Source organism: Drosophila virilis, unplaced genomic scaffold, assembly GCF_030788295.1.
Source record: "Drosophila virilis strain 15010-1051.87 unplaced genomic scaffold, Dvir_AGI_RSII-ME tig00002033, whole genome shotgun sequence".
Lineage (NCBI taxonomy): Eukaryota > Metazoa > Arthropoda > Insecta > Diptera > Drosophilidae > Drosophila > Drosophila virilis.
Window position 1 is genome coordinate 25,640 of NW_027212884.1, and position 72,089 is coordinate 97,728.

A 72,089-nucleotide genomic window follows, 5' to 3' on the forward strand; every position below is an offset into this window, starting at 1 on the left:
CTAATTCCATTGTAAATTTTATCTGTTTGTGGAAGGAATTCAATTCTTTTAGAATATTTTCCACGTCTATTTTGTTCGTTATGGCAAAAAGGTCATCTACATATTTGGTCAAGAGTCTTGGTTTTATTTTTAATTTATCTGTAATCTTGTCCAACAGTTCCTCCATTAATATATCTGCGATTACTGGGGAAGCCGGTGATCCCATTGGCATTCCCTTAAGTTGTGTGTATATTTTGTCTTCGTATTTGAAATATCTGTTTTCCTGTATGCAAAATCTAACTATGTCCATAAATAGTTGTTTCGGTATATTCGTGTGCTCTTCTAATTTGGTCCATTTTTGTCTTATTGTGTCAAGTGCTAATTCTATTGGTATGCTGGGAAATAAGGATACTACGTCAAAAGATACTAATGTTTCCTCTTCTCTAATCTGGGAGTTGTTGACTCTGTCTTTAAAATCTACCGCGTTCTTGATGTTGTACCTAGAGTCCATTGTCAGATTTTTTAATATTTGTATTATATATTTGCACAGCCCGTAAGATGGAGATCCTAATCACTAATATATGTACCACGACTATCAGAACGCCTCACAAACTCAGACTGTTATAACAAACAAGATATAAAAGTAGCACACAAACCGACGAATACATTACAAAAATTCTTCAACAAGATAAAGTCGAAAATCCCGATGATCGAAAAAAGCAACGTCGTTTACCAAATACCATGTGGCGGGGATAACAACAACAAGTGCAATAGTGTCTACATAGGTACAACAAAATCGAAGCTAAAAACAAGGATTAGTCAACATAAATCGGACTTCAAACTAAGACATCAAAATAATATACAGAAAACAGCACTTATGACCCATTGTATAAGAAGCAACCACACACCAAATTTTGATGAAACAACAATCTTACAACAAGAACAACACTATAACAAGCGACACACATTGGAAATGCTACACATAATTAACACACCAACCTACAAACGACTAAACTACAAGACAGACACAGAAAATTGCGCTCACTTGTACAGACACCTCTTAAACAGTCAAACAACCTCAGTAACAATCTCCACGTCAAAAAGCGCAGACGTGTAAAATAATGTATGTAAAATGTTCGAAATAATGTTTAATTTATTGTATTATAATTGTTAATTGTTTTTTGTATCTTGGTGTTAGTGCCCTGAAGACGGTTTGCCGATGTGCAACCGAAATATATCGGAAGAGAATTGAATAAAATTGTTTTTCATTGTTTGTTTTAACAAACACGGACCTCGAGCCAGCCAACAAATAAATATTGAAATATGGAAAGGTCGCCAGAGCCATCAATAAATATCAACGGAAGGCACGCCGTATGCACAGCAACCAACATGAGCTACGCAAAAATAAAAACTAAATACAAGGATTCGAAAAGAACAATTAATAAATTCCAACTAACACTGGTAAAATTAAACGAAACACGATAAGTTACGAGATCAACGGAACCTAGCCTTAGCGGATAACAACACGCAAAGAGAGTGGTTTGTAAACAAAACAAAAATAGAATTCCCGCCAAACGTCGTAGCGTTACTCGCAAAAGGGCCGAAGTTCGCTCTCCCAATCAGCAAGAGAGATTTTCCTCTCTTGAAATACATCGCAGACGGTGAGGAGCTAGTGCAAACAATAAAAGAAAAGGAAACACAAGAGTCGGCGCGCACAAAATTCTCTTTGTTAGTCAAAGAGCATAAAACCAAGAACAACCAAAACAGTAGGGATCGAGCAATACTGGACACAGTGGAACAGACACGAAAATTACTGAAAGAAAATATAAATATTAAAATTCTATCGTCGGATAAGGGCAACAAAACCGTAGCAATGGATGAGGATGAATATAAAAATAAAATGACAAATATTTTAGACGACTTATGCGCGTATAGAACATTGAGACTGGATCCGACATCAAGACTACAGACAAAGAATAACACCTTCGTAGCACAATTATTCAAGATGGGTCTTATTTCAAAGGACGAAAGAAATAAGATGACTACAACAACAGCGGTACCTCCGAGGATATATGGACTACCAAAAATACACAAGGAAGGAACTCCACTGAGACCAATATGTTCTTCCATAGGATCTCCATCTTACGGGCTGTGCAAATATATAATACAAATATTAAAAAATCTGACAATGGACTCTAGGTACAACATCAAGAACGCGGTAGATTTTAAAGACAGAGTCAACAACTCCCAGATTAGAGAAGAGGAAACATTAGTATCTTTTGACGTAGTATCCTTATTTCCCAGCATACCAATAGAATTAGCACTTGACACAATAAGACAAAAATGGACCAAATTAGAAGAGCACACGAATATACCGAAACAACTATTTATGGACATAGTTAGATTTTGCATACAGGAAAACAGATATTTCAAATACGAAGACAAAATATACACACAACTTAAGGGAATGCCAATGGGATCACCGGCTTCCCCAGTAATCGCAGATATATTAATGGAGGAACTGTTGGACAAGATTACAGATAAATTAAAAATAAAACCAAGACTCTTGACCAAATATGTAGATGACCTTTTTGCCATAACGAACAAAATAGACGTGGAAAATATTCTAAAAGAATTGAATTCCTTCCACAAACAGATAAAATTTACAATGGAATTAGAAAAGGACGGGAAATTACCATTTTTAGACTCTATTGTAAGCAGAATGGACAACACACTCAAAATAAAGTGGTATAGGAAACCCATAGCCTCCGGACGAATACTCAACTTCAATTCAAACCACCCAAAGAGTATGATAATCAATACAGCACTAGGCTGTATGAATAGAATGATGAAAATATCGGACACAATATACCACAAAGAAATTGAACATGAAATCAAAGAACTTTTGACCAAAAATGACTTCCCCCCAAATATAATCAAAACATTATTAAAAAGACGACAAATCGAAAGAAAAAAGCCAACAGAACCTGCTAAAATATACAAATCACTAATATATGTACCACGACTATCAGAACGCCTCACAAACTCAGACTGTTATAACAAACAAGATATAAAAGTAGCACACAAACCGACGAATACATTACAAAAATTCTTCAACAAGATAAAGTCGAAAATCCCGATGATCGAAAAAAGCAACGTCGTTTACCAAATACCATGTGGCGGGGATAACAACAACAAGTGCAATAGTGTCTACATAGGTACAACAAAATCGAAGCTAAAAACAAGGATTAGTCAACATAAATCGGACTTCAAACTAAGACATCAAAATAATATACAGAAAACAGCACTTATGACCCATTGTATAAGAAGCAACCACACACCAAATTTTGATGAAACAACAATCTTACAACAAGAACAACACTATAACAAGCGACACACATTGGAAATGCTACACATAATTAACACACCAACCTACAAACGACTAAACTACAAGACAGACACAGAAAATTGCGCTCACTTGTACAGACACCTCTTAAACAGTCAAACAACCTCAGTAACAATCTCCACGTCAAAAAGCGCAGACGTGTAAAATAATGTATGTAAAATGTTCGAAATAATGTTTAATTTATTGTATTATAATTGTTAATTGTTTTTTGTATCTTGGTGTTAGTGCCCTGAAGACGGTTTGCCGATGTGCAACCGAAATATATCGGAAGAGAATTGAATAAAATTGTTTTTCATTGTTTGTTTTAACAAACACGGACCTCGAGCCAGCCAACAAATAAATATTGAAATATGGAAAGGTCGCCAGAGCCATCAATAGATACTTGAAATATCTATAATTTTCTAGAAGCAACATATCATGTTTGGTGGCTCTTATTATTTACCCAATTTGAAAAAAAAAAACAGGATGTCGATATCGATTTTTTTTATCGATTGCTTGGAAATGGAGTAAGTTATCGATTATCGGAAAGAAACTCGATCTGCGCGGGAACTAGAAGCATCTACATCTAAAATTTCACGTCTCTAGCTCTTATAGGTTCTGAGATCACAGACGGACATGGCTAGATCGACTCGGCTATTGATGCTGATCAAGAATATATGTACTTTATGAGGTCGGAGATGCTTCCTTCTGCCTGTTACACACATTTGGATTTTGGACAAATACAATATACCCTTATACAATATACAATATACCCTTATGCCGAAAACTAACTCATATGCACAATAATTGTGTGCCATAGAGGGGGTCGTGTTAAAATAGTGAACAAAATATTGGAGCCATACATCCCAATTAGTTATATCAACCGATATGTAAGGACGTATATATTCGTTGAAAGTTCTATGACTTCTTTCTACTGTTCCAACTGTGTGGTGGTGGTGTGCTGTAGACGTTAAATTGTCTATCTTTAGGTATTTGCACAGGTCATTAATAATAGAATTTTTATATTCAGTTCCCATGTCCGAAATGAACGTCTTTATCGGACCGATCTTCAGTATAAAAGAATCAAATACTGATTTTGAAACTGTATTAGCGGATTTGTTTTGTACTGGAATAGTCACAAGATATTTTGTTATTTTGATATAGTGCAGACCAAACCTTTTCATAATGCTCATAGTGCTATGCCCTTATCTAAAAAGTAGCGGGAAAATAGTAAATGCCGAGTTTGGTCAAGATATCTTGATTAACAAAATGTTTTTTCATACAACTTAATTTTCGACCGATCATTCCTTTGGCAGCTATATGATATAGTGGTCCGATCTTAATAGGATTTTGCATATATATAAGGAGCTTAGTTAAACTAACAAAAACCGAGTTTGGTTAAGATATTTTATTAAAATATTTTGGCAAGTTCCTATGTTTGCCGAAAACTAACTCATATGCACAATAATTGTGTGCCATAGAGGGGGTCGTGTTAAAATAGTAAACAAAATATTGGAGCCATACATCCCAATTAGTTATATCAACCGATATGTAAGGACGTATATATTCGTTGAAAGTTCTATGACTTCTTTCTACTGTTCCAACTGTGTGGTGGTGGTGTGCTGTAGACGTTAAATTGTCTATCTTTATGTATTTGCACAGGTCATTAATAATAGAATTTTTATATTCAGTTCCCATGTCCGAAATGAACGTCTTTATCGGACCGATCTTTAGTATAAAAGATTCAAATACTGATTTTGAAACTGTATTAGCGGATTTGTTTTGTACTGGAATAGTCACAAGATATTTTGTTATTTTGATATAGTGCAGACCAAACCTTTTCATAATGCTCATAGTGCTATGCCCTTATCTAAAAAGTAGCGGGAAAATAGTAAATGCCGAGTTTGGTCAAGATATCTTGATTAACAAAATGTTTTTTCATACAACTTAATTTTCGACCGATCATTCCTTTGGCAGCTATATGATATAGTGGTCCGATCTTAATAGGATTTTGCATATATATAAGGAGCTTAGTTAAACTAACAAAAACCGAGTTTGGTTAAGATATTTTATTAAAATATTTTGGCAAGTTCCTATGTTTGCCGAAAACTAACTCATATGCACAATAATTGTGTGCCATAGAGGGGGTCGTGTTAAAATAGTAAACAAAATATTGGAGCCATACATCCCAATTAGTTATATCAACCGATATGTAAGGACGTATATATTCGTTGAAAGTTCTATGACTTCTTTCTACTGTTCCAACTGTGTGGTGGTGGTGTGCTGTAGACGTTAAATTGTCTATCTTTATGTATTTGCACAGGTCATTAATAATAGAATTTTTATATTCAGTTCCCATGTCCGAAATGAACGTCTTTATCGGACCGATCTTCAGTATAAAAGATTCAAATACTGATTTTGAAACTGTATTAGCGGATTTGTTTTGTACTGGAATAGTCACAAGATATTTTGTTAATACGTATGTCATTGTAATTGCATATTCGTTTCCATTTTCGGATTTTGGTAGTGGACCTATAGTATCCACTATCACTCTATCGAACGCATTTATTGGTGCACATATGTGAAAACCAGCTGGATCGGACCACAATATCATATAGCTGCCATAGGAACGATCGGTCGAAAATTAAGTTTTTGTATCAAAAAACATTTTGTTTTTCAAGATATCTTGACCAAACTGGGCATTTATTAGTTTTACTAAGCTCCTCATATATATGCAAATCCTATTAAGATCGGTCCACTATATCATATAGGTGCCATGGGAACGATCGGTGGAAAATTAAGTTTTTGTATGAAAATACATTTGGTTTTTCAAGATATCTTGACCAAACTCGGCACTTATTAGTTTTACTAAGCTCCTCATATGTATGCAAAATCCTATTAAGATCGGACCACTATATCATAAAGCTGCCATAGGATCGATCGGTCGAAAATTAAGTTTTTGTATGAAAAAACATTATGTTTTTCAAGATATCTTGACCAAACTCGGCATTTATTAGTTTTACTTTACTCCTCATATATATGCAAATCCTATTAAGATCGGACCACTATATCATATAGCTGCCATAGGAATGATCGGTCGGAAAAAGTTAAGTTTTTGTATGAAAAAACATTTTGCTTCTAAAGATTTTCCCGGTACTTCTTAGATAGGGGCATAGCACTATGAGCATTATGAAAAGGTGGGGTCTGCAAGGGTATTAGATCTATTGCGTGCCAAAGATCGCCCTTCTTTCTCGTTTTTTTTTTTTTTGCTGGGGTGGCTCTTGAGTAGAGTCGACAGCAAGTAATGCGGTCAGTTGCGAGTTCAAGCCATGCCAAGGGAACTTTTTTTTATTAATTTATTTGGTGTTGGAATATGAGGGTTCAGGGTATCCTCTAGTCGGGAGCTCCCGACTAGAACCTCTTACTTGTTTTGATGTTATTTCGGCGATTGTTTTTTCATCGCTTATGAAGTTTCGTTCATGGCCTTTTAATTTTGTCTTCATAAGAGTGACAGCTGTTGCTTCATGATCTTCTTTTAGTAATCTATAAGACTGAAAGCATAATTGAAGCTTCGTAAGTTTTCTGCCTTTCCATCAAAGTCTGGCAAGAGCGATGAGGATAGTTTAAGAAAACTTATAGCTGTTTGGGCCATTGTTTTGTCAATTTACGTAGTCGCTGCACTTTTAGTGCGCGAGTACGAAGATCTCGCTCATCTCTATACGTAAGCGCAATGCGTCTATATCTGGCATATTCAAATTTGTATTTAAGCGGCGGCTTAGACCTTGTCTAAGTCGTTGGCTGGACTCATGTACCGCTTTTTCAGTAATTTTTTATGCAGAAGATAAATCTTCAGAAGGATGTTAACTGAGGCTACAACAAAGAGTATAGTTAACAGTATGTTTGTTAACTGCACATGGGGGGTGGTGTCTAAAACTTCAACTACGTTAACTACATTGGCAGTGTTATCATTGCCTTTAATTGTTTTCCACCCATATTTTATGTTTTTTTTTTTTAATTATACATATATGCCTCTCTTATTTTTCTACCTGTACAGACGTATTAGAAGAATAGGTGTTGGCCCTAGGATGGTATGCTCGTCAACACTGGTTTTTATGATTTCGTATGGTAGATTAGGCAAGACTATTCCCCTCTCTATTTCAGAACATGAGAACAGTGGACTTGTTATTGTTCCGTATGTTTCAACATATTCATCTTCGAATTCATATACTCGTATGAATTCCCTATGCCTTTGCAAAATGTGTATGGCTCGCATACGAAAGTTTGGATTGTCTCTGTAAACCTGATTGATCTTGTCTTCAACCATGACGATTTACGAAGTGTTGCGAAGTGTTACGTTGAATGTACATTATTGTTCAAACACCTAATGAAGTAAACGGGCATGTATTTAATCGAGAGTTTTATTTTTTATTTTAAAAAAATTTTCTTTTTCTTTTTTTGAAGTTCCCATACAAATACGAAATACAAATATATAACTTTATCTAATTTCTTTTAGATTAGTTTTTCAAATTTTCCTTAATTTGATCAATTTGGAAAATTTTTTTTTATATTATATTTTGGCAGAAGGCCTTTTCGTTTGTGTATATTAGGTTTTCCTCTGCCTTGACGCACACAACACAGGCGGCGTCATTATAAATTATATAAAGTCTAAAATTATTTAAGTAATGTTGCTTCTTCTGCTGCTGCTGATGTCGTGTTGTTCCCCTCTCCTTTTTTTTTATTTGGCTGCCTTAGAGCGGTCAGCGTTGCCGGTGCAGGTTGTCGCACAGGCTGGGGCATATTAGGGTCCAGCGCAGTCGTCAGAGCATCGCTTCGTCATCATAGGTAGCGGCTTTTCTTCTGTTGGCTTATAAGCTTTTAATAAATTTCTTATTGATTGAGGAGCAGTTGTATCGGCTTGTGATTTGTGCCTGCGCTCTTCCGCCTCTAAGAAATTTAACTCATCGGCTAGTTTCTTGGCGTTTTTCCAAGTCGGGAACTTTGTGTTATTATATAACACTTTAAAAATTTCGGCCTTGCGCTCCACCATGATTTCTTGGTTTTTTCTCGACTTCTTTGTTAGCCGTTTCTTTGGCTAGAAGTTGGCGCGCTCTGTACTTATCAAGTCATGCGTAAGGACATAATATGCACAAAAGTCACTCACTCATAAATTTATGCTTGTATTTTTGTCTTGCTGCTGCGGCTGTTGTTGTAGCTCTTTTTTCTTGCGTTATTTTTCCCACGTTGCGTGATATCTGTCACAGTCGCCATGTAATATTACACGTCTGTGCTGGATAGGTAGTTTCATTGGAATGATTTTATTCAATAATTAGGGGCTTATGCTTAGCCTATAGATAAATATGTTTTCTTATGCTGTTATTTGTTAACAGCTACAAAGAGAGTGAGACTGTGTAGCTTGCATATTCCTGTGTTAGTAATCATATATATGTTGCTCATAAACACCGCTATGACGGAGCGTGGGATATGCAGCGTAAACATAAACGGTCAGCTACAAGGCTAGTGAACCGCGCTGCGTAATACGAGCCGGAGCCAATACATAAACTGGCGCTGGGCTTGTTTAATGTATAATTGTTATTGTATGCAACAAAGTACCGCATACTATACGCACTACATCTCCCCTTTTAGAGGAATAACTTAACATTATAAATGTGTAGTTGTTTAATGAACTTAATTATTATAAATTTTTTTTTTTGTTGTATTTTATTTATTATTTTTAATTTTTTTCTCTTTTAAAATAATTAAAACTATTTTGAATTTTAAAAATAAAAATAATTTTAATCAACTTATTATAGTATTTTTTTTTTTTTTTTTTTTTTGTAAAAAGAACATTAGTAATAATTAAATGTAATAAATTTTTTATCTAAAAATATTATATTTATGTGGTTATATATGCATAGAATAAATATATATTTTTCCTTATTATTTTTTTCCGTGTTTGTATGGCCATACTTCCAAAATGATTATGTATTAAACATTTTGAGCCTATCCTATGTACTTTTTGTTTTTGGTTTTTAATATCCGTTATTACTATATTATCTCTATCCTCTATTTCTATTAATTCATAGGGGCTTAAATAAATTGGTTCTAATTTATGTCTCGTATGTATCGTGTCGTAATAAGTCCGTATCTCCTACTTTTAATTTAAAGTCAATAACGTTATTATCATAATATTCTTTAGTTTTTGCCTCATGTTTTTCTAACATTATTCTAGCTCTTTTATATGCGTGTTCTAGTCTAAACTTTGTTTCCTTAGCGTAATCGTCTATATTATATATAGGATCAAAATTATGTATTTTATTAAAATATTTTGGCAAGTTCCGAAAGTTTGCCGAAAACTAACTCATATGAACAATAATTGTGTGCCATAGAGGGGGTCGTGTTAAAATAGTAAACAAAATATTGGAGCCATACATCCCAATTAGTTATATCAACCGATATGTAAGGACGTATATATTCGTTGAAAGTTCTATGACTTCTTTCTACTGTTCCAACTGTGTGGTGGTGGTGTGCTGTAGACGTTAAATTGTCTATCTTTATGTATTTGCACAGGTCATTAATAATAGAATTTTTATATTCAGTTCCCATGTCCGAAATGAACGTCTTTATCGGACCGATCTTCAGTATAAAAGATTCAAATACTGATTTTGAAACTGTATTAGCGGATTTGTTTTGTACTGGAATAGTCACAAGATATTTTGTTAATACGTATGTCATTGTAATTGCATATTCGTTTCCATTTTCGGATTTTGGTAGTGGACCTATAGTATCCACTATCACTCTATCGAACGCATTTATTGGTGCACATATGTGAAAACCAGCTGGATCGGACCACAATATCATATAGCTGCCATAGGAACGATCGGTCGAAAATTAAGTTTTTGTATGAAAAAACATTTTGTTTTTCAAGATATCTTGACCAAACTGGGCATTTATTAGTTTTACTAAGCTCCTCATATATATGCAAAATCCTATTAAGATGGGACCACTATAGTTGCCATAGGAACGATCAATCGAAAATTAATTTTTTGTATGAAAAAAAATTTTGTTTTTCAAGATATCTTAACCAAACTTGGCATTTATTAGTTTTACATTACTCCTCATATATGTGCAAAATCCTATAAACATCGGACCACTATGTCATATAGCTGCCATAGGAACGATCGGTCGAAAATTAAGTTGTATGAAAAAACATTTTGTTTATCAAGATATCTTGACAAAATCGGCATTTACTATTTTCCCGGTACTTCTTAGATTGGGGCAAAGCACTATGAGCATTATGAAAAGGTTAGGTCTGCAAGGGTATTAGATATTTGGCGTGCCGAAGATAGCCCTTCTTTCTCGTTATTTAAGCTATCGTTCTTGAAATGCCAGTATGACCTCCTTGTATAGGATTGTCATTATATGTAAACATTATCAATTCTTGATCTTTTTCATTTTCTATTATGGTCACCGGCTTGAGTAGCGCTACTCTTAATGATTTTAATGTTTTGTTGGCCATATTTTTAAAAGATTCAATGGAAACTAATTCAAATATCTTTTCGCTCGGTGCAGTGTGAGTTGGCTGATCTCATGTATACCAGCTTGTTTTTCAAGCCTTTGGAAAAACTGACCTAAGTCAAATGTTCCATTGGTGTACAGATCGCTAACTTCAGTTCTCGGTATAAGTTTCCTTCCATGTTTTCTACTTTTCGTACTTCGTCATTACAAATGACTTCATATACGTTGGGATTAGAAACGTTCGCAAGAGTTTGCATAGGCAAATCTACTTGATCTTTTTCTGCGCAGGAATTTTTCTGTTTACTTTGCTGCCTGGTAGTGACTTTCAGTACTTTAACGTGTAAATCTTTTAGTTCTTTAATGGTTATTGTTGATAACGCATCAGCTACATAGTGTACCATGTTACATGCAAATAATTATATGCCCACCATATTGCAATGTATACAATATGTAAAGTGGTCATATGCCCAATCTCAAAGTAAGAGTATCAAGCGCATTGTTTACATAATACAACTACCGCCAAGTGCCGTAACATGATCAACCACTTTAATGTGGACTTGCCTGCAGCGTGAGATCTGCAGCGTAAGCACTATGACGTTTTGACCGTTCGGTCCCAAGCCCATTCCAATGTATATGCCTTTTGCATGTACACATAGCAATATATATATACGAATACATATAGCATGCTATGTACTCCCGTTCTGCATACTCCAAACTCTGTTATGTAGTTTAGGCTAAGTCCATTTTAGATAAAGAGAGACGAATTCATTCTGAAAACTAAAGTCAAACGGCACAGACGTGCCAGTGTATTAAATTAAATTGTATATCAGTAACGACATTACATGGCGATACAACCCAAAAACTAGTGGAAAGGCAGCCAAGAAGGCTGGCAACAAACAACAACAAACTTCAACAAAAACAACAGCAACAGCTTATGAGAAATTAGCGTATTACAAAATGCCTTTGATAGAATCTAAAACAGTGGATTCGACTGCTAACGTAATTAATAAAGTAGAATCTAGTAATGCAGATAAATCTAGACCTAAAGGTCTGACCAACACATTGTTAATAATTATCGTTGGTATTATCAGCGCAAACTGAATTTGTAAACTGTACAAGTTACACGGCAAGCCTAACAATCTAGATAAAATCTAGAAAAAAAAAAGTTTTAACAAAAGCCTCTACATTGATTATTGTTAATTATGTTTTGAACAATATATAAATAAATTCAAAAATAAAACAAGTAAGAAGTTCTAGTCGGGAGCTCCCGACTAGGGGATACCCTGAACCCTCTTATTCCAACACAAAATAAATTAATAAGAAAATAGTAAATGCCGAGTTTGGTCAAGATATCTTGATTAACAAAATGTTTTTTCATACAACTTAATTTTCGACCGATCATTCCTTTGGCAGCTATATGATATAGTGGTCCGATCTTAATAGGATTTTGCATATATATAAGGAGCTTAGTTAAACTAACAAAAACCGAGTTTGGTCAAGATATCTTGAAAAACAAAATGTTTTTTCATACAAAAACTTAATTTTTGACCGATGGTTCCTTGGCAGCTATATGATATAGTGGTCCGATCTTTATAGGATTTTGCTCAAATAAGAGGAGTAAAGTCAAGATATCTTGAAAAACAAAATGTTTTTTCATACAAAAACTTAATTTTCGAGCGATCGTTCCTATGACAGCTATATGATATAGTGGTCCGATCTTTATAAGATTTTGCACATATATGACAAGTAAAGTAAAACTAATAAATGCCGAGTTTGGTCAAGATATCTTGAAAAACATAATGTTTTTTCATACAAAAACTTAATTTTCGACCGATCGTTCCCATGGCAGCTATGATATAGTGGTCCGAACCTAATAGGATTTTGAATATATATGAGGAGTAAAGTAAAACTAATAAATGCCGAGTTTGGTCAAGATATCTTAAAAACAAAATGTTTTTTTTTATACAATAACTTAATTTTCGACCGATCGATCCCATGGCAGCTATATGATATAGTGGTCCGATCTTAATGGGATTTTGCTTATATATGAGGAGCTTAGTAAAACTAATAAATGCCGAGTTTGGTGAAAATATCTTGAAAAACAAAATGTTTTTTCATACAAAAACTTACTTTTCGAACGTTCGTTCCTATGGCAGCTATATGATATAGTGGTCCGATCTTTATAGGATTTTGCCCAAATAAGAAGAGTAAAGTCAAGATATCTTGAAAAACAAAATGTTTTTTCATACAAAAACTTAATTTTCGACCGATCAGTTTCCATGGCAGCTATATGATATAGTGGTCCGATCTTAATAGGATCTTGAATATATATGATGAGTAAAGTAAAACTAATAAATGCCGAGTTTGGTCAAGATATCTTAAAAACAAAATGTTTTTTTTTATACAATAACTTAATTTTCGATTGATCGATCCGATGGCAGCTATATGATATAGTGGTCCGATCTTTATAGTATTTTGCATATATATGAGGAGCTTAGTAAAACTAATAAATGCCGAGTTTGGTCAAAATATCTTGAAAAACAAAATGTTTTTTCATACAAAAACTTAATTTTCGACCGATCGTTTCTATGGCAGCTAATTGATATAGTGGTCCGATCTTTATAGGATTTTGCACAAATATGAGGAGTAAAGTCAAGATATCTTAAAAAACAAAATGTTTTTTCATACAAAAACTTAATTTTCGACTGATCGTTTCCATGGCAGCTATATGATATAGTGGTCCGATCTTAATAGGATTTTGAATATATATGAGGAGTAAAGTAAAACTAATAAATACCGAGTTTGGTCAAGATATCTTGATAAACAAAATGTTTTTTCATACAAAAACTTAATTTTCGACCGATCGTTCCTATGGCAGCTATATGATATAGTGGTCCGATCCAGCTGGTTTTTAGCTTTAAGACTGAGGGACTAGTTCGCATAGAAACAGACAGACGGACATGGCTATATCGACTCGGCTGTTGATGCTGATTAAAAATATATATACTTTATGGGGTCGGAGATGTCTCCTTCTATGCGTTACACATTTCAAGACAAAATTATAATACCCTCTGCAAGGGTATAAAAAAATAATAATACTTTCCCCGGTAGGATTCGAACTCGCGACAGACCGCACCACTTGCTATGGCTCTACTCAGCAGCCACACCAACAATAAAGTACTTATGATAAATAAGGAACTTAAATAACATTACAAAAAAAAGATGCAATTACCATGCTATTAGAGTGCGAAGCAGACGCGCGTGAATGTGTGTGTGTACATGTATACAGAAATTCTTAAAGCTGCTGTCCCATTCAATTGCGCAGTTGCATATAACTTTGGTTTTTCCTAACCGATCTTTATGAAATTTTCTACAGTACCATATAATATTTGTGTATTCTGAAAAAGTCAATTGCATTTAAATTGTGGCTTAAATTGGTTGGCAATAACTATGGGTTATTAACTTGATTTAAAGCCTTGGGGTGGTAGCGGGGAGGTGGCGATAGGTATGAAATGAAAGATACTTGAAATATCTATAATTTTCTAGAAGCAACATATCATGTTTGGTGGCTCTTATTATTTACCCAATTTGAAAAAAAAAAACAGGATGTCGATATCGATATTTTTATCGATTGCTTGGAAACGGAGTAAGTTATCGATTATCGGAAAGAAACTCGATCGGCGCGGGAACTAGAAGCATCTACATCTAAAATTTCACGTCTCTAGCTCTTATAGGTTCTGAGATCTGACAGACAGACGGACATGGCTAGATCGACTCGGCTATTGATGCTGATCAAGAATATATATACTTTATGAGGTCGGAGATGCTTCCTTCTGTCTGTTACACACATTTGGATTTTGGACAAATACAATATACCCTTATACCCATTTTTAATGGGTTCAGGGTATAAAAAGAAACTAAAATAACATTACAAAAAAAAAATGCAATTACCTTGCTATTAGAATGAGAAGCAGACGCGCATGAATGTGTGTGTGTACATGTATACAGAAATTCTTAAAGCTGCTGCCCCATTCAATTGCGCAGTTGCATATAACTTTGGTTTTTCTTAACCGATCTTTATGAAATTTTCTACAGTACCATAGAATATTTGTGTATTCTGAAAAAATCAATTGCATTTAAATTGTGGTTTAAATTGGTTGGCAATAAAAGTTGGGTTATTAACTTGTTTTATAGCCCAGTGGTGGTAGCGGGGAGGTGGCGAGAGGTATGAAATGAAAGATACTTGATATATCTATAATATTCTAGAAGCAACATATAATGTTTGGTGGCTCTAGCTCTTATTATTTACCCAATTTGATAAAAAAACAGGATGTCGATATCGATTTTAATCGATTGCTTGGAAACGGAGTAAGCTATCGATTATCGCAAACAAACTCGATCTGCGTGGGAACTAGGATCAGCTACATCTAAAATTTCAATACGGATGGACGAACGGACAGACAGACGGACATGGCTAGATCGTCTCTGCTATTGATGCTGATCAAGAATATATATACCTTATGGGGTCGGAGATGCTTCCTTCTGCCTGTTACATACATTTGGATTTTGCACAAATACAATATACCCTTATACCCATATTTAATGGGTTCAGGGTATAAAAAACGAGAAAGAAGGGCTATCTTTAGCACGCCAAAGATCCAATACCCTTGCAGACCAAACCTTTTCATAATGCTCATAGTGCTATGCCCTTATCTAAGAAGTAGCGGGAAAATAGTAAATGCCGAGTTTGGTCAAGATATCTTGATTAACAAAATGTTTTTTCATACAACTTAATTTTCGACCGATCATTCCTTTGGCAGCTATATGATATAGTGGTCCGATCTTAATAGGATTTTGCATATATATAAGGAGCTTAGTTAAACTAACAAAAACCGAGTTTGGTTAAGATATCTTGAAAAACAAAATGTTTTATCATACAAAAAATCAATTTTCGACCGATCGTTTCTATGGCAGCTATATGATACAGTGGTCTGATCTTTATAGGACTTTGCACATATGTGAGGAGCATAGTAAAACTAATAAATGGCGAGTTTGGTCAAGATATCTTGAAAAACAAAATGTTTTTTCATACAAAACTTAATTTTCGACCAATCGATCCTTTGGCAGATATAAGATATAGTGGGCCGATCTTAATAGGATTTTGCATATATATGAAGAGTAAAGTAAAACTAATAAATGCCGAGTTTGGTAAAGATATCTTGATAAACAAAATGTTTTTTCATACAAAAACTTAATTTTCGACCGATCGTTCCTATGGCAACTATATGATATAGTGGTCCGATCTTAATAGGATTTTGCATATATATGAGGAGTGAAGTAAAAATAATAAATGCCGAGTTTGGTCAAGATATCTTGATAAACAAAATGTTTTTTCATACAAAAACTTAATTTTTGACCGATCGATCCCATGGCAGCTATATGATATAGTGGTCCGATCTTTATAGGATTTTGCATATATATGAGGAGCTTAGTAAAACTAATAAATGCCGAGTTTGGTCAAAATATCTTGAAAAACAAAATGTTTTTTCATACAAAAACTTAATTTTCGACCGATCGTTTCTATGGCAGCTAATTGATATAGTGGTCCGATCTTTATAGGATTTTGCACAAATATGGGGAGTAAAGTCAAGATATCTTAAAAAACAAAATTTTTTTTCATACAAAAACTTAATTTTCGACTGATCGTTTCCATGGCAGCTATATGATATAGTGGTCCGATCTTAATAGGATTTTGAATATATATGAGGAGTAAAGTAAAACTAATAAATGCCGAGTTTGGTCAAAATATCTTGAAAAACAAAATGTTTTTTCATACAAAAACTTAATTTTCGACCGATCGTTTCTATGGCAGCTAATTGATATAGTGGTCCGATCTTTATAGGATTTTGCACAAATATGAGGAGTAAAGTCAAGATATCTTAAAAAACATAATGTTTTTTCATACAAAAACTTAATTTTCGACTGATCGTTTCAATGGCAGCTATATGATATAGTGGTCCGATCTTAATAGGATTTTGAATATATATGAGGAGTAAAGTAAAACTAATAAATGCCGAGTTTGGTCAAGATATCTTGATAAACAAAATGTTTTTTCATACAAAAACTTAATTTTCGACCGATCGTTCCTATGGCAGCTATATGATATAGTGGTCCGATCCAGCTGGTTTTTAGCTTTAAGACTGAGGGACTAGTTCGCATAGAAACAGACAGACGGACATGGCTATATCGACTCGGCTGTTGATGCTGATTAAGAATATATATACTTTATGGGGTCGGAGATGTCTCCTTCTATGCGTTACACATTTCAAGACAAAATTATAATACCCTCTGCAAGGGTATAAAAAAATAATAATACTTTCCCCGGTAGGATTCGAACTCGCGACAGACCGCACCACTTGCTATGGCTCTACTCAGCAGCCACACCAACAATAAAGTACTTATGATAAATAAGGAACTTAAATAACATTACAAAAAAAAGATGCAATTACCATGCTATTAGAGTGCGAAGCAGACGCGCGTGAATGTGTGTGTGTACATGTATACAGAAATTCTTAAAGCTGCTGTCCCATTCAATTGCGCAGTTGCATATAACTTTGGTTTTTCCTAACCGATCTTTATGAAATTTTCTACAGTACCATAGAATATTTGTGTATTCTGAAAAAGTCAATTGCATTTAAATTGTGGCTTAAATTGGTTGGCAATAACTATGGGTTATTAACTTGATTTAAAGCCTTGGGGTGGTAGCGGGGAGGTGGCGATAGGTATGAAATGAAAGATACTTGAAATATCTATAATTTTCTAGAAGCAACATATCATGTTTGGTGGCTCTTATTATTTACCCAATTTGAAAAAAAAAACAGGATGTCGATATCGATATTTTTATCGATTGCTTGGAAACTGAGTAAGTTATCGATTATCGGAAAGAAACTCGATCGGCGCGGGAACTAGAAGCATCTACATCTAAAATTTCACGTCTCTAGCTCTTATAGGTTCTGAGATCTGACAGACAGACGGACATGGCTAGATCGACTCGGCTATTGATGCTGATCAAGAATATACATACTTTATGAGGTCGGAGATGCTTCCTTCTGTCTGTTACACACATTTGGATTTTGGACAAATACAATATACCCTTATACCCATTTGAAATGGGTTCAGGGTATAAAAAGAAACTAAAATAACATTACAAAAAAAAAAATGCAATTACCTTGCTATTAGAATGAGAAGCAGACGCGCATGAATGTGTGTGTGTACATGTATACAGAAATTCTTAAAGCTGCTGCCCCATTCAATTGCGCAGTTGCATATAACTTTGGTTTTTCTTAACCGATCTTTATGAAATTTTCTACAGTACCATAGAATATTTGTGTATTCTGAAAAAATCAATTGCATTTAAATTGTGGTTTAAATTGGTTGGCAATAAAAGTTGGGTTATTAACTTGTTTTATAGCCCAGTGGTGGTAGCGGGGAGGTGGCGAGAGGTATGAAATGAAAGATACTTGATATATCTATAATATTCTAGAAGCAACATATAATGTTTGGTGGCTCTAGCTCTTATTATTTACCCAATTTGATAAAAAAACAGGATGTCGATATCGATTTTAATCGATTGCTTGGAAACGGAGTAAGCTATCGATTATCGCAAACAAACTCGATCTGCGTGGGAACTAGGAGCAGCTACATCTAAAATTTCAATACGGATGGACGAACGGACAGACAGACGGACATGGCTAGATCGTCTCTGCTATTGATGCTGATCAAGAATATATATACCTTATGGGGTCGGAGATGCTTCCTTCTGCCTGTTACATACATTTGGATTTTGCACAAATACAATATACCCTTATACCCATATTTAATGGGTTCAGGGTATAAAAAACGAGAAAGAAGGGCTATCTTTAGCACGCCAAAGATCCAATACCCTTGCAGACCAAACCTTTTCATAATGCTCATAGTGCTATGCCCTTATCTAAGAAGTAGCGGGAAAATAGTAAATGCCGAGTTTGGTCAAGATATCTTGATTAACAAAATGTTTTTTCATACAACTTAATTTTCGACCGATCATTCCTTTGGCAGCTATATGATATAGTGGTCCGATCTTAATAGGATTTTGCATATATATAAGGAGCTTAGTTAAACTAAAAAAAACCGAGTTTGGTTAAGATATCTTGAAAAACAAAATGTTTTATCATACAAAAAATCAATTTTCGACCGATCGTTTCTATGGCAGCTATATGATACAGTGGTCTGATCTTTATAGGACTTTGCACATATGTGAGGAGCATAGTAAAACTAATAAATGGCGAGTTTGGTCAAGATATCTTGAAAAACAAAATGTTTTTTCATACAAAACTTAATTTTCGACCAATCGATCCTTTGGCAGATATAAGATATAGTGGGCCGATCTTAATAGGATTTTGCATATATATGAATAGTAAAGTAAAACTAATAAATGCCGAGTTTGGTAAAGATATCTTGATAAACAAAATGTTTTTTCATACAAAAACTTAATTTTCGACCGATCGTTCCTATGGCAACTATATGATATAGTGGTCCGATCTTAATAGGATTTTGCATATATATGAGGAGTGAAGTAAAAATAATAAATGCCGAGTTTGGTCAAGATATCTTGATAAACAAAATGTTTTTTCATACAAAAACTTAATTTTTGACCGATCGATCCCATGGCAGCTATATGATATAGTGGTCCGATCTTTATAGGATTTTACATATATATGAGGAGCTTAGTAAAACTAATAAATGCCGAGTTTGGTCAAAATATCTTGAAAAACAAAATGTTTTTTCATACAAAAACTTAATTTTCGACCGATCGTTTCTATGGCAGCTAATTGATATAGTGGTCCGATCTTTATAGGATTTTGCACAAATATGAGGACTAAAGTCAAGATATCTTAAAAAACAAAATGTTTTTCATACAAAAACTTAATTTTCGACTGATCGTTTCCATGGCAGCTATATGATATAGTGGTCCGATCTTAATAGGATTTTGAATATATATGAGCAGTAAAGTAAAACTAATAAATGCCGAGTTTGGTCAAAATATCTTGAAAAACAAAATGTTTTTTCATACAAAAACTTAATTTTCGATTGATCGTTTCTATGGCAGCTAACTGATATAGTGGTCCGATCTTTATAGGATTTTGCACAAATATGAGGAGTAAAGTCAAGATATCTTAAAAAACATAATGTTTTTTTCATACAAAAACTTAATTTTCGACTGATCGTTTCCATGGCAGCTATATGATATAGTGGTCCGATCTTAATTGGATTTTGAATATATATGAGGAGTAAAGTAAAACTAATAAATGCCGAGTTTGGTCAAGATATCTTGATAAACAAAATGTTTTTTCATACAAAAACTTAATTTTCGACCGATCGTTCCTATGGCAGCTATATGATATAGTGGTCCGATCCAGCTAGTTTTTAGCTTTAAGACTGAGGGACTAGTTCGCATAGAAACAGACAGACGGACATGGCTATATCGACTCGGCTGTTGATGCTGATTAAGAATATATATACTTTATGGGGTCGGAGATGTCTCCTTCTATGCGTTACACATTTCAAGACAAAATTATAATACCCTCTGCAAGGGTATAAAAAAATAATAATACTTTCCCCGGTAGGGCTCGAACTCGCGACAGACCGCACCACTTGCTATGGCTCTACTCAGCAGCCACACCAACAATAAAGTACTTATGATAAAAAAGGAACTTAAATAACATTACAAAAAAAAGATGCAATTACCATGCTATTAGAGTGCGAAGCAGACGCGCGTGAATGTGTGTGTGTACATGTATACAGAAATTCTTAAAGCTGCTGTTCCATTCAATTGCGCAGTTGCATTTAACTTTGGTTTTTCCTAACCGATCTTTATGAAATTTTCTACAGTACCATAGAATATTTGTGTATTCTGAAAAAGTCAATTGCATTTAAATTGTGGTTTAAATTGGTTGGCAATAACTATGGGTTATTAACTTGATTTAAAGCCTTGGGGTGGTAGCGGGGAGGTGGCGATAGGTATGAAATGAAAGATACTTGAAATATCTATAATTTTCTAGAAGCAACATATCATGTTTGGTGGCTCTTATTATTTACCCAATTTGAAAAAAAAAACAGGATGTCGATATCGATTTTTTTATCGATTGCTTGGAAATGGAGTAAGTTATCGATTATCGGAAAGAAACTCGATCTGCGCGGGAACTAGAAGCATCTACATCTAAAATTTCACGTCTCTAGCTCTTATAGGTTCTGAGATCTGACAGACAGACGGACATGGCTAGATCGACTCGGCTATTGATGCTGATCAAGAATATATGTACTTTATGAGGTCGGAGATGCTTCCTTCTGCCTGTTACACACATTTGGATTTTGGACAAATACAATATACCCTTATACCCATTTGAAATGGGTTCAGGGTATAAAAAGAAACTAAAATAACATTACAAAAAAAAAAATGCAATTACCTTGCCATTAGAATGAGAAGCAGACGCGCATGAATGTGTGTGTGTACATGTATACACAAATTCTTAAAGCTGCTGCCCCATTCAATTGCGCAGTTGCATATAACTTTGGTTTTTCTTAACCGATCTTTATGAAATTTTCTACAGTACCATAGAATATTTGTGTATTCTGAAAAAGTCAATTGCATTTAAATTGTGGTTTAAATTGGTTGGCAATAAAAGTTGGGTTATTAACTTGTTTTATAGCCCAGTGGTGGTAGCGGGGAGGTGGCGAGAGGTATGAAATGAAAGATACTTGAAATATCTATAATATTCTAGAAGCAACATATAATGTTTGGTGGCTCTAGCTCTTATTATTTACCCAATTTGATAAAAAAACAGGATGTCGATATCGATTTTAATCAATTGCTTGGAAACGGAGTAAGTTATCGATTATCGGAAACAAACTCGATCTGCGTGGGAACTAGGAGCAGCTACATCTAAAATTTCAATACGGACGGACGAACGGACAGACAGACGGACATGGCTAGATCGTCTCTGCTATTGATGCTGATCAAGAATATATATACCTTATGGGGTCGGAGATGCTTCTTTCTGCCTGTTACATACATTTGGATTTTGCACAAATTTAATATACCCTTATACCCATTTTTAATGGGTTCAGGGTATAAAAAACGAGAAAGAAGGGCTATCTTTAGCACGCCAAAGATCCAATACCCTTGCAGACCAAACCTTTTCATAATGCTCATAGTGCTATGCCCTTATCTAAGAAGTAGCGGGAAAATAGTAAATGCCGAGTTTGGTCAAGATATCTTGATTAACAAAATGTTTTTGCATACAACTTAATTTTCGACCGATCATTCCTTTGGCAGCTATATGATATAGTGGTCCGATCTTAATAGGATTTTGCATATATATAAGGAGCTTAGTTAAACTAACAAAAACCGAGTTTGGTCAAGATATCTTGAAAAACAAAATGTTTTTTCATACAAAAACTTAATTTTTGACCGATGGTTCCTTGGCAGCTATATGATATAGTGGTCCGATCTTTATAGGATTTTGCACAAATAAGAGGAGTAAAGTCAAGATATCTTGAAAAACAAAATGTTTTTTCATACAAAAACTTAATTTTCGACCATCGTTTCTATGGCAACTATATGATACAGTGGTCTGATCTTTATAGCACTTTGCACATATGTGAGGAGCATAGTAAAACTAATAAATGCCGAGTTTGGTCAAGATATCTTGAAAAACAAAATGTTTTTTCATACAAAACTTAATTTTCGACCAATCGATCCTTTGGCAGATATAAGATATAGTGGGCCGATCTTAATAGGATTTTGCATATATATGAAGAGTAAAGTAAAACTAATAAATGCCGAGTTTGGTAAAGATATCTTGATAAACAAAATGTTTTTTCATACAAAAACTTAATTTTCGACCGATCGTTCCTATGGCAACTATATGATATAGTGGTCCGATCTTAATAGGATTTTGCATATATATGAGGAGTAAAGTAAAAATAATAAATGCCGAGTTTGGTCAAGATATCTTGATAAACAAAATGTTTTTTCATACAAAAACTTAATTTTTGACCGATGGTTCCTTGGCAGCTATATGATATAGTGGTCCGATCTTTATAGGATTTTGCACAAATAAGAGGAGTAAAGTCAAGATATCTTGAAAAACAAAATGTTTTTCATACAAGAACTTAATTTTCGACCGATCGTTCCCATGACAGCTATATGATATAGTGGTCCGATCTTAATAGGATTTTGAATATATATGAGGAGTAAAGTAAAACTAATAAATGCCGAGTTTGGTCAAGATATCTTAAAAACAAAATGTTTTTTATACAATAACTTTATTTTCGACCAATCGATCCCATGGCAGCTATATGATATAGTGGTCCGATCTTAATAAGATTTTGCAGATATATGAGGAGCTTAGTAAAACTAATAAATGCCGAGTTTGGTCAAAATATCTTGAAAAACAAAATGTTTTTTCATACAAAAACTTAATTTTCGACCGATCGTTTCTATGGCAACTAATTGATATAGTGGTCCGATCTTTATAGGATTTTGCACAAATATGAGGAGTAAAGTCAAGATATCTTAAAAAACATAATGTTTTTTCATACAAAAACTTAATTTTCGACTGATCGTTTCCATGGCAGCTATATGATATAGTGGTCCGATCTTAATAGGATTTTGAATATATATGAGGAGTAAAGTAAAACTAATAAATGCTGAGTTTGGTCAAGATATCTTGATAAACAAAATGTTTTTTCATACAAAAACTTAATTTTCGACCGATCGTTCCTATGGCAGCTATATGATATAGTGGTCCGATCCAGCTGGTTTTCACATATGTGCTGCGTGCAACAGAAAGAGGGAGTTCTGCAAAGTTTCATTAAGATAGCTTTAAGACTGAGGGACTAGTTCGCATAGAAACAGACAGACGGACATGGCTATATCGACTCGGCTGTTGATGCTGATTGAGAATATATATACTTTATGGGGTCGGAGATGTTTCCTTCTATGCGTTACACATTTCAAGACAAAATTATAATACCCTCTGCAAGGGTATAAAAAAATAATAATACTTTCCCCGGTAGGGCTCGAACTCGCGACAGACCGCACCACTTGCTATGCCTCTACTCAGCAGCCACACCAACAATAAAGTACTTATGATAAAAAAGGAACTTAAATAACATTACAAAAAAAAGATGCAATTACCCTTCTATTAGAGTGCGAAGCAGACGCGCGTGAATGTGTGTGTGTACATGTATACAGAAATTCTTATAGCTGCTGTCCCATTCAATTGCGCAGTTGCATATAACTTTGGTTTTTCCTAACCGATCTTTATGAAATTTTCTACAGTACCATAGAATATTTGTATATTCTGAAAAAGTCAATTGCATTAAAATTGTGGTTTAAATTGGTTCGCAATAACTATGGGTTATTAACTTGATTTATAGCCTTGGGGTGGAAGCGGGGAGGTGGCGATAGGTATGAAATGAAAGATACTTGAAATATCTATAATTTTCTAGAAGCAACATATCATGTTAGGTGGCTCTTATTATTTACCCAATTTGAAAAAAAAAATAGGATGTCGATATCGATATTTTTATCGATTGCTTGGAAACGGAGTAAGTTATCGATTATCGGAAAGAAACTCGATCTGCGCAGGAACTAGAAGCATCTACATCTAAAATTTCACGTCTCTAGCTCTTATAGGTTCTTAGATCTGACAGACAGACGGACATGGCTAGATCGACTCGGCTATTGATGCTGATCAAGAATATATATACTTTATGAGGTCGGAGATGCTTCCTTCTGCCTGTTACATACATTTGGATTTTGGACAAATACAATATACCCTTATACCCATTTTTAATGGGTTCAGGGTATAAAAAGAAACTAAAATAACATTACAAAAAAAAAAAATGCAATTACCTTGCTATTAGAATGAGAAGCAGACGCGCATGAATGTGTGTGTGTACATGTATACAGAAATTCTTAAAGCTGCTGCCCCATTCAATTGCGGAGTTGCATATAACTTTGGTTTTTCTTAACCGATCTTTATGAAATTTTCTACAGTACCATAGAATATTTGTGTATTCTGAAAAAGTCAATTGCATTTAAATTGTGGTTTAAATTGGTTGGCAATAAAAGTTGGGTTATTAACTTGTTTTATAGCCCAGTGGTGGTAGCGGGGAGGTGGCGAGAGGTATGAAATGAAAGATACTTGAAATATCTATAATATTCTAGAAGCAACATATAATGTTTGGTGGCTCTAGCTCTAATTATTTACCCAATTTGATAAAAAAAACAGGATGTCGATATCGATTTTAATCGATTGCTTGGAAACGGAGTAAGTTATCGATTATCGGAAACAAACTCGATCTGCATGGGAACTAGGAGCAGCTACATCTTAAATTTCAGTACGGACGGACGAACGGACATGGCTAGATCGACTCTGCTATTGATGCTGATCAAGAATATATATACCTTATGGGGTCGGAGATGCTTCCTTCTGCCTGTTACATACATTTGGATTTTGCACAAATACAATATACCCTTATACCCATTTTTAATGGGTTCAGGGTATAAAAAACGAGAAAGAAGGGCTATCTTTAGCACGCCAAAGATCCAATACCCTTGCAGACCAAACCTTTTCATAATGCTCATAGTGCTATGCCCTTATCTAAGAAGTAGCGGGAAAATAGTAAATGCCGAGTTTGGTCAAGATATCTTGATTAACAAAATGTTTTTTCATACAACTTAATTTTCGACCGATCATTCCTTTGGCAGCTATATGATATAGTGGTCCGATCTTAATAGGATTTTGCATATATATAAGGAGCTTAGTTAAATTAACAAAAACCGAGTTTGGTCAAGATATCTTGAAAAACAAAATGTTTTATCATACAAAAAATTAATTTTCGACCGATCGTTTCTATGGCAGCTATATGATACAGTGGTCTGATCTTTATAGGACTTTGCACATTTGTGAGGAGCATAGTAAAACTAATAAATGGCGAGTTTGGTCAAGATATCTTGAAAAACCAAATGTTTTTTCATACAAAACTTAATTTTCGACCAATCGATCCTATGGAAGATATAAGATATAGTGGTCCGATCTTAATAGGATTTTGCATATGTATGAGGAGTAAAGTAAAAATAATAAATGCCGAGTTTGGTCAAGATATCTTGATAAACAAAATGTTTTTTCATACAAAAACTTAATCTTTGACCGATGGTTCCTTGGCAGCTATATGATATAGTGGTCCGATCCAGCTGGTTTTTACATATGTGCTGCGTGTAATAGAAAGAGGGAGTTCTGCAAAGTTTCATTATGATAGCTTTAAATCTGAGGGACTAGACGGACAGACCGACAGACGGACATGGCTATATCGACTCGGCTGTTGATGCTGATTAAGAATATATATACTTTATGCGGTCGGATATGTCTCCTTCTATGCGTTACACATTTCACGTCAAAATTATAATACCCTCTGCAAGGATATAAAAAACTAAACAATAATGTCAACGTAAAGTTTAATAAAGAATATATATACTTAATGGAATGGAATGAAATTGTTTCCATTATTAAGCAAAAACGCTCTGAGTTTGATAGATCATTAAATTGCCTCAATGGAAGTGCACTAATATGAAACCAAACAAAAATAAAACATGTTCAAGTTCTAGTAGAATCATACAACAAAGTCCGTGACATTGTAAACAACAATGAACGTGGGTTAAGCGATTTACATTTAACACAATCAATTGACGTGTTAAAAAGGCTGAGTGAAAATATATGACATATTTCGGAAAGACATAATTTTCAAATATTTGTTCCGAATGCGCTTAATACACCAGCAACATTCGAAATCACTGGTTTAATGGAATCAGTAGAAGAAGAACTTGAACAAAAGCAAGAACAAATCGAAATAGTCGACATGGCTCAAACACCAGTAGATTTTCTTAAGTTAGCCTCATCGCTCTTACCAGAGTTTGATAGCAGGGCATTTAAAAGACTTCATAGATGCTCTGAATCTGGTAGATTCTCTAAAAGAAACACACGAAACACTTGCTGTAAGTCTTATTAAGACAAAACTAAAACGTCATGCCAGGAACCTGATAAGTGATGAGAACACTATTGCAGCTCTCATATCGAAAATATCGGACAAAGTAAGAGTCAGTAGAAGTAATTTCTGCTAAACTTCTGAACTAACAACAAAAGAGCAAAACGGCCAATCAATATACCCAAGAGGTAGAAAAAAAACCAAATAAATTAATAAGAAAATAGTAAATGCCGAGTTTGGTCAAGATATCTTGATAAACATAATGTTTTTTCATACAACTTAATTTTCGACCGATCGTTCCTATGACAGCTATATGATATAGTGGTCCGATCTAAAACTAATAAATGCCGAGTTTGGTCAAGATATCTTGAAAAACATAATGTTTTTTCATACAAAAACTTAATTTTCGACCGATCGATCCTATAGCAGCTATATGATATAGTAGTCCGATCTTAATAGAATTTTGCATATATATGAGGAGCTTAGTAAAACTAATAAATGCCCAGTTTGGTCAAGATATCTTAAAAACAAAATGTTTTTTCATACAAATACTTAATTTTCGACCGATCGTTCCTATGGCAGCTATATGATATAGTGGTCCGATCTTTGTAGGATTTTGCACATATATGAGAAGTAAAATAAAACTAATAAATGCCGAGTTTGGTCAAGATATCTTGAAAAACAAAATGTTTTTTCATACAAAAACTTAATTTTCGACTGATCGTTTCCATGGCAGCTATATGATATAGTGGTCCGATCTTAATAGGATTTTGAATATATATGAGGAGTAAAGTAAAACTGATAAATACCGAGTTTGGTCCAGATATCTTGAAAACAAAATGTTTTTTCATACAAAAACTTAATTTTCGACCGATCGATCCCATGGCAGCTATATGATATAGTGGTCCGATCTTAATAAGATTTTGCAGATATATGAGGAGCTTAGTAAAACTAATAAATGCCGAGTTTGGTCAAAATATCTTGAAAAACAAAATGTTTTTTCATACAAAAACTTAATTTTCGACCGATCGTTTCTATGGCAACTAATTGATATAGTGGTCCGATCTTTATAGGATTTTGCACATATATGAGGAGTAAAGTCAAGATATCTTAAAAAACATAATGTTTTTTCATACAAAAACTTAATTTTGGACTGATCGTTTCCATGGCAGCTATATGATATAGTGGTCCGATCTTAATAGGATTTTGAATATATATGAGGAGTAAAGTAAAACTAATAAATGCCGAGTTTGGTCAAGATATCTTGATAAACAAAATGTTTGTTCATACAAAAACTTAATTTTCGACCGATCGTTCCTATGGCAGCTATATGATATAGTGGTCCGATCCAGCTGGTTTTCACATATGTGCTGCGTGCAACAGAAAGAGGGAGTTCTGCAAAGTTTCATTAAGATAGCTTTAAGACTAAAGGACTAGTTCGCATAGAAACAGACAGACGGACATGGCTATATCGACTCGGCTGTTGATGCTGATTAAGAATATATATACTTTATGGGGTCGGAGATGTTTCCTTCTATGCGTTACACATTTCAAGACAAAATTATAATACCCTCTGCAAGGGTATAAAAAAATAATAATACTTTCCCCGGTAGGGCTCGAACTCGCGACAGACCGCACCACTTGCTATGCCTCTACTCAGCAGCCGCCCCAACAATAAAGTACTTATGATAAAAAAGGAACTTAAATAACATTACGAAAAAAAGATGCAATTACCCTTCTATTAGAGTGCGAAGCAGACGCGCGTGAATGTGTGTGTGTACATGTATACAGAAATTCTTAAAGCTGCTGTCCCATTCAATTGCGCAGTTGCATATAACTTTGGTTTTTCCTAACCGATCTTTATAAAATTTTCTACAGTACCATAGAATATTTGTATATTCTGAAAAAGTCAATTGCATTAAAATTGTGGTTTAAATTGGTTCGCAATAACTATGGGTTATTAACTTGGTTTATAGCCTTGGGGTGGAAGCGGGGAGGTGGCGATAGGTATGAAATGAAAGATACTTGAAATATCTATAATTTTCTAGAAGCAACATATCATGTTTGGTGGCTCTTATTATTTACCCAATTTGAAAAAAAAAATAGGATGTCGATATCGATATTTTTATCGATTGCTTGGAAACGGAGTAAGTTATCGATTATCGGAAAGAAACTCGATCTGCGCAGGAACTAGAAGCATCTACATCTAAAATTTCACGTCTCTAGCTCTTATAGGTTCTTAGATCTGACAGACAGACGGACATGGCTAGATCGACTCGGCTATTGATGCTGATCAAGAATATATATACTTTATGAGGTCGGAGATGCTTCCTTTTGCCTGTTACATACATTTGGATTTTGGACAAATACAATATACCCTTATACCCATTTTTAATGGGTTCAGGGTATAAAAAGAAACTAAAATAACATTACAAAAAAAAAATGCAATTACCTTGCTATTAGAATGAGAAGCAGACGCGCATGAATGTGTGTGTGTACATGTATACAGAAATTCTTAAAGCTGCTGCCCCATTCAATTGCGCAGTTGCATATAACTTTGGTTTTTCTTAACCGATCTTTATGAAATTTTCTACAGTACCATAGAATATTTGTGTATTCTGAAAAAATCAATTGCATTTAAATTGTGGTTTAAATTGGTTGGCAATAAAAGTTGGGTTATTAACTTGTTTTATAGCCCAGTGGTGGTAGCGGGGAGGTGGCGAGAGGTATGAAATGAAAGATACTTGAAATATCTATAATATTCTAGAAGCAACATATAATGTTTGGTGGCTCTAGCTCTAATTATTTACCCAATTTGATAAAAAAAACAGGATGTCGATATCGATTTTAATCGATTGCTTGGAAACGGAGTAAGTTATCGATTATCGGAAACAAACTCGATCTGCGTGGGAACTAGGAGCAGCTACATCTTAAATTTCAGTACGGACGGACGAACGGACAGACAGACGGACATGGCTAGATCGACTCTGCTATTGATGCTGATCAAGAATATATATACCTTATGGGGTCGGAGATGCTTCCTTCTGCCTGTTACATACATTTGGATTTTGCACAAATACAATATACCCTTATACCCATTTTTAATGGGTTCAGGGTATAAAAAACGAGAAAGAAGGGCTATCTTTAGCACGCCAAAGATCCAATACCCTTGCAGACCAAACCTTTTCATAATGCTCATAGTGCTATGCCCTTATCTAAGAAGTAGCGGGAAAATAGTAAATGCCGAGTTTGGTCAAGATATCTTGACTAACAAAATGTTTTTTCATACAACTTAATTTTCGACCAATCATTCCTTTGGCAGCTATATGATATAGTGGTCCGATCTTAATAGGATTTTGCATATATATAAGGAGCTTAGTTAAATTAACAAAAACCGAGTTTGGTCAAGATATCTTGAAAAACAAAATGTTTTATCATACAAAAAATTAATTTTCGACCGATCGTTTCTATGGCAGCTATATGATACAGTGGTCTGATCTTTATAGGACTTTGCACATATGTGAGGAGCATAGTAAAACTAATAAATGGCGAGTTTGGTCAAGATATCTTGAAAAACCAAATGTTTTTTCATACAAAACTTAATTTTCGACCAATCGATCCTATGGAAGATATAAGATATAGTGGTCCGATCTTAATAGGATTTTGCATATGTATGAGGAGTAAAGTAAAAATAATAAATGCCGAGTTTGGTCAAGATATCTTGATAAACAAAATGTTTTTTCATACAAAAACTTAATCTTTGACCGATGGTTCCTTGGCAGCTATATGATATAGTGGTCCGATCCAGCTGGTTTTTACATATGTGCTGCGTGTAACAGAAAGAGGGAGTTCTGCAAAGTTTCATTAAGATAGCTTTAAATCTGAGGGACTAGACGGACAGACCGACAGACGGACATGGCTATATCGACTCGGCTGTTGATGCTGATTAAGAATATATATACCTTATGCGGTCGGATATGTCTCCTTCTATGCGTTACACATTTCACGTCAAAATTATAATACCCTCTGCAAGGATATAAAAAACTAAACAATAATGTCAACGTAAAGTTTAATAAAGAATATATATACTTAATGGAATGGAATGAAATTGTTTCCATTATTAAGCAAAAACGTTCTGAGTTTGATAGATCATTAAAGTGCCTCAATGGAAGTGCACTAATATGAAACCAAACAAAAATAAAACATGTTCAAGTTCTAAAAGAATCATACAACAAAGTCCGTGACATTGTAAACAACAATGAACGTGGGTTAAGCGATTTACATTTAACACAATCAATTGACGTGTTAAAAAGGCTGAGTGAAAATATATGACATATTTCGGAAAGACATAATTTTCAAATATTTGTTCCGAATGCGCTTAATACACCAGCAACATTCGAAATCACTGGTTTAATGGAATCAGTAGAAGAAGAACTTGAACAAAAGCAAGAACAAATCGAAATAGTCGACATGGCTCAAACACCAGTAGATTTTCTTAAGTTAGCCTCATCGCTCTTACCAGAGTTTGATAGCAGGGCATTTAAAAGACTTCATAGATGCTCTGAATCTGGTAGATTCTCTAAAAGAAACACACGAAACACTTGCTGTAAGTCTTATTAAGACAAAACTAAAAGGTCATGCCAGGAGCCTGATAAGTGATGAGAACACTATTGCAGCTCTCATATCGAAAATATCGGACAAAGTAAGAGTCAGTAGAAGTAATTTCTGCTAAACTTCTGAACTAACAACAAAAGAGCAAAACGGCCAATCAATATACCCAAGAGGTAGAAAAAAAACCAAATAAATTAATAAGAAAATAGTAAATGCCGAGTTTGGTCAAGATATCTTGATAAACATAATGTTTTTTCATACAACTTAATTTTCGACCGATCGTTCCTATGACAGCTATATGATATAGTGGTCCGATCTAAAACTAATAAATGCCGAGTTTGGTCAAGATATCTTGAAAAACATAATGTTTTTTCATACAAAAACTTAATTTTCGACCGATCGATCCTATAGCAGCTATATGATATAGTAGTCCGATCTTAATAGGATTTTGCATATATATGAGGAGCTTAGTAAAAGTAATAAATGCCCAGTTTGGTCAAGATATCTTAAAAACAAAATGTTTTTTCATACAAATACTTAATTTTCGACCGATCGTTCTTATGGCAGCTATATGATATAGTGGTCCGATCTTTCTAGGATTTTGCACATATATGAGAAGTAAAATAAAACTAATAAATGCCGAGTTTGGTCAAGATATCTTGAAAAACATAATGTTTTTTCATACAAAAACTTAATTTTCGACCGATCGATCCTATAGCAGCTATATGATATAGTAGTCCGATCTTAATAGGATTTTGCATATATATGAGGAGCTTAGTAAAAGTAATAAATGCCCAGTTTGGTCAAGATATCTTAAAAACAAAATGTTTTTTCATACAAATACTTAATTTTCGACCGATCGTTCCTATGGCAGCTATATGATATAGTGGTCCGATCTTTCTAGGATTTTGCACATATATGAGAAGTAAAATAAAACTAATAAATGCCGAGTTTGGTCAAGATATCTTGAAAAACATAATGTTTTTTAATACAAAAACTTAATTTTCGACTGATCGTTTCCATGGCAGCTATATGATATAGTGGTCCGATCTTAATAGGATTTTGAATATATATGAGGAGTAAAGTAAAACTAATAAATGCCGAGTTTGGTCCAGATATCTTGAAAACAAAATGTTTTTTCATACAAAAACTTAATTTTCGACCGATCGTTCCTATGGCAGCTATATGATATAGTGGTCCGATCCAGCTGGTTTTCACATATGTGCTGCGTGCAGGAGTTCTGCAAAGTTTCATTAAGATAGCTTTAAAACTGAGGGACTAGTTCGCATAGAAACAGACGGACGGACATGGCTATATCGACTCGGCTGTTGATGCTGATTAAGAATATATATACTTTATGGGGTCGGAGATGTCTCCTTCTATGCGTTACACATTTCACGACAAAATTATAATACCCTCTGCAAGGGTATAAAAAAATAATAGTACTTTCCCCGGTAGGGCTCGAACTCGCGACAGACCGCACCACTTGCTATGCCTCTACTCAGCAGCCACACCAACAATAAAGTACTTATGATAAAAAAGGAACTTAAATAACATTACAAAAAAAGGTGCAATTACCATGCTATTAGAGTGCGAAGCAGACGCGCGTGAATGTGTGTGTGTACATGTATACAGAAATTCTTAAAGCTGCTGTCCCATTCAATTGCGCAGTTGCATATAACTTTGGTTTTTCTTAACCGATCTTTATTAAAATTTTCTACAGTACCATAGAATATTTGTGTATTCTGAAAAAATCAATTGCATTTAAATTGTGGTTTAAATTGGTTTGCAATAAAAGTTGGGTTATTAACTTGTTTTATAGCTCTGGGGTGGTAGCGGTGAGGTGGCGAACGGTATGAAATGAAAGATACTTGAAATATCTATAATATTCTAGAAGCAACATATCATGTTTGGAGGCTCTAGCTCTTATTATTTACCCAATTTGCTAAAAAAAACAGGATGTCGATATCGATTTTTATCGATTGCTTGGAAACGGAGTAAGTTATCGATTATCGGAAACAAACTCGATCTGCGTGGGAACTAAGAGCAGCTACATCTAAAATTTCAATACGGACGGACGGACGGACGGACGGACGGACAGACAGACGGACATGGCTAGATCGACTCTGCTATTGATGCTGATCAAGAATATATATACCTTATGGGCTCGGAGATGCTTCCTTCTGCCTGTTACATACATTTGGATTTTGCACAAATACAATATACCCTTATACCCATTTTTATTGGGTTCAGGGTATAAAAATCGAGAAAGGCTATCTTTGGCACGCCAAAGGTCTAATACCCTTGCAGACCCAACCTTTTCATAATGCTCATAGTGCTATGCCCTTATCTAAGAAGTAGCGGGAAAATAGTAAATGCCGAGTTTTGTCAAGATATCTTGATAAACAAAATGTTTATCATACAACTTAATTTTCGACCGATCGTTCCTGTGACAGCTATATGATATAGTGGTCCGCTCTTTATAGGATTTTGCACATATATGAGAAGTAAAGTAAAACTAATAAATGCCGAGTTTGGTCAAGATATCTTGAAAGACATAATGTTTTTTCATACATAAAACTTAATTTTCGGCCGATCATTCTTATGGCAGCTATATGATATAGTATTCCGATCTTAATAGGATTTTGCATATATATAAGGAGCTTAGTTAAACTAACAAAAACCGAGTTTGGTCAAGATATGGTCCGATCTTAATAGGATTTTGCATATATGTGAGGAGTAAAGTAAAAATAATAAATGCCGAGTTTGGTCAAGATATCTTGATAAAAAAAATGTTCTTTCATACAAAACTTAATTTTCGACCGATGGTTCCTTGGCAGCTATATGATATAGTGGTCCGATCCAGCTGGTTTTCACATATGTCCTGCGTGCAACAGAAAGAAGGAGTTCTGCAAAGTTTCATTAAGATAGCTTTAAATCTGATGGACTAGACGGACAGACCGACAGACGGACATGGCTATATCGACTCGGCTGTTGATGCTGATTAAGAATATATAAACTTTATGCGGTCGGATATGTCTTCTTCTATGCGTTACACATTTCACGTTAAAATTATAATACACTCTGCAAGGATATAAAAAACTAAACAATAATGTCAACGAAAAGTTTAATAAAGAATATATATACTTAATAGAATGGAATGAAATTGTTTCCATTATTAAGCAAAAACGTTCTGAATGGAAGTGCAGTAATATCAACCCATACAAAAATAAGACATATTCATGTTCTAAAAGAATCATACTACAAAGTCCGCGACATTGTAAACAACAATGAACGTGGGTTAAGCGATTTACATTTAACACAATCAATTGACGTGTTAAAAAGGCTGACTGAAAATATGAGACATATTTCGGAAAGACATAATTTTCAAATATTTGTTCCGAATGCGCTTAATACACCAGCAACATTCGAAATCACTGGTTTAATGGAATCAGTAGAAGAAGAACTTGAACAAAAGCAAGAACAAATCGAAATAGTCGACATGGCTCAAACACCAGTAGATTTTCTTAAGTTAGCCTCATCGCTCTTACCAGAGTTTGAATGCAGGGCATTTAAAAGACTTCATAGATGCTCTGAATCTGGTAGATTCTCTAAAAGAAACACACGAAACACTTGCTGTAAGTCTTATTAAGACAAAACTAAAAGGTCATGCTACGAACCTGATAAGTGATGAGAACACTATTGCAGCTCTCATATCGAAAATATCGGACAAAGTAAAAGGAGAGTCAGTAGAAGTAATTTCTGCTGATCTTCTGAACTTACAACAAAAGAGCAAAACGGCCAATCAATATACCCAAGAGGTAGAAAAATTGACTAACGAGAAGGGGCTTATATCAGTGATGGTTTGTCACCTGATTTAGCTAACAAAAAAAAAAAAAACGAGGATGAAGGGCTATATTCGGAACGCCAAAGATCTAATACCTTGCAGACCCAACCTTTTCATAATGCTCATAGTGCTTTGCCTCTATCTAAGAAGTACCGGGAAAATGGTAAATGCCGAGTTTGGTCAAGATATCTTGAAAAACAAAATGTTTTTTCATACAACTTAATTTTCGACCGATCGTTCCTATGACAGCTATATGATATAATGGTCCGATCTTTATAGGATTTTGCACATATATGAGGAGTAAAGTATAACTAATAAATGCCGAGTTTGGTCAAGATATCTTGAAAAACATAATGTTTTTTCATACAAAAAGTTAATTTTCGACCGATCGGTCCTATGGCAGCTATACGATACAGTGATCCGATCTTAATAGGATTTTGCATATATATGAGGAGCTTAGCAAAACTAATAAACGCCGAGTTTGGTCAAGATATCTTGAAAAACATAATGTTTTTTCATACAAAACTTAATTTTCGACCGATCGATCCTATGGCAGCTATATGATATAGTTGTCCGATCTTTATAGAACTTTGCACATATATGAGGAGCATAGCAAAACTAATAAATGCCGAGTTTGGTTAAGATATCTTGAAAAACAAAATGTTTTTTCACACAAAAACTTAATTTTCGGCCGATCATTCTTATGGCAGCTATATGATATAGTGGTCCGATCTTTATAGGATTTTGCACATATATGAGGAGTAAAGTTAAACTAATAAATGCCGAGTTTGGTCAAGATATCTTGAAAAACAAAATGTTTTTTCATACAAAAACTTAATTTTCGACCGATCGTTCCTATGGCAGCTATATGATATAGTGGTCCGATCTTTATAGGATTTTGCACATATATGAGGAGTAAAGTTAAACTAATAAATGCCGAGTTTGGTCAAGATATCTTGAAAAACATAATGTTTTTTCATACAAAAAGTTAATTTTCGACCGATCGGTCCTATGGCAGCTATACGATACAGTGATCCGATCTTAATAGGATTTTGCATATATATGAGGAGCTTAGTAAAACTAATAAATGCTGAGTTTGGTCAAGATATCATGAAAAACAAAATGTTTTTTCATACAAAAACTTAATTTTCGACCGATCGTTCCTATGGCAGCTATATGATATAGTGGTCCGATCTTTATAGGATCTTGTACATATATGAGGAGTAAAGTAAAACTAATAAATGCCGAGTTTGGTCAAGATATCTTGAAAAACAAAAAGTTTTTTCATACAAAACCTTCATTTTCGACCGATCGTTCCTATGGGAGCTATATGATATATTGGTCCGATCTTAATAGGATTTTGCATATATATGAGGAGTACAGTAAAAATATTAAATGCCGAGTTTGGTCAAGATATCTTGAAAAACAAAATGTTTTTTCATACAAAAACTTAATTTTCGACCGATCGTATGGCAGCTATATGATATAGTTGTCCGATCTTTATAGGATTTTGCACATATATGAGGAGTAAAGTTAAACTAATAAATGCCGAGTTTGGTCAAGATATCTTGAAAAACATAATGTTTTTTCATACAAAAAGTTAATTTTCGACCGATCGATCCTATGGCAGCTATATGATATAGTGGTTCGATCTTAATAGGATTTTGCATATATATGAGGAGCTTAGTAAAACTAATAAATGCCGAGTTTAGTCAAGATATCATGAAAAACAAATGTTTTTTCGTACAAAAACTTAATTTTCGACCGATCGTTCCTATGGCAGCTATATGATATAGTGGTCCGATCTTTATAGGATCGTGCACATATATGAGGAGTAAAGTAAAACTAATAAATGCTGAGTTTGGTCAGGATATCTTTTAGAACAAAATGTTTTTTCACACAAAAACTTAATTTTCGACCGATCGATCCTATGGCAGCTATATGATATAGTAGTCCGATCTTTATATGATTTTGCACATATATGAGGAGTAAAGTAACACTAATAAATGCCGAGTTTATTCAAGATATCTTGAAAAACATAATATTTTTCCATACAAAACATAATTTTCGACCGATCGATCCTATGGCAGCTATATGATATAGCGGTCGGATCTTAATAGGATTTTGCATATATATGAGGAGCTTAGTAAAACTAATAAATGCCTAGGTTGGTCTAGATATCATGAAAAACAAAATGTTTTTGCATACAAAAACTTAATTTTCGACCGATCGTTCCTATGGCAGCTATATGATATAGTGGTCCGATCTTTATAGGATTTTGCACATATATGAGGAGTAAAGTAAAACTAATAAATGCCGAGTTTGGTCAAGATATCTTGAAGAACAAAATGTTTTTTCATACAAAAACTTAATTTTCGACCGATCGTTCCTATGGCAGCTATATGATATAGTGGTCCGATCCTTATAGGATTTTGCACATTTATGAAAAGCTTAGTAAAACTAATAAATGCCGAGTTTGGTCAAGATATCTTAAAAAACAAAATGTTTTTTCATACAAAAACTTAATTTTTGACCGATCGTTCCTATGGCAGCTATACGATATAGCGGTCCGATCTTTATAGGATTTTGCACATATATGAGGAGTAAAGGAAAACTAATATATGCCGAGTTTGGTCAAGATATCTTGAAGAACAAAATGTTTTTTCATACAAAAACTTAATTTTCGACCGATCGATCCTATGGCAGCTATGTGATATAGTGGTCCGATCTTAATAGGATTTTGGATATATTTGAGGAGCTTAGTAAAACTAATAAATGCCGAGTTTGGTCAAGATATCTTGAAAAACATAATGTTTTTTCATACAAAACTTAATTTTCGACCGATCGATCCTATGGCAGCTATATGATATAGTTGCCATATCTTTATAGGCCTTTGCACATATATGAGGAGCATAGTAAAACTAATAAATGCCGAGTTTGGTCAAGATATCTTGAAAAACAAAATGTTTTTTCATACAAAAACTTAATTTTCGACCGATCGTTCCTATGGCAGCTATATGATATAGTGGTCCGATCTTTATAGTATTTTGCACATATATGAGGAGTAAAGTTAAACTAATAAACGCCGAGTTTGGTCAAGATATCTTGAAAAACATAATGTTTTTTCATACAAAAAGTTAATTTTCGACCGATCGGTCCTATGGCAGCTATATGATATAGTGATCCGATCCTAATAGGATTTTGCATATATATGAGGAGCTTAGTAAAACTAATAAATGCTGAGTTTGGTCAAGATATCATGAAAAACAAAATGTTTTTTCATACAAAAACTTAATTTTCGACCGATCGTTCCTATGGCAGCTATATGATATAGTGGTCCGATCTTTATAGGATCTTGCACATATATAAGGAGTAAAGTAATACTAATAAATGCTGAGTTTGGTCAAGATATCTTTTAGAACAAAATGTTTTTTCATACAAAAACTTAATTTTCGACCGATCGATCCTATGGCAGCTATATGATATAGTGGTCCGATCTTTATAGGATTTTGTACATATATGAGGAGTAAAGTCAAACTAATAAATGCCGAGTTTGGTCAAGATATCTTGAAAAACAAAATGTTTTTTCATACAAAACCTTCATTTTCGACCGATCGTTCCTATGGCAGCTATATGATATATTGGTCCGATCTTAATAGGATTTTGCATATATATGAGGAGTACAGTAAAAATAATAAATGCCGAGTTTGGTCAAGATATCTTGAAAAACAAAATGTTTTTTCATACAAAAACTTAATTTTCGACCGATCGTATGGCAGCTATATGATATAGTTGTCCGATCTTTATAGGATCTTGCACATATATGAGGAGTAAAGTAATACTAATAAATGCTGAGTTTGGTCAAGATATCTTTTAGAACAAAATGTTTTTTCATACAAAAACTTAATTTTCGACCGATCGATCCTATGGCAGCTATATGATATAGTGGTCCGATCTTTATAGGATTTTGTACATATATGAGGAGTAAAGTCAAACTAATAAATGCCGAGTTTGGTCAAGATATCTTGAAAAACAAAATGTTTTTTCATACAAAACCTTCATTTTCGACCGATCGTTCCTATGGCAGCTATATGATATATTGGTCCGATCTTAATAGGATTTTGCATATATATGAGGAGTACAGTAAAAATAATAAATGCCGAGTTTGGTCAAGATATCTTGAAAAACAAAATGTTTTTTCATACAAAAACTTAATTTTCGACCGATCGTATGGCAGCTATATGATATAGTTGTCCGATCTTTATAGGATTTTGCACATATATGAGGAGTAAAGTTAAACTAATAAATGCCGAGTTTGGTCAAGATATCTTGAAAAACATAATGTTTTTTCATACAAAAAGTTAATTTTCGACCGATCGATCCTATGGCAGCTATATGATATAGTGGTTCGATCTTAATAGGATTTTGCATATATACGAGGAGCTTAGTAAAACTAATAAATGCTGAGTTTGGTCAAGATATCATGAAAAACAAATGTTTTTTCATACAAAAACTTAATTTTCGACCGATTGTTCCTATGGCAGCTATATGATATAGTGGTCCGATCTTTATAGGATCGTGCACATATATGAGGAGTAAAGTAAAACTAATAAATGCCAAGTTTGGACAATATATCTTGATAAACAAATTGTTTTTTCATACAAAAACTTAATTTTCGACCGATCGATCCTATAGCAGCTATATGATGTAGTAGTCCGATCTTTATAGGATTTTGCACATATATGAGGAGTAAAGTAAAACTAATAAATGCCGAGTTTATTCAAGATATCTTGAAAAACATAATATTTTTTCATACAAAACTTAATTTTGACCGATCGATCCTATGGCAGCTATATGATATAGCGGTCGGATCTTAATAGGATTTTGCATACATATGAGGAGCTTAGTAAAACTAATAAATGCCTAGGTTGGTCTAGATATCATGAAAAACAAAATGTTTTTGCATACAAAAACTTAATTTTCGACCGATCGTTCCTATGGCAGCTGTATGATATAGTGGTCCGATCTTTATAGGATTTCGCACATATATGAGGAGTAAAGTAAAACTAATAAATGCCGAGTTTGGTCAAGATATCTTGAAGAACAAAATGTTTTTTCATACAAAAACTTAATTTTCGACCGATCGTTCCTATGGCAGCTATATGATATAGTGTGTCCGATCTTTATAGGATTTTGCACATATATGAAAAGCTTAGTAAAACTAATAAATGCCGAGTTTGGTCAAGATATCTTGAAAAACAAAATGTTTTTTCATACAAAAACTTAATTTTTGACCGATCGTTCCTATGGCAGCTATACGATATAGCGGTCCGATCTTTACAGGATTTTGCACATATATGAGGAGTAAAGGAAAACTAATATATGCCGAGTTTGGTCAAGATATCTTGAAGAACAAAATGTTTTTTCATACAAAAACTTAATTTTCGACCGATCGATCCTATGGCAGCTATGTGATATAGTGGTCCGATCTTAATAGGATTTTGGATATATATGAGGAGCTTAGTAAAACTAATAAATGCCGAGTTTGGTCAAGATATCTTGAAAAACATAATGTTTTTTCATACAAAACTTAATTTTCGACCGATCGATCCTATGGCAGCTATATGATATAGTTGTCCGATCTTTATAGGCCTTTGCACATATATGAGGAGCATAGTAAAACTAATAAATGCCGAGTTTGGTTAAGATATCTTGAAAACAAAATGTTTTTTCACACAAAAACTTAATTTTCGGCCGATCATTCTTATGACAGCTATATGATATAGTGATCCGATATTAATAGGATTTAGCATATATATGAGGAGCTTAGTTAAACTGACAAAATCCGAGTTTGGTTAAGATATCTTGAAAAACAAAATGTTTTATCATACAAAAACTTAATTTTCGACCGATCGTTCCTATGGCAGCTATTTGATATAGTGGTCCGATTTTTATAGGACTTTGCACATATATCAGGAGCATAGTAAAACTAATAAATGCCGAGTTTGGTCAAGATATCTTGAAAAACAAAATGTTCTTTCATACAAAACTTAATTTTCGACCGATCGATCCTATGGCAGCTATGTGATATAGTGGTCCGATCTTAATAGGATTTTGGATATATATGAGGAGCTTAGTAAAACTAATAAATGCCGAGTTTGGTCAAGATATCTTGAAAAACAAAATGTTTTTTCATACAAAATCTTAATTTTCGACCGATCGTTCCTATGGCAGCTATATGATATAGTGGTCAGATCTTTATAGGATTTCGCACATATATGAGGAGTAAAGTAAAACTTATAAATGCCGAGTTTTTTTTTTTTTTTTTTTTTTTTTTTATTTATTTATTAATGGTCGACAAAACGAGTGTCTTCCTCATTATTCGAAAGATTGTACAATAGAATTATATGCAAAAAGCCTAGTTAAAGGATACAATTTTCTAAATAGCATCACCGACCGATGGAGGTGTTTTATTTGCCAGTCCGGCCAACTGTGCCCCTTTTCACAGCTAATTTTGTCAGTGACGCTATTAGAGCCTACATTTAATCAGAAGGTTGTAAATAGGAAAAAAGTGATCTCAAGTGAAATTAAAAATAATCTTAATTTGCTATATAATTAAAGAAAATACAATAAATAGGAAAAAAGAAAGTAAGAAAATTGTTAATAAAGTAAAGCAATGTAAGTTAGATAAAGAGTGTTAAGTGGATAGGACCTTTGTCCTAGGACCTTTGTCCTGGGAAATCACCGACACGGTGGGGGAAAATTTTTCAGCCTGTCCGGCTAGCTATGCCCCTGCTCATAGCTGGGAATGGTCAGCGACCTCCCGAAGGTATCCTGAAAGCAACGATTTTATTAGGGGTAGAGACAGTTCCGTAGAGAAAACGTGATGCAAACTATTATAATTTTTACATAGCACGAGAAAAGAATTGTACATAGCGTAATCTGTTGTGCACGTAGATAGTAATAAGGGGCGATAATTTCTGGTTGGTCTAGCCGGAACAGAGAATTGAAGACGCCCTAGCAGAAAAGGAGAATCTATGTCGCCAATAATCAACTTATGTAGAAGGACAACACCGAGAATTGTCCTACGGTTGATTAACGACGGAAGGTTGAGAAGAAGCAGTCTGCTGGAGTAGGACGGCAACCGAAGATTAGGGTCCCAATTTAAACCTCGTAAGGCAAAAAGCAGAAATTGCTTCTGAACAGATTCAATAAGATCCTGGCTGTTGATATACTGTGGAGACCAGATGCAAGAGCAGTATGCAAGGATAGGGCGAACAAGAGAGATGTACAGAAGTTTTGTTATAAAAGGATCGTTAAACTCTTTAGACCATCGTTTAATGAATCCAAGTACACCTTTTGCCTCATTAACAATGGTATCTATATGAAGAATGAAACAGAGTTTAGAATCAAAAATAACGCCTAGATCCTTAACTGTTAGTATACGTTGCAAAGGGATATTGTCGATTGTATAACTGACAAGATAAGGTGTAGTACGATTAAATGTCATAAACATACACTTTGAACTATTTAGATGCAATTGATTGTCCGAACACCAAAGTTGCATAGCGTTCAAATCGTCTTGTAGACGAGAATGATGTAGGGGGTTAGTGTATGATAAAAAAGGTTTGACATCGTCCGCATACATGAGTACACGGGCATGTGATATAACAGAGGGAAGATCATTTATAAAAATAGTAAAGGTCCAAGAGGAACACCAGAAGTAACGTGAACCCTTTTAGAGGTAGTCAACCTCAGTATTACTCTTTGGGTCCTACCTTTTAAATAAGAATTAATCCAAAGTAAAAGGGACAGAGGGAAACCTATTCGGTCAAGTTTAAAAAGTAAAATGTCATGGTGCACAGAGTCAAACGCCTTACTGAAGTCAGTGTAAATGACATCAAAAAGCATACAAAAACTTAATTTTCGACCGATCGTTCCTATGGCAGCTGTATGATATAGTGGTCCGATCTTTATAGGATTTTGCACATATATGAGGAGTAAAGTAAAACTAATAAATGCCGAGTTTGGTCAAGATATCTTGAAGAACAAAATGTTTTTTCATACAAAAACTTAATTTTCGACCGATCGTTCCTATGGCAGCTATATGATATAGTGTGTCCGATCTTTATAGGATTTTGCACATATATGAAAAGCTTAGTAAAACTAATAAATGCCGAGTTTGGTCAAGATATCTTGAAAAACAAAATGTTTTTTCATACAAAAACTTAATTTTTGACCGATCGTTCCTATGGCAGCTATACGATATAGCGGTCCGATCTTTACAGGGTTTTGCACATATATGAGGAGTAAAGGAAAACTAATATATGCCGAGTTTGGTCAAGATATCTTGAAGAACAAAATGTTTTTTCATACAAAAACTTAATTTTCGACCGATCGATCCTATGGCAGCTATGTGATATAGTGGTCCGATCTTAATAGGATTTTGGATATATATGAGGAGCTTAGTAAAACTAATAAATGCCGAGTTTGGTCAAGATATCTTGAAAAACATAATGTTTTTTCATACAAAACTTAATTTTCGACCGATCGATCCTATGGCAGCTATATGATATAGTTGTCCGATCTTTATAGGCCTTTGCACATATATGAGGAGCATAGTAAAACTAATAAATGCCGAGTTTGGTTAAGATATCTTGAAAACAAAATGTTTTTTCACACAAAAACTTAATTTTCGGCCGATCATTCTTATGACAGCTATATGATATAGTGATCCGATATTAATAGGATTTAGCATATATATGAGGAGCTTAGTTAAACTGACAAAATCCGAGTTTGGTTAAGATATCTTGAAAAACAAAATGTTTTATCATACAAAAACTTAATTTTCGACCGATCGTTCCTATGGCAGCTATTTGATATAGTGGTCCGATTTTTATAGGACTTTGCACATATATCAGGAGCATAGTAAAACTAATAAATGCCGAGTTTGGTCAAGATATCTTGAAAAACAAAATGTTCTTTCATACAAAACTTAATTTTCGACCGATCGATCCTATGGCAGCTATGTGATATAGTGGTCCGATCTTAATAGGATTTTGGATATATATGAGGAGCTTAGTAAAACTAATAAATGCCGAGTTTGGTCAAGATATCTTGAAAAACAAAATGTTTTTTCATACAAAATCTTAATTTTCGACCGATCGTTCCTATGGCAGCTATATGATATAGTGGTCAGATCTTTATAGGATTTCGCACATATATGAGGAGTAAAGTAAAACTTATAAATGCCGAGTTTTTTTTTTTTTTTTTTTTTTTTTTATTTATTTATTAATGGTCGACAAAACGAGTGTCTTCCTCATTATTCGAAAGATTGTACAATAGAATTATATGCAAAAAGCCTAGTTAAAGGATACAATTTTCTAAATAGCATCACCGACCGATGGAGGTGTTTTATTTGCCAGTCCGGCCAACTGTGCCCCTTTTCACAGCTAATTTTGTCAGTGACGCTATTAGAGCCTACATTTAATCAGAAGGTTGTAAATAGGAAAAAAGTGATCTCAAGTGAAATTAAAAATAATCTTAATTTGCTATATAATTAAAGAAAATACAATAAATAGGAAAAAAGAAAGTAAGAAAATTGTTAATAAAGTAAAGCAATGTAAGTTAGATAAAGAGTGTTAAGTGGATAGGACCTTTGTCCTAGGACCTTTGTCCTGGGAAATCACCGACACGGTGGGGGAAAATTTTTCAGCCTGTCCGGCTAGCTATGCCCCTGCTCATAGCTGGGAATGGTCAGCGACCTCCCGAAGGTATCCTGAAAGCAACGATTTTATTAGGGGTAGAGACAGTTCCGTAGAGAAAACGTGATGCAAACTATTATAATTTTTACATAGCACGAGAAAAGAATTGTACATAGCGTAATCTGTTGTGCACGTAGATAGTAATAAGGGGCGATAATTTCTGGTTGGTCTAGCCGGAACAGAGAATTGAAGACGCCCTAGCAGAAAAGGAGAATCTATGTCGCCAATAATCAACTTATGTAGAAGGACAACACCGAGAATTGTCCTACGGTTGATTAACGACGGAAGGTTGAGAAGAAGCAGTCTGCTGGAGTAGGACGGCAACCGAAGATTAGGGTCCCAATTTAAACCTCGTAAGGCAAAAAGCAGAAATTGCTTCTGAACAGATTCAATAAGATCCTGGCTGTTGATATACTGTGGAGACCAGATGCAAGAGCAGTATGCAAGGATAGGGCGAACAAGAGAGATGTACAGAAGTTTTGTTATAAAAGGATCGTTAAACTCTTTAGACCATCGTTTAATGAATCCAAGTACACCTTTTGCCTCATTAACAATGGTATCTATATGAAGAATGAAACAGAGTTTAGAATCAAAAATAACGCCTAGATCCTTAACTGTTAGTATACGTTGCAAAGGGATATTGTCGATTGTATAACTGACAAGATAAGGTGTAGTACGATTAAATGTCATAAACATACACTTTGAACTATTTAGATGCAATTGATTGTCCGAACACCAAAGTTGCATAGCGTTCAAATCGTCTTGTAGACGAGAATGATGTAGGGGGTTAGTGTATGATAAAAAAGGTTTGACATCGTCCGCATACATGAGTACACGGGCATGTGATATAACAGAGGGAAGATCATTTATAAAAATAGTAAAGGTCCAAGAGGAACACCAGAAGTAACGTGAACCCTTTTAGAGGTAGTCAACCTCAGTATTACTCTTTGGGTCCTACCTTTTAAATAAGAATTAATCCAAAGTAAAAGGGACAGAGGGAAACCTATTCGGTCAAGTTTAAAAAGTAAAATGTCATGGTGCACAGAGTCAAACGCCTTACTGAAGTCAGTGTAAATGACATCAAAAAGCATACAAAAACTTAATTTTCGACCGATCGTTCCTATGGCAGCTGTATGATATAGTGGTCCGATCTTTATAGGATTTCGCACATATATGAGGAGTAAAGTAAAACTAATAAATGCCGAGTTTGGTCAAGATATCTTGAAGAACAAAATGTTTTTTCATACAAAAACTTAATTTTCGACCGATCGTTCCTATGGCAGCTATATGATATAGTGTGTCCGATCTTTATAGGATTTTGCACATATATGAAAAGCTTAGTAAAACTAATAAATGCCGAGTTTGGTCAAGATATCTTGAAAAACAAAATGTTTTTTCATACAAAAACTTAATTTTTGACCGATCGTTCCTATGGCAGCTATACGATATAGCGGTCCGATCTTTACAGGATTTTGCACATATATGAGGAGTAAAGGAAAACTAATATATGCCGAGTTTGGTCAAGATATCTTGAAGAACAAAATGTTTTTTCATACAAAAACTTAATTTTCGACCGATCGATCCTATGGCAGCTATGTGATATAGTGGTCCGATCTTAATAGGATTTTGGATATATATGAGGAGCTTAGTAAAACTAATAAATGCCGAGTTTGGTCAAGATATCTTGAAAAACAAAATGTTTTTTCATACAAAATCTTAATTTTCGACCGATCGTTCCTATGGCAGCTATATGATATAGTGGTCAGATCTTTATAGGATTTCGCACATATATGAGGAGTAAAGTAAAACTTATAAATGCCGAGTTTTTTTTTTTTTTTTTTTTTTTTTTATTTATTTATTAATGGTCGAAAAATCTAGTGTCTTCCTCATTATTAGAAAGATTGTACAATAGAATTATATGCAAAAAGCCTAGTTAAAGGATACAATTTTCTAAATAGCATCACCGATCGATGGAGGTGTTTTATTTGCCAGTCCGGCCAACTGTGCCCCTTTTCACAGCTAATTTTGTCAGTGACGCTATTAGAGCCTACATTTAATCAGAAGGTTGTAAATAGGAAAAAAGTGATCTCAAGTGAAATTAAAAATAATCTTAATTTGCTATATAATTAAAGAAAATACAATAAATAGGAAAAAAGAAAGTAAGAAAATTGTTAATAAAGTAAAGCAATGTAAGTTAGATAAAGAGTGTTAAGTGGATAGGACCTTTGTCCTAGGACCTTTGTCCTGGGAAATCACCGACACGGTGGGGGAAAATTTTTCAGCCTGTCCGGCTAGCTATGCCCCTGCTCATAGCTGGGAATGGTCAGCGACCTCCCGAAGGTATCCTGAAAGCAACGATTTTATTAGGGGTAGAGACAGTTCCGTAGAGAAAACGTGATGCAAACTATTATAATTTTTACATAGCACGAGAAAAGAATTGTACATAGCGTAATCTGTTGTGCACGTAGATAGTAATAAGGGGCGATAATTTCTGGTTGGTCTAGCCGGAACAGAGAATTGAAGACGCCCTAGCAGAAAAGGAGAATCTATGTCGCCAATAATCAACTTATGTAGAAGGACAACACCGAGAATTGTCCTACGGTTGATTAACGACGGAAGGTTGAGAAGAAGCAGTCTGCTGGAGTAGGACGGCAACCGAAGATTAGGGTCCCAATTTAAACCTCGTAAGGCAAAAAGCAGAAATTGCTTCTGAACAGATTCAATAAGATCCTGGCTGTTGATATACTGTGGAGACCAGATGCAAGAGCAGTATGCAAGGATAGGGCGAACAAGAGAGATGTACAGAAGTTTTGTTATAAAAGGATCGTTAAACTCTTTAGACCATCGTTTAATGAATCCAAGTACACCTTTTGCCTCATTAACAATGGTATCTATATGAAGAATGAAACAGAGTTTAGAATCAAAAATAACGCCTAGATCCTTAACTGTTAGTATACGTTGCAAAGGGATATTGTCGATTGTATAACTGACAAGATAAGGTGTAGTACGATTAAATGTCATAAACATACACTTTGAACTATTTAGATGCAATTGATTGTCCGAACACCAAAGTTGCATAGCGTTCAAATCGTCTTGTAGACGAGAATGATGTAGGGGGTTAGTGTATGATAAAAAAGGTTTGACATCGTCCGCATACATGAGTACACGGGCATGTGATATAACAGAGGGAAGATCATTTATAAAAATAGTAAAGGTCCAAGAGGAACACCAGAAGTAACGTGAACCCTTTTAGAGGTAGTCAACCTCAGTATTACTCTTTGGGTCCTACCTTTTAAATAAGAATTAATCCAAAGTAAAAGGGACAGAGGGAAACCTATTCGGTCAAGTTTAAAAAGTAAAATGTCATGGTGCACAGAGTCAAACGCCTTACTGAAGTCAGTGTAAATGACATCAAAAAGCATACAAAAACTTAATTTTCGACCGATCGTTCCTATGGCAGCTGTATGATATAGTGGTCCGATCTTTATAGGATTTCGCACATATATGAGGAGTAAAGTAAAACTAATAAATGCCGAGTTTGGTCAAGATATCTTGAAGAACAAAATGTTTTTTCATACAAAAACTTAATTTTCGACCGATCGTTCCTATGGCAGCTATATGATATAGTGTGTCCGATCTTTATAGGATTTTGCACATATATGAAAAGCTTAGTAAAACTAATAAATGCCGAGTTTGGTCAAGATATCTTGAAAAACAAAATGTTTTTTCATACAAAAACTTAATTTTTGACCGATCGTTCCTATGGCAGCTATACGATATAGCGGTCCGATCTTTACAGGATTTTGCACATATATGAGGAGTAAAGGAAAACTAATATATGCCGAGTTTGGTCAAGATATCTTGAAGAACAAAATGTTTTTTCATACAAAAACTTAATTTTCGACCGATCGATCCTATGGCAGCTATGTGATATAGTGGTCCGATCTTAATAGGATTTTGGATATATATGAGGAGCTTAGTAAAACTAATAAATGCCGAGTTTGGTCAAGATATCTTGAAAAACATAATGTTTTTTCATACAAAACTTAATTTTCGACCGATCGATCCTATGGCAGCTATATGATATAGTTGTCCGATCTTTATAGGCCTTTGCACATATATGAGGAGCATAGTAAAACTAATAAATGCCGAGTTTGGTTAAGATATCTTGAAAACAAAATGTTTTTTCACACAAAAACTTAATTTTCGGCCGATCATTCTTATGACAGCTATATGATATAGTGATCCGATATTAATAGGATTTAGCATATATATGAGGAGCTTAGTTAAACTGACAAAATCCGAGTTTGGTTAAGATATCTTGAAAAACAAAATGTTTTATCATACAAAAACTTAATTTTCGACCGATCGTTCCTATGGCAGCTATTTGATATAGTGGTCCGATTTTTATAGGACTTTGCACATATATCAGGAGCATAGTAAAACTAATAAATGCCGAGTTTGGTCAAGATATCTTGAAAAACAAAATGTTCTTTCATACAAAACTTAATTTTCGACCGATCGATCCTATGGCAGCTATGTGATATAGTGGTCCGATCTTAATAGGATTTTGGATATATATGAGGAGCTTAGTAAAACTAATAAATGCCGAGTTTGGTCAAGATATCTTGAAAAACAAAATGTTTTTTCATACAAAATCTTAATTTTCGACCGATCGTTCCTATGGCAGCTATATGATATAGTGGTCAGATCTTTATAGGATTTCGCACATATATGAGGAGTAAAGTAAAACTTATAAATGCCGAGTTTTTTTTTTTTTTTTTTTTTTTTATTTATTTATTAATGGTCGACAAAACGAGTGTCTTCCTCATTATTCGAAAGATTGTACAATAGAATTATATGCAAAAAGCCTAGTTAAAGGATACAATTTTCTAAATAGCATCACCGACCGATGGAGGTGTTTTATTTGCCAGTCCGGCCAACTGTGCCCCTTTTCACAGCTAATTTTGTCAGTGACGCTATTAGAGCCTACATTTAATCAGAAGGTTGTAAATAGGAAAAAAGTGATCTCAAGTGAAATTAAAAATAATCTTAATTTGCTATATAATTAAAGAAAATACAATAAATAGGAAAAAAGAAAGTAAGAAAATTGTTAATAAAGTAAAGCAATGTAAGTTAGATAAAGAGTGTTAAGTGGATAGGACCTTTGTCCTAGGACCTTTGTCCTGGGAAATCACCGACACGGTGGGGGAAAATTTTTCAGCCTGTCCGGCTAGCTATGCCCCTGCTCATAGCTGGGAATGGTCAGCGACCTCCCGAAGGTATCCTGAAAGCAACGATTTTATTAGGGGTAGAGACAGTTCCGTAGAGAAAACGTGATGCAAACTATTATAATTTTTACATAGCACGAGAAAAGAATTGTACATAGCGTAATCTGTTGTGCACGTAGATAGTAATAAGGGGCGATAATTTCTGGTTGGTCTAGCCGGAACAGAGAATTGAAGACGCCCTAGCAGAAAAGGAGAATCTATGTCGCCAATAATCAACTTATGTAGAAGGACAACACCGAGAATTGTCCTACGGTTGATTAACGACGGAAGGTTGAGAAGAAGCAGTCTGCTGGAGTAGGACGGCAACCGAAGATTAGGGTCCCAATTTAAACCTCGTAAGGCAAAAAGCAGAAATTGCTTCTGAACAGATTCAATAAGATCCTGGCTGTTGATATACTGTGGAGACCAGATGCAAGAGCAGTATGCAAGGATAGGGCGAACAAGAGAGATGTACAGAAGTTTTGTTATAAAAGGATCGTTAAACTCTTTAGACCATCGTTTAATGAATCCAAGTACACCTTTTGCCTCATTAACAATGGTATCTATATGAAGAATGAAACAGAGTTTAGAATCAAAAATAACGCCTAGATCCTTAACTGTTAGTATACGTTGCAAAGGGATATTGTCGATTGTATAACTGACAAGATAAGGTGTAGTACGATTAAATGTCATAAACATACACTTTGAACTATTTAGATGCAATTGATTGTCCGAACACCAAAGTTGCATAGCGTTCAAATCGTCTTGTAGACGAGAATGATGTAGGGGGTTAGTGTATGATAAAAAAGGTTTGACATCGTCCGCATACATGAGTACACGGGCATGTGATATAACAGAGGGAAGATCATTTATAAAAATAGTAAAGGTCCAAGAGGAACACCAGAAGTAACGTGAACCCTTTTAGAGGTAGTCAACCTCAGTATTACTCTTTGGGTCCTACCTTTTAAATAAGAATTAATCCAAAGTAAAAGGGACAGAGGGAAACCTATTCGGTCAAGTTTAAAAAGTAAAATGTCATGGTGCACAGAGTCAAACGCCTTACTGAAGTCAGTGTAAATGACATCAGTTTGCATTTTCGAAAGGAAAGCATCATTTACCAAGGAAATAAACTCAAGCAGATTGGTCGTAGTTGACCGATTCTTTACGAATCCATGTTGAACAGGAGAAACAACTGATTTGCAGAAATGCTGCAAATTCGAAGTGATTATTTTTTCAAATAATTTAGGAATAGCAGACAGTATTGCAATGCCCCTGTAATTTTGTATATCAGACTTCCCACCTTTCTTGTGAAGAGGAATGATATAAAATTCTTTCCAAAGAGATGGAAAGACAGAAGTTTCAAGGGATAGATTAAAAAGCTTTAGCAATGGATAGAAAAGGGAAGAACTACACTCCTTGAGTAGACAACTAAGAATATTGTCCGGCCCAGGAGAGTAAGAAGATTTTAGAGAGTTTATAGCTAATAGGAGAGAGGAGTGGGAAATAATGGGGGGAGGTATAGAACTAGCGGAAGAAATAGTATTAGGACAGACTGAAGAGTAAGTTGATTGGAAAAAATTAGCAAAGAGGTTAGTAGAATCAGTGTCATTGCTAGCTTTATCCATCCCAAGAAAAAAAGAAGATGGCAAACTTGAAGATTTACGCTTCAAGTTTACAAAATTATAAAACTTTCTCGGATTTCGGGCGAATTGCCTTTTACAACGAATTAGATAATTTTCATAGCATTGAGAATTAAGAAGAAAGAAGTTCGACTTGGCTATGGAATATTTAGCCAAGTCTGTACACGAACCAGACTTTTTAAACTTTTTAAAATATTTGGATTTTACATTTTTTAGATGTGATAATCTGGGAGTAAACCAGGGTGGTTTTGAAAAAGTTGTCGAAGGAATTGACTTAGGAATACACACATCTAAGAGGCAGTTTAGGGTGATATAAAAAAAATTAATGGCTGTATTCATATCAACTGAGTCATATAAGAAAGACCAATCGGTTGAATAAATAAGCTGATTCAGCAAAGAATAATTTCCTTTGCGAAAGCAATAGCGGGGCTTATTGGCTGATGAGCACGAAATGAAAGGATTACAATTTAGCATTGCAATCTCTAAAGTTGGATGATAGACATCCTCAGGAAGAGATAAAGGAGGGGACCTAGACACCTTGGAAATAAGGTAGTCGTTAACAAATACAAGGTCAAGTGTTCTATTCATATGATTAGAAATTGAATTGACTTGAAACAACGAAAGATCAAGCATGCAGTCTAAAAAATCGTGCTGTGCTGAGGGCACTAGATAATTTTCAGCAGTGAATGACCAAGAGATGTTCGGCAAATTAAAATCACCCAACACCAATAATAGGTCATTATCCCGCACGTGTGAAGAAACTTCTTAAATACAAGTAATATGATTCATATAAACTTGAATATCAGAAGAAGGTGGGACATAAGAGTATGTTACGTAGATATTCCGTGCAGGAAAAGACACCTTAACTGAGACAATCTCAGCGTCAGTAGGCGTACTAAAACAGAATAGTTCAGACTGGAGAGTGGCTTTAACGGCAATTAACACCCCACCACCTCGAGTCGGCCGATCATTTCTAAACAAAATAAAGTTATTCGGTAATATCCCAAAATCAGATATGGTTGAGTTTAACCATGTTTCTGAAAATGCTATTATGTCCGAATCGAAGGAAGTGCTGGCAATAAAAAGATTTTTTAGCTTTGAAGTGAGACCTCTTACATTCTGATAATGAATAAAGATTTGGTCAGAAGATGAAGCTAGTTTTTTGGGGCAGAAATGGTACCCTGTATTGAAGGGACTGGAAGGGTGACAGGCTGGTTACGCTTTTTAGGCTTAAACTCATGAACAATCATGTGTGGTAGCCAAAATTTGGGATCACAAATGATTGGGAACATAACCTGTGAAACATTTATTTTAAATGATATATCACGAGGGGTGGAGAAATTAAATTTAGTTATTGACACGCTAGCAGAAGATTTGCTAGCAATATAGGCTGCCAATGATTCAGAAGTGGTGTCCGACGAAAGTCGAGACACAAAAACTTGCCTACGAGGGGCAACTACCGTTAAAGTAGGCGCTGATGGGGCTGTAGGTAATACAGGAGTTGGAGGAGCTAACGAGGCACAATGATTGTTTTTACCAATCTGGGCCAGATTGCGCGCAGGTCTACCTTTGCGGCCAGGAGCTGACGGGGCTGAGGCAGTTTGATTAATTGGGACGGAATCAGGTACGGGCTCTACTGGGTCTAGTACAGGGCTTAAAACCGGGGTAATTGGACAGTCGCTTGGAGAAGGCGATAAAGACAACATTGGAGATACCTCCAAGTTGCTAGGAAGAGACAAGAAAGTCGTAGGTGTCTGAACAGACGTAGAGGGCAATTGCAAAAGTTGAGGCTCCAACCGGCGATTGGTTGGGGACTCAAATTTATATTTTCCCTAGCAACTCGAAACTCGAGTCAAAATTACTCGAGAGCTGCTTAGCCACATTATTTAATTTTAAGAATTGACCTCTCACAGAATTATACATTCTGGAGAAATCAATTTGCTTGTCGATGCATTCTGGGCACGACCAACGCAAGCCACCGCAGCCCTTCTTGGCAAAGCAGCGATCTTGTCGCAATCACGCCCAGTGAGACCTGCACATTTAGCATGCATCATATTCTCACACAGCCAGCAATTAACAAATTGCGGCAGTGCAGAATCGTCAGCCTGCTTGAACGTGCACGGTTTCTTACAGCACGACATAATTATTAAATGCGCAAGCAACTTGCGAGAGCGCAGAGCAAAACGAAACGAAAACGGTGCACAAGTAAACACTCAAAAAACAATTATTCGTACACAAACAAATTGTTTGGTGCGAAAAGCAATAGAAAGAAATTTGTGAGAGCGCGATGCACAAGCAGAAAGTATACAGCGAACACACGCACAAACAAGTGTATGCACAGGGGAGCACAAAGGCAAAAGACTTAAAGCAGCCAATAACAACAAACAAGGAACTGACGCCGCGTTTTATAAAATGCAATAATTAACAGACACGCTGCACAACAGATAACACTTTGCACAGTTTATAAAAGCTTTTTAAATAAAGCACCGAAATATGCAAAATTTTGAAATAAAAAGCAGGATAAAAGCACAAAACTATATAAAAATCTTGGAGCACAAGTAAAACACGTCAATCACTCTCAACTGAGAACTCTCTCTGAGGAGCATAGTACAACTAATAAATGCCGAGTTTGGTTAAGATATCTTGAAAAACAAAATGTTTTTTCACACAAAAACTTAATTTTCGGCCGATCATTCTTATGGCAGCTATATGATTTAGTGGTCCGATCTTTATAGGACTTTGCACATATATGAGGAGCATAGTAAAACTAATAAATGCCGAGTTTGGTCAAGATACCTTGAAAAACCAAATGTTCTTTCATACAAAACTTAATTTTCGACCATTCGATCCTATGGCAGCTATAAGATATAGTGGTCCGATCTTAATAGGTTTTTGCATTTATATGAAGAGTAAAGTGAAACTAATAAATGCCGAGGTTGGTCAACATATTTTGATAAACAAAATGTTTTTTCATACAAAAACTTAATTTTCGACCGATCGTTCCTGTGGCAGCTATATGATATAGTGGTCCGATCTTAATAGGATTTTGCATATATGTGAGGAGTACAGGAGGAGTACAAATAATAAATGCCGAGTTTGGTCAAGATATCTTGATAAAAAAAATGCTTTTTCATACAAAAACTTAATTTTCGACCGATGGTTCCTTGGCAGCTATATGATATAGTGGTCCGATCCAGCTGGTTTACACATATGTGCTGCGTGCAACAGAAAGAGGGAGTCGTGCAAAGTTTCATTAAGATAGCTTTAAGTCTGAGGGACTAGACGGACAGACCGACAGACGGACATGGCTATAAAGACTCGGCTTTTGATGCTGATTAAGAATATATATACTTTATGCGGTCGGATATATCTCCTTCTATGCGTTACACATTTCACGACAAAATTATAATACCCTCTGCAAGGATATAAAAAACTAAACAATAATGTCAACGAAAAGTTTAACAAAGAATATATATACTTAATAGAATGGAATGCAATTGTTTCCATTATTAAGCAAAAACGTTCTGAATGGAAGTGCACTAATATCAACCCAAACAAAAATAAAACATGTTCAAGTTCTAAAAGAATCATACAACAAAGTCCGCCACATTGTAAACAACAATGAACGTGGGTTAAGCGATTTACATTTAACACAATCAATTGACGTTTTAAAAGGCTGCGTGAAAATATAAGACATATTTCGGAAAGACATAATTTTCAAATATTTGTTTCGAATGTGCTTAATACAGCAGCAACATTCGAAATCACTGGTTTAATGGTATCAGTAGAAGAAGAACTTGAACAAAAGCAGGAAAAAATCGAAATAGTCGACATGGCTCAAACACCAGTAGATTTTCTTAAGTTAGCCTCATCGCTCATACCAGAGTTTGATAGCAAGGCTGAACATTTAAAAAGCTTCATAGATGCTCTCAATCTGTTAGATTCTCTAAAAGAAACACGCGAAACACTTGCTGTAAGTCTTATTAAGACAAAACTAAAAGGACATGCCAGGAACCTGATAAGTGATGAGAACACTATTGCAGCTCTCATATCGAAAATACCGAAAGAGCATAGCGGCCAATCAATATACCCAAGAGGTAGAAAAATTAACTAAGTCTCTAGAAGAAGCATGTATCAATGATTGTTTGTCACCTGATTTAGCTCACACAAAAAAAAAAAAAACAAAAACATATCATGCAGGCAGGTTCATTCATTAACATTAATGATCCCATTTCAAAGTTTGTTAACAAATTCACAGAAGCAACTTGTCAAACAAACACTGTTTTACACTACCTACAACGACAAAATTACTATTATAATAGAGGTGGACGTGGTAAAAATCGCGGAAGAGGTTATAACCAAAGTAACAATAACAGAGGCCAACATAATAATAACAAGGTCAAAATAAGGGCAACTTTAGAGGCCAAAGCAACCAAAATCAAAATAATTATAATAATGTGAGAGTAGCACAAAACAGTTCGGAAAACTCTCAAAGCCCTTTAAGTACCCTACAATAATCAATAAAACATATTCAATAAATTTTAATCTCAATATCTTTGTAAAACTTCGTAACGATGTCAACTCTAACATTTTTAATCGATACTGGTGCAGATATTTCAATTCTTAAAATTAATTCTGACCACTCCGATATAATTTCTGAAGATAAAACTATAAATTTTCAAGGAATAGGCTAAGGTGTAATAAAGTCCTAAGGCACTACTCTAATAGATCTTCAATTCAAACAATATACAATTCCACACGAATTAAACATAGTAAATTCAAACTTCGCAATACCTTGTGATGCAATTATAGGCATTGATATGATAAAAAAATTTAATTGTCTACTAGATTTCAAACCAACTGAAGACTTGTTTATAATTCGACAAATAACAAAATCCCAATGTACATTTTCCCGATAATTAAATACAACCAATTCCAAAGTTTTACCTTATTTAAGGAAAAATTTTTCAAAACTATTCAATAATCAATTAACAGAATTGTGCACAAAATATTGTGATGTGACCGAGTCAATCTCAACAAACAACTTTTATAAGCCAACATTGAGATTAAAAGATAATGTACCTGTGTACATAAAAAACTACAGAACTCCTCATAGTCGTGTAGATGAAATCCAAAAACAAGTTGGGAAACTTGTTAACGACAATATAGTCGAACCTCCGAACGATAATATAGTCGAACCTTCTGTGTCAATATAATAGCCAACTTTTATTAGTACCCGATAAATCCCTCCCGGGTTCAGAAAAAAGAAATGGCGATTAGTAATCGACTATTGTCAAATCAATAAAAAGCTCTTATCTGAAAAATTTCCTCTCCCCAGAATTGATGACATTCTAGATTAATTGGGTCGAGCAAAATATTTCTCATGTCATGATTTAATATCACGATTCCATCAAATTGAACTAGAAACGAGAAAGTGCGAGACATTTTATTGCATTCTGCAATTACTGTAGACGATTTATAAAAAACTTCGCCGATCATTCACGGCATAATTAAGTAAATTAGGTAAAAAGAATGTTCCTTTTCAATGGACTGATGAATGCCAGCATTGCAATATCTAAAAGATAAGCTATTAGAACCAACTCTCTACATTACAATATATTACAATATCCAGATTTTAGCAAAGAATTTTGCATAATCACATATGTAAGCAAACAAGCATGTGGAGCGGTTTTAACTCAAAACCAAAATGGACGCCAACTTCCTATTGCATATGCATCAAGAGCGTTCACCAAAGGTGAAAGCAATAAGAGCACTACAGAACAATAATTAACAGCAACTCACTGGGCAATAGTATATTTTAGACCATATATCTATGGAAAACACATACAAAAGAAAGTCCCGAAAGTCACTACTAGGCAACAAAGTAGACACTATAATCTCTGGCCAGAGAACAAAAATGAAACTATGCTTAGGCAAGTTCCTAATAAAGCTTCTAAGCCCAACGTACATGAAGTCATTTGCAATGATAAAGTACGGAAGGTAGTGACCTTGCACATAACAAATAATTTATGTTAACTTAAACATGAAAAAAATGTTATAGCAAGAATTGATGTTAGCGATCAGTACATCAATGAAAATCTTGACTTTGGTCGATTCTTTTAAAGGCTTGAAAAACATGCCGGTATACTAAAGATATGCCAACTCAAATTGGCACCGTGTAAAAAGATTTTTGAAACTATTTCAATAGAATCTTTTAAAGAAATGGGCAATGAAATATTGAATTCAATAAAAGTAGCGCTACTCCAACCGGTGACCATTATCGAAAAAGATAAAGAAGCAATTATGCCTACATATCATAATGATCCTATACAAGGTGGTAATACTAGCATTACAATAACGCTAGCAAAAATCAAAAGCCACTACTATTGGAAAAGCACGTCTCGTCATGTCAGAGAGTACGTACGTAAATATCAAAAATGCCAACTATCTAAAATAACAACACATATTAGGACCCCTATGTTATTAACATAAACACCAATACAAGCTTCGAAAGACTGATAGTAGATACTATAGGTCCCTACCACACTCAGAGAATGGAAATGAATACGCAGTTACGTTAATATGCGATTTAACTTAGTATTTAGTAACCATTCCAATCCAAAATAAAAGTTCAATAGCTGTTGCCAAAATATTTGAATACTCAATTCTAAAGTACGGTCCAATGAAGACGTACATTACGGACATGGGAACAGAATATAAGAATTCAGTAATAAATTATTTGTGCAAATATTTTAAGATAGACAACATAACGTCTACTGCACATCATCACCAAACCTTAGGTACAGTAGAACAAAGTCATAGAACATTCAATGAATACGTTTCGTTCTTACATCTCTGCAGATAAGGCCGATGGGGATGTTTGAATACAATATTTTACTTATTGTTTCAATACAACACCCTCGGTAGCACATAATTATTGTCCATACGAACTAGTTTTTGGTTCTACCAAAACAGTTAATTGATTTTAATAATATAGATAAGATAGATCCCCTATATAATATAGATGATTATGCTAAGGAAGTAAAGTTTAGATTAGAAAACGCCTATAAGAGAGCTCGTATTATGTTAGAAAAATATAAGGAACATAAATAATTTTAAAATGGAAATCAGAGACCAAGTTTTATTAAAAAAACCAAACTGGTCATAACCTACAATCAGTATATACAGGCCCATTTGAGGTAATTAGTATAGAGGATTATAATAACATAATAATAAGAAATGAAAACGAGAAAGAAGGGCTATCTTCGGCACGCCAAAGATCTAATACCCTTGCAGACCCAACCTTTTCATAATGCTCATAGTGCTTTGCCTCTATCTAAATGCCGAGTTTGGTCAAGATATCTTGATAAACAAAATGTTTTTTCATACAACTTAATTGTGGACCGATCGTTCCTATGACAGCTGTATGAAATTGTGGTCCGATCTTTATAGGATTTTGCATATATTTGAGGAGCTTAGTAAAACTAATAAATGCCAGGTTTGGTCAAGATATCTTGAAAAACAAAATGTTTTTTCATACAAAAACATAATTTTCGACCGATCGTTCCTATGGCAGCTATATGATATAGTAGTCCGATCTTAATAGGATTTTGAATATATATGAGGAGTAAAGTAAAACTAATAAATGCCCAGTTTGGTCAAGATATCTTGATAAACAAAACGTTTTTTCATCCAAAAACTTAATTTTCGACCGATCGTTCCTATGGCAGCTATATGATATAGTGGTCCGATCCAGCTGGTTTTTACAAATGTGCTGCGTGCAACAGAAAGAGGGAGTTCTGCAAAGTTTCATTAAGATAGCTTTAAAACTGAGGGACTAGTTCGCATAGAAACAGGCAGACGGACAGGCGGACAGACGGACATGGCTCTATCGACTCAGCTGTTGATGCTGATTAAGAATATATATATAATTTATGGGGTCGGAGATGTCTCCTTCTATGCGTTACACATTTCACGACAAAATTATAATGCCCTCTGCAGGGGTATAAAAACGTATCATGCAGGCAGGTACATTCAGTAAGATTAATGATACCATTTCAAAGTTTGTTAACAATTTCACAGAAGCAACTCGTCAAACAAACACTGTTTTACACTAACTACAACGACAAAATTACTATATTAATAGAGGTGGTCGTGGTAATAATCGCGGAAGAGGTTATTACCAAAGTAACAATAACAGAGGCCAACATAATAATAACCGAGGAGGTTATAGATCTCAAGGTCAAAATAGGGGCAACTTTAGAGGCCGAAGCAACCAAAATCAAAATAATTATAATAATGTGAGAGTAGCACAAAACATTTCGGAAAACTCTCAAAACCCTTTAAGTACCACACAATAATCAATAAAACATATTCAATAAATTTTAATCTCAATATCTTTGTAAGGCTTCGTAACAATGTTATAAATCCAACTCTAACATTTTTAATCGATACTAGTGAACCAACAGATATTTCAATTCTTAAAATTAATTCTGACGACTTCGATATAATTTATGAAGATAAAACTATAAATATTCAAGGAATAGGCCAAGGTGTAATAAAGTCCTAAGGCACTACTCTAATAGATCTTCAATTAAACATAGTAAATTCAAACTTCGCAATACCTTGTGATGGAATTATAGGCATTGATATGATAAAAAAATATAATTGCCTACTAGATTTCAAACCAACTGAAGACTTGTTTATAATTCGACAAATAACAAAATCCCAATGTACATTTGCCCGATTATTAAATACAACCAATTCCAAAGTTTTATCGCACTTAAGGAAAAATTTTCCAAAACTATTTAATAATCAATTAACAGAATTGTGCACAAAATATTGTGATGAATTCGGACTACAGACCGAGTCAATCTCAACAAACAACTTTTATAAGCAAACATTGAGATTAAAAGATAATGCACCTGTATACATAAAAAACTACAGAAGTCCTCATAGTCATGTAGATGAAATCCAAAAACAAGTTGGGAAACTTGTTAACGACAATATAGTCGAACCTCCGAACGATAATATAGTCGAACCTTCTGTGTCAATATAATAACCAACTTTTATTAGTACCCAATAAATCCCTCCCGGGTTCAGAAAAAAAGAAATGGCGATTAGTAATCGACTATTGTCAAATCAATAAAAAGCTCTTATATGACAAATTTCCTCTCCCCAGAATTGATGACATTCTAGATTAATTGGGTCGAGCAAAATATTTCTCATGTCATGACTTAATATCACGATTCCATCAAATTGAACTAGAAAAGAGAAAGAAGGGCTATCTTCGGCACGCCAAAGATCTAATACCCTTGCAGACCCAACCTTTTCATAATGCTCATAGTGCTTTGCCTCTATCTAAGAAGTACCGACAAAATAGTAAATACCGAGTTTGGTCAAGATATCATGACAAACAAAATGTTTTTTCATACAACTTAATTTTCGACCGATCGTTCCTATGACAGCTATATGATATAGTGGTCCGATCTTTATAGGATTTTGCACATATATTAGGAGTAAAGTAAAACTAATTAATGCCGAGTTTGGTCAAGATATCTTGAAAAACATAATGTTTTTTCATACAAAAACTTAATTTTCTACCGATCGATATATGAGGAGTAAAGTAAAACTAATAAATGCCGAGTTTGGTCAAGATATCTTGAAAAACAAAATGTTTTTTCATACAAAAACTTAATTTTCGACCGATCGTTCCTATGGCAGCTATATGATATAGTGGTCCGATCTTAATAGGATTTTGCACATATATGAGGAGTAAAGTAAAACTAATAAATGCCGAGTTTGGTCAAGATATCTTAAAAAACAAAATGTTTTTTCATACAAAAAAATAATTTTCGACCAATCGTTCCTATGGCAGCTATATGATATAGTGGTCCGATCTTAATAGGATTTTGAATATATATGAGGTAAAGCTAATAATGCCGAGTTTGGTCAAGATATCTTGATAAACAAAATGTTTTTTCATACAAAAACTTAATTTTCGACCGATCGTTTCTATGGCAGCTATATGATATAGTGGTCCGATCCAGCTGGTTTTCACATATGTGCTGCGTGCAACAGAAAGTGGGAGTTCTGCAAAGATTCGCATAGAAGCAGACAGACGACTCGGCTGGTGATGCTGATTAAAAATATATTTATATTATATTTATATATATATATAATATATACTTTATGGGGACGGAGATGTCTCCTTCTATGCGTTACACATTTCACGACAAAATTATAATACCCTCCCAAGCTCAAAACTAACACGCATGAGACTAGAATTAGAGGGATACAACTTCACTGTGGAATACTTAAAGGGAAAAGACAATTTCGTCGCAGATGCCCTATCGGAGATAACAATTTCCGAATTAAAACACATACAAAACAAAGTCCCGAAAGTCACTACTAGGCAACAAAGTAGACACTAGATTCTCTGGCCAGAGAACAAAAATGAAACTATGCTTAGGCAAGTTCCTAATAAAGCTTCTAAGCCCAACGTACATGAAGTCATTTGCATTGATAAAGTACGGAAAGTAGTGACCTTGCACATAACAAATAATTTATGTTAACTTAAACATGAAAAAAATGTTATAGCAAGAATTGATGTTAGCGATCAGTACATCAATGAAAATCTTGACTTTGGTCGATTGTTTCAAAGGCTTGAAGAACATGCCGGTATACTAAAGATATGCCAACTAAAATTGGCACCGTGTAAAAAGATTTTTAAAAACTATTTCAATAGAATCTTTTAAAGAAATGGGCAATGAAATATAGAATTCATTAAAAGTAGCGCTACTCCAACCGGTGACCATTATCGAAAAAGATAAAGAAGCAATTATGCCTTCATATCATAATGATCCTATACAAGGTGGTAATACTGGCATTACAAGAACGCTAGCAAAAATCAAAAGCCACTACTATTGGAAAAACATGTCTCGTCATGTCAGAGAGTACGTAAATGTCAAAAATGCCAACTATCTAAAATAATAACACATGTTCAGACCCCTATGTTATTAACATAAACACCAATACAAGCTTCGAAAGACTGATACTAGATATTTTAGGTCCCTACCACACTCAGAGAATGGAAATGAATACGCAGTTACGTTAAAATGCGATTTAACTTAGTATTTAGTAACCACTCCAATCCAAAATAAAAGTTCAATAACTGTTGCCAAAATATTTGAATACTCAATTCTAAAGTACGGTCCAATGAAGACGTACATTACGGACATGGGAACAGAATATAAGAATTCAGTAATAAACCATTTGTGCAAATATTTTAAGATAGACAACATAACGTCTACTGCACATCATCACCAAACCTTAGGTACAGTAGAACAAAGTCATACAACATTAAATGAATACGTTTCGTTCTTACATCTCTGCAGATAAGGCCGATGGGGATGTTTGAATACAATATTTTACTTATTGTTTCAATACAACACCCTCGGTAGCACATAATTATTGTCCATACGAACTAGTTTTTGGTTCTACCACAACAGTTAATTGATTTTAATAATATAGATAAGATAGATCCCCTATATAATATAGATGATTATGCTAAGGAAGTAAAGTTTAGATTAGAAAACGCCTATAAGAGAGCTCGTATTATGTTAGAAAAATAAAAGGAACATAAATAATTTTAAAATGGAAATCAGAGACCAAGTTTTATTAAAAAAACCAAACTGGTCATAAACTACAAGCAGTATATACAGGCCCATTTGAGGTAATTAGTATAGAGGATTATAATAACATAGTAATAAGAAATGAAAACGAGAAAGAAGGGCTATCTTCGGCACGCCAAAGATCTAATACCCTTGCAGACCCAACCTTTTCATAATGCTCATAGTGCTTTGCCTCTATCTAAGAAGTACCGGGAAAATCGTAAATGCCGAGTTTGGTCAAGATATCTTGATAAACAAAATGTTTTTTCATACAAAAACTTAATTTTCGACCGATCGTTCCTATGGCAGCTATATGATATAGTGGTCCGATCCAGCTGGTTTTCACAAATGCGCTGCGTGCAACAGAAAGAGGGAGTTCTGCAAAGTTTCATTAAGATAACTTTAAAACTGAGGGACTAGTTCGCATAGAAACAGGCAGACGGACAGGCGGACAGACGGACATGGCTCTATCGACTCGGCTGTTGATGCTGATTAAGAATATACATACTTTATGGGGTCGGAGATGTCTCCTTTTATGCGTTACACATTTCACGAAAAAATTATAATACCCTCTGCATGGGTATAAAAAGTTCTAGAAATATAACGTCCTTTTCAACGAGCAATGGTCTATCGGTTCATATGATTACCATTTGGACTAAAAATAGCACCAAACTCATTTCAGAGAATGGTGACTATTGCGTTTTCAGGACTATAACCTTCACAATCATTCCTTTATATGGACGATTTAATCGATGTTGGATTCAGAAAAACAAATGATTAAAAATTAAAAAGACGTTTTCGAACTCTGTAGGAAATATAATTTAAAGTAACATCAAGAAAAATGCTCATTTTTCATGCACGAAGTGACATTTCTTGGTCACAAGTGCACAGACAAAGGAATATTACCAGATGACAAGAAATATGATGTCATCAAGAATTATCCAGTCCCACATGATGCGGACAGTGCGAGACGTTTTATTGCATTCTGCAATTACTGTAGACGATTTATAAAATAATTCGCCGATTATTCACGGCATAATTAAGTAAATTAAGTAAAAAGAATTTTCCTTTCTTAGGACAGATGAATGCCAGAAAGCATTGCAATATCTAAAAGATAAGCTATTAGAACCAACTCTCTACATTACAATATATTACAATATCCAGATTTTAGCAAAGAATTTTGCATAATCACATATGCAAGCAAACAAGTATGTGGAGTGGTTTTAACTCAAAACCAAAATGGACGCCTACTTCCCATTGCATATGCATCAAGAGCGTTCACCAAAGGTGAAAGCAATAAGAGCACTACAGAACAAGAATTAACAGCAATTCACTGGGCAATAGAATATTTTCGACCATATATCTATGGAAAACACTTTACAGTAAAAACGGACCGCAGACCACTAACTTACCTTTTCTCAATGGTTAACCCAAGCTAAAAACTAACACGCATGAGACTAGAATTAGAGGGATACGACTTCACTGTGGAATACTTAAAGGGAAAAGACAATTTCGTGGCAGATGCCCTATCGGAGATAACAATTTCCGAATTAAAACACATACAAAAGAAAGTCCCGAAAGTCACTACTAGGCAACAAAGTAGACACTATAATCTCTGGCCAAAGAACAAAAATGAAACTATGCTTAGGCAAGTTCCTAATAAAGCTTCTAAGCCCAACGTACATGAAGTCATTTGCAATGATAAAATACGGAAGGTAGTGACCTTGCACATAACAAATAATTTATGTTTACTTAAACATGAAAAAAAGTTATAGCAAGAATTGATGTTAGCGATCTGTACATCAATGAAAATCTTGACTTTAGTCGATTCTTTCAAAGGCTTGAAAAACATGCCGGTATACTACAGATATGCCAACTCAAATTGGCACCGTGTAAAAAGATTTTTGAAACTATTTCAATAGAATCTTTTAAGGAAATGGGCAATGAAATATTGAATTCATTAAAAGTAGCGCTAGCGAATAAAAGTTCAATAACTGTTGCCAAACTATTTGAATACTTAATTCTAAAGTACGGTCCAATGAAGACGTACATTACGGACATGGGAACAGAATATAAGAATTCAGTAATAAATTATTTGTGCAAATATTTTAAGATAGACAACATAACGTCTACTGCACATCATCACCAAACCTTAGGTACAGTAGAACAAAGTCATAGAACATTAAATGAATACGTTTCGTTCTTACATCTCTGCAGATAAGGCCGATGGGGATGTTTGAATACAATATTTTACTTATTGTTTCAATACAACACCCTCGGTAGCACATAATTATTGTCCATACGAACTAGTTTTTGGTTCTACCAAAACAGTTAATTGATTTTAATAATATAGATAAGATAGATCCCCTATATAATATAAATGATTATGCTAAGGAAGTAAAGTTTAGATAAGAACACGCCTATAAGAGAGCTCGTATTATGTTAGAAAAATATAAGGAACATAAATAATTTTAAAATGGAAATCAGAGACCAAGTTTTATTAAAAAAATCAAACTGGTCATAACCTACAATCAGTATATACAGGCCCATTTGAGGTAATTAGTGTAGAGGATTATAATAACATAATAATAAGAAATGAAAACGAGAAAGAAGGGCTATCTTCGGCACGCCAAAGATCTAATACCCTTGCAGACCCAACCTTTTCATAATGCTCATAGTGCTTTGCCTCTATCTAAATGCCGAGTTTGGTCAAGATATCTTGATAAACAAAATGTTTTTTCATACAACTTAATTTTGGACCGATCGTTCCTATGACAGCTGTATGAAATAGTGGTCCGATCTTTATAGGATTTTGCATATATATAAGGAGCTTAGTAAAACTAATAAATGCCGAGTTTGGTCAAGATATCTTGAAAAACAAAATGTTTTTTCATACAAAAACTTAATTTTCGACCGATCGTTCCTATTGCAGCTATATGATATAGTAGTCCGATCTTAATAGGATTTTGAATATATATGAGGAGTAAAGTTAAACTAATAAATGCCCAGTTTGGTCAAGCTATCTTGATAAACAAAACGTTTTTTCATCCATAAACTTAATTTTTGACCGATCGTTCCTATGGCAGGTATATGATATAGTGGTCCGATCCAGCTGGTTTTCACAAATGTGCTGCGTGCAACAGAAAGAGGGAGTTCTGCAAAGTTTCATTAAGATAGCTTTAAAACTGAGGGACTAGTTCGCATAGAAACAGGCAGACGGACAGGCGGACATGGCTCTATCGACTCGGCTGTTGATGCTGTTTAAGAATATATATACTTTATGGGGTCGGAGATGTCTCCTTCTATGCGTTACACATTTCACGACAAAATTATAATACCCTCTGCAGGGGTATAAAAACGTATCATGCAGGCAGGTACATTCAGTAAGATTAATGATACCATTTCAAAGTTTGTTAACAATTTCACAGAAGCAACTTGTCAAACAAACACTTTTTACAATACCTACCATGACAAAATTACTATATTAATAGAGGTGGTCGTGGTAATAATCGCGGAAGAGGTTATTACCAAAGTAACAATAACAAAGGCCAACATAATAATAAACGAGGAGGTTATAGATCTCAAGGTCAAAATAGGGGCAACTTTAGAGGCCGAAGCAACCAAAATCAAAATAATTATAATAATGTGAGAGTAGCACAAAACATTTCGGAAAACTCTCAAAACCCTTTAAGTACCACACAATAATCAATAAAACATATTCAATAAATTTTAATCTCAATATCTTTGTAAGACTTCGTAACAATGTTATAAATCCAACTCTAACATTTTTAACCGATACTAGTGAACCAACAGATATTTCAATTCTTAAAATAAATTCTGACGACTTCGATATAATTTATGAAGATAAAACTATAAATATTCAAGGAATAGGCCAAGGTGTAATAAAGTCCTAAGGCACTACTCTAATAGATCTTCCATTAAACATAGTAAATTCAAACTTCGCAATACCTTGTGATGCAATTATAGGCATTGATATGATTAAAAAATTCAATTGCCTTCTAGATTTCAAACCAACTGAAGACTGGTTTATAATTCGACAAATAACAAAATCCCAATGTACATTTGCCCGATTATTAAATACAACCAATTCCAAAGTTTTATCGCACTTAAAGAAAAATTTTCCAAAACTATTTAATAATCAATTAACAGAATTGTGCACAAAATATTGTGATGAATTCGGACTACAGACCGAGTCAATCTCAACAAACAACTTTTATAAGCAAACATTGAGAATAAAAGATAATGAACCTGTATACATAAAAAACTACAGAAGTCCTCATAGTCATGTAGATGAAATCCAAAAACAAGTTGGGAAACTTGTTAACGACAATATAGTCGAACCTCCGAACGATAATATAGTCGAACCTTCTGTGTCAATATAATAACCAACTTTTATTAGTACCCAATAAATCCCTCCCGGGTTCAGAAAAAAAGAAATGGTGATAAGTAATCGACTATCGTCAAATCAATAAAAAGCTCTTATCTGAAAAATTTCCTCTCCCCAGAATTGATGACATTCTAGATTAATTGGGTCGAGCAAAATATTTTTCATGTCATGATTTAATATCACGATTCCATCAAATTGAACTAGAAACGAGAAAGTGCGAGACGTTTTATTGCATTCTGCAATTACTGTAGACGATTTATAAAAAAATTCGCCAATTATTCACGGCATAATTAAGTAAATTAAGTAAAAAGAATGTTCCTTTTCAATGGACTGATGAATGCCAGCATTGCAATATCTAAGAGGTAAGCTATTAGAACCAACTCTCTACATTACAATATATTACAATATCCAGATTTTAGCAAAGAATTTTGCATAATCACATATGCAAGCAAACAAGCATGTGGAGCGGTTTTAACTCAAAACCAAAATGGACGCCAACTTCCTATTGCATATGCATCAAGAGCGTTCACCAAAGGTGAAAGCAATAAGAGCACTACAGAACAATAATTAACAGCAACTCACTGGGCAATAGTATATTTTAGACCATATATCTATGGAAAACACATACAAAAGAAAGTCCCGAAAGTCACTACTAGGCAACAAAGTAGACACTATAATCTCTGGCCAGAGAACAAAAATGAAACTATGCTTAGGCAAGTTCCTAATAAAGCTTCTAAGCCCAACGTACATGAAGTCTTTTGCAATGATAAAGTACGGAAGGTGACCTTGCACATAACAAATAATTTATGTTTACTTGAACATGAAAAAAAAGTTATAGCAAGAATTGATGTTAGCGATCTGTACACCAATGGAAATCTTGACTTTGGTCGATTCTTTCAAAGGCTTGAAGAACATGCCGGTATACTAAAGATATGCCATCTCAAATTGGCACCGTGTAAAAGATTTTTGAAACTATTTCAATAGAATCTTTTAAAGAAATGGGCAATATAATATTGAATTCATTAAAAGTAGCGCTACTCCAACCGGTGACCATTATCGAAAAAGATAAAGAAGCAATTATGCCTACATATCATAATGATCCTATACAAGGTGGTAATACTAGCATTACAAGAACGCTAGCAAAAATCAAAAGCCACTACTATTGGAAAAACATGTCTCGTCATGTCAGAGAGTACGTACGTAAATGTCAAAAATGCCAACTATCTAAAATAACAACACATGTTCAGACCCCTAGGCTATTAACATAAACACCAATACAAGCTTCGAAAGACTGATAGTAGATACTATAGGTCCCTACCACACTCAGAGAATGGAAATGAATACGCAGTTACGTTAATATGCGATTTAACCTAGTGTTTAGTAACCATTCCAATCCAAAATAAAAGTTCAATAACTGTTGCCAAACTATTTGAATACTTAATTCTAAAGTTCGGTCCAATGAAGACGTACATTAAAGACATGGGAACAGAATATAAGAATTCAGTAATAAATTATTTGTGCAAATATTTTAAGATAGACAACATAACGTCTACTGCACATCATCACCAAACCTTAGGTACAGTAGAACAAAGTCATATAACATTCAATGAATACGTTTGTTCTTACATCTCTGCAGATAAGACCGATGGGGATGTTTGAATACAATATTTTACTTATTGTTTCAATACAACACCCTCGGTAGAACATAACTATTGTCCATACGAACTAGTTTTTGGCTCTCGTTTTATTGCATTCTGCAATTACTGTAGACGATTTATAAAAAACTTCGCCGATTATTCACGGCATAATTAAGTAAATTAAGTAAAAAGAATGTTCCTTTTCAATGGACTGATGAATGCCAGCATTGCAATATCTAAAAGATAAGCTATTAGAACCAACTCTCTACATTACAATATATTACAAAATCCAGATTTTAGCGAAGAATTTTGCATAATCACATATGCAAGCAAACAAGCATGTGGAGCGGTTTTAACTCAAAACCAAAATGAACGCCAACTTCCCATTGCATATGCATCAAGAGCGTTCACCAAAGGTGAAAGCAATAAGAGCAGAACAATAATTAACAGCAACTCACTGGGCAATAGTATATTTTAGACCATATATCTATGGAAAACACATACAAAAGAAAGTCCCGAAAGTCACTACTAGGCAACAAAGTAGACACTATAATCTCTGGCCAGAGAACAAAAATGAAACTATGCTTAGGCAAGTTCCTAATAAAGCTTCTAAGCCCAACGTACATGAAGTCATTTGCAATGATAAAGTACGGAAGGTAGTGACCTTGCACATAACAAATAATTTATGTTTACTTGAACATGAAAAAAAAGTTATAGCAAGAATTGATGTTAGCGATCTGTACACCAATGGAAATCTTGACTTTGGTCGATTCTTTCAAAGGCTTGAAGAACATGCCGGTATACTAAAGATATGCCAACTCAAATTGGCACCGTGTAAAAAGATTTTTGAAACTATTTCAATAGAATCTTTTAAAGAAATGGGCAATTAAATATTGAATTCATTAAAAGTAGCGCTACTCCAACCGGAGACCATTATCGAAAAAGATAAAGAAGCAATTATGCCTACATATCATAATGATCCTATACAAGGTGGTAATACTGGCATTACAAGAACGCTAGCAAAAATCAAAAGCCACTACTATATATATTTATTTTATTTATTGTTTCAATACAACACCCTCGGTAGCACATAACTATTGTCCATACGAACTAGTTTTTGGCTCTACCAAAAGAGTTAATTGATTTAAATAATATAGATAAGATAGATCCCCTATATAATATAAATGATTATGCTAAGGAAGTAAAGTTTTATATTAGAAAACGCACATAAGAGAGCTCGTATTATGTTAGAAAAATATAAGGAACATAAATAATTTTAAAATGGAAATCAGAGACCAAGTTTTATTAAAAAAATCAAACTGGTCATAACCTACAATCAGTATATACAGGCCCATTTGAGGTAATTAGTGTAGAGGATTATAATAACATAATAATAAGAAATGAAAACGAGAAAGAAGGGCTATCATCGGCACGCCAAAGATCTAATACCCTTGTAGACCCAACCTTTTCATAATGCTCATAGTGCTTTGCCTCTATCTAAGAAGTACCGGGAAAATAGTAAATGCCGAGTTTGGTCAAGATATCTTGATAAACAACATGTTTTTTCATACAACTTAATTTTCGACCGATCGTTCCTATGACAGCTATATGATATAGTGGTCCGATCTTTATAGGATTTTGCACATATATGAGGAGTAAAGTAAAACTAATTAATGCCGAGTTTGGTCAAGATATCTTGATAAACAAAACGTTCTTTCATACAAAAACTTAATTTTTGACCGATCGTTCCTATGGCAGCTATATGATATAGTGGTCCGATCCAGCTGGTTTTCACATATGTGCTGCGTGCAACAGAAAGAGGGAGTTCTGCAAAGATTCATTAAGATAGCTTTGAAACTGAGGGACTAGTTCGCATAGAAACAGACAGACGGACAGACGGACATGGTTATATCGACTCGGCTGCTGATGCTGATTAAGAATATATATATATTATAGATATATATATATAATATATACTTTATGGGGTCGGAAATGTCTCCTTCTATGCGTTACACATTTCACGACAAAATTATAATACCCTCTGCAAGGGTATAAAAAGTTCTAGAAATATAACGTCCTTTTCAACGAGCAATGGTCTATCGTTTCATATGATTACCATTTGGACTAAAAATAGCACCAAACTCATTTCAGAGAATGGTGACTATTGCGTTTTCAGGTGACTATTGCGAGACGTTTTATTGCATTCTGCAATTACTGCAGACGATTTATAAAATACTTCGCCGATTATTCACGGCATAATTAAGTAAAT